Raw genomic sequence first — 71,095 nt, 5'->3', positions numbered from 1 at the left:
GGAGGCAGGGGCTCACAGCGCGGGGAGGGGTCGAGGTCGCCGGCCGGAATCGGTGCGGCGGCGGACGAACGGCCTCGGGGATGAACGGGTCGCGGGAGCCGGCGTGGTGCTTCCCCGCAGCGACGGCGACGGCGACGACGGGCGCGGGAGACGACGACGGCGTCGGCGGGGGCGGCGGGCGGCGTCGGGGCAACCTGGCGGCGACGGGGCAGGGGCGACGACGGGGGCGCGCGGACGGCGTCGGGGCAGCGCGCGGACGGCGTCTGGGCGGCGGGCGGCATCGGGGCAGCGGACGGCGTCGATCTGGGCAGCCTGGTGGCGTCGATGAGCTCGGCGTCATCGGGCGGGCCGAGGGGCAACTGGCGATGAGTTCGTCAAATTTTCCTAAGTGCTACTTATATACCCAGGCCTTTGGTCCCGGTTCATAGCAGCAACCGGGACCAAAGACACCCATTAGTCCCGGTTGGTGCCACCAACCGGGACCAAAGGCCTCTTTTCAGCAGCCCAAAGGGCGGGAAGCAGCGGCCTTTGGTCCCGGTTGGTGGCACCAACCGAGACTAAAGGGGGGGCATTGGTCCCGGTTGTTGCCACGAACGGGACCAAAGGGTGGCATTGGTCCCGGTTCGTGCCACCAACCGGGACCAATGGCCTTGCACAGCGGCGTGGTGGTGGGAGTTTAGTCCCACCTCGCAAGTTGAGAGCGTCGACTACCTGTTTATAAGCACTGCTGCGTCCTCTCTCTCGAACTCCTCTGAACTGCAGGCCTATGGGCCTAATTTGACACTGCTTTGCCTGTGGGCCTGCTGGGCCTTCTGCGGGCGTGAATCCTGGCCCAACTAGCTGGGTTTCTAGTCGTATTCAGGCCGTGGTGGCCCAGGAGGTGGCATTTTTTTATTTTTTTCCAGTTTTTTGTTTTCTTTGTTGCTTTATTTTTTTATTTTGTTTCTACTTACAACAAAATACTTACTGTTGCTATTTTATTTATTTTATTAAGGTTTATTTATTTTGTTTTATTATAGTTTATTTTATTTTATTTTGTTTCTACTTATTTATTTTATAAAAGTTTATTTTATTTATTTTATTTTGTTTCTACTTATTTATTTTATTTTATTTTATTTTGTTTCTACTTATTTATAAAAGTTTATTTTGTTTATACTTATTTATTTTATTTTCTTTTTTGCTTTTTGTATTATTTTATGAAAATTCTTTTTGCATTTAATGTTTTGAACAGAAAATACTTTGATAATTTTAGTTGCATAAATTCTATATAATTTTAGTTTCAATAATACTAGAGGTTTATAAAATCTTTTTAGTTGATTCCTTTAGTACCAGTTCTTTCTGCCCTTTCTGACTTCATTTGTTATTTTCCATGCATTTATTGATTATTTTGAGCTATAAGACCCTGAAATTGAAAAGCATTTCAAATGAACTCTGAAAAGGTTGAAAGTTGGCATGGTATCATCATTTCATCCACATAGTAAGAAAGTTGAGAGGGTTACGGCAAAAACTGGATGCACTTCGTGTACAAAACGGACAATGGTATCATACTCGTCTGTTACAAAGTTGGCATGGTATCATCATAATAGTTGCGGGAGAAAGTCTTCACTTTTTCTTCGCTTGTGTCATTTGCTTATTGCGCCGTAACCATGGATAATCTTCATCGTTTATCAGGATGCTTGGGTCAGCCTTGACTTTGAAGGGAGGAATTTCATGAAACTTTTCATAATCTTCAGACATGTCTGTCTTGCCCTCCACTCCCACGATGTCCCTTTTTCCTGAAAGAACTATGTGGCGCTTTGGCTCATCGTATGATGTATTCGCTTCCTTATCTTTTCTTTTTCTCGGTTTGGTAGACATGTCCTTCACATAGATAACCTGTGCCACATCATTGGCTAGGACGAACGGTTCGTCAGTGTACCCAAGATTTTTCAGATCCACTGTTGTCATTCCGTACTGTGGGTCTCCCTGTACCCCGCCTCCTGACAGATTGACCCATTTGCACTTAAACAAAGGGACCTTAAAATCATGTCCATAGTCAAGTTCCCATATGTCCACTATGTAACCATAATATGTGTCCTTTCCCCTCTTGGTTGCTGCATCAAAGCGGACACCGCTGTTTTGGTTGGTGCTCTTTTGATCTTGGGCGATCGTGTAAAATGTATTCCCATTTATCTCGTATCCTTTGTAAGTCAATACAGTCAAAGATGGTCCCCTGGACAACGAGTACAGCTCATCACAAACAGTGTTGTCATCTCTGAGACGTGTTTCCAACCAACTGTTGAAAGTCCTGATGTGTTCACACGTAATCCAGTCGTCGCACTGCTCCGGGTGTTTGGAGCGCAGACTGTTCTTGTGTTCATCGACATACGGGGTCACCAAGGTAGAGTTCTGTAGAACTGTGTAGTGTGCTTGAGACCAAGAATATCCGTCCCTCCATATTATTGAGTCCCCTCCAAGCATGCCTTTTCCAGTCAGTCTCCCCTCATACCGCGATTTAGGGAGACCTATCTTCTTAAGGCCAGGAATGAAGTCAACACAAAACCCAATGACATCCTCTGTCTCATGGCCCATGGAGATGCTTCCTTCTGGCCTAGCGCGGTTACAGACATATTTCTTTAGGACTCCCATGAACCTCTCAAAGGGGAACATATTGTGTAGAAATACGGGCCCCAGAATGACAATCTCGTCGACTAGATGAATTAGGATGTGCGTCATGATATTGAAGAAGGATGGTGGGAACACCAGTTCGAAACTGACAAGACATTGCGCCACATCACTCCTTAGCCTTGGTATGATTTCTGGATCGATCACCTTCTGAGAGATTGCATTGAGGAATGCACATAGCTTCACAATGGCTAATCGGACGTTTTCCGGTAGAAGCCCCCGCAATGCAACCGGAAGCAGTTGCGTCATAATCACGTGGCAGTCATGAGACTTTAGGTTCTGGAACTTTTTCTCTGGCATATTTATTATTCCCTTTATATTCGACAAGAAGCCAGTCGGGACCTTCATACTGAGCAGGCATTCAAAGAAGATTTCTTTCTCTTCTTTCGTAAGAGTGTAGCTGGCAGGACCTTCATACTGCTTCGGAGGCATGCCGTCTTTTTCTTGCAAACGTTGCAGGTCCTCCCGTGCCTTAGGTGTATCTTTTGTCTTCCCATACACGCCCAAGAAGCCTAGCAGGTTCACGCAAAGGTTCTTCATCACGTGCATCACGTCGATTGAAGAGCGGACCTCTAGGTCTTTCCAGTAGGGTAGATCCCAAAATATAGATTTCTTCTTCCACATGGGTGCGTGTTCCTCAGCGTCATTCGGAACAGCTAGTCCGCCGGGACCCTTTCCAAAGATTACGTGTAAATCATTGACCATAGCAAGTACGTGATCACCGGTACGCATGCGGGCTTCTTCCGGTGATCTGCCTCGCCTTTGAAATGCTTGCCTTTCTTTCGACATTGATGGTTGGTCGGAAGAAATCGACGATGGCCCAGGTACACATTCTTCCTGCATTTGTCCAGGTATATACTTTCAGTGCCATCTAAACAGTGCGTGCATGCGTGGTATCCCTTGTTTGTCTGTCCTGAAAGGTTACTGAGAGCGGGCCAATCGTTGATGGTTACAAACAGCAACGCGTGCAGGTTAAATTCCTCCTGTTTGTGCTCATCCCACGTATTTACACCGTTTCCATTCCACAGCTGTAAAAGTTCTTCAACTAATGGCCTTAGGTACACATCAATGTCGTTGCCGGGTTGCTTAGGGCCTTGGATGAGAACTGGCATCATAATGAACTTCCGCTTCATGCACATCCAAGGAGGAAGGTTATACATACATAGAGTCACGGGCCAGGTGCTGTGATTGCTGCTCTGCTTCCCTAAAGGATTAATGCCATCCGCGCTTAAAACAAACCATACGTTCCTTGGGTCACCTGCAAACTCAGCCCAGTACTTTCTCTCGATTTTTCTCCACTGCGACCCGTCAACGGGTGCTCTCAACTTCCCGTCTTTCTTACGGTCCTCACTGTGCCATCGCATCAACTTGGCATGCTCTTCGTTTCTGAACAGATGTTTCAACCGTGGTATTATAGGAGCATACCACATCACCTTCGCAGGAACCCTCTTCCTGGGGGGCTCGCCGTCAACATCACCAGGGTCATCTCGTCTGATCTTATACCGCAATGCACTGCATACCGGGCATGCGTTCAGATCCTTGTACGCACCGCGGTAGAGGATGCAGTCATTAGGGCATGCATGTATCTTCTGCACCTCCAATCCTAGAGGGCATACGATCTTCTTTGCTGCGTATATACTGTCGGGCAATTCGTTATCCTTTGGAAGCTTCTTCTTCAATATTTTCAGTAGCTTCTCAAATCCTTTGTCAGGCACAGCATTCTCTGCCTTCCACTGCAGCAATTCCAGTACGGTACCGAGCTTTGTGTTGCCATCTTCGCAATTGGGGTACAACCCTTTTTTGTGATCCTCTAACATGTGATCGAACTTCAGCTTCTCCTTTTGAATTTCGCATTGCGTCCTTGCATCGACAATGACCCTGCGGAGATCATCATCATCGGGCACATCGTCTGGTTCCTCTTGATCTTCAGCAGCTTCCCCCGTTGCAGCATCATTGGGCACATCGTCTGGTTCCTCTTGATCTTCAGCAGCTTCCCCCGTTGCAGCATCACCGTATTCAGGGGGCACATAGTTGTCACCGTCCTCTTCTTCTTCGCCGTCTTCCATCATAACCCCTATTTCTCCGTGCCTCGTCCAAACATTATAGTGTGGCATGAAACCCTTGTAAAGCAGGTGGGTGTGAAGGATTTTCCGGTCAGAGTAAGACTTCGTATTCCCACATTTAGGGCATGGACAACACATAAAACCATTCTGCTTGTTTGCCTCAGCCACTTCGAGAAAATCATGCACGCCCTTAATGTACTCGGAGGTGTGTCTGTCACCGTACATCCATTGCCGGTTCATCTGCGTGCATTATATATAATTAAGTGTGTCAAAAACCATTACAGAACATCATGAATAGATAATTAAGTGACCAAATTAATAGAAGTTCATCATCACATTGAAACCAAAGTACATACATAGTTCTCATCTAACAACATATAGCTCTCCAGAGCATCTAATTAATTAAACCATACATCTAAAGTAAGAATTTTTTTTTTCAGAAAGAAGATAAGAACAAAAGGCTCACCACGGTGGTGCCGGCGACGAGATCGGCGCGAGCGATCGATGGCGGTGAAGACGGGAATGGGACGTGACGGGCCGCTAAACCTAGACAAATCTCGAGGAAAATGGAGCTTTGAGGTCGAGCTTCGAGAGGAGAAAGCTTGACTAGTGTGGCTCGGGCATTTCATCGAACACCTCATGTGCATAGGAGGTGAGCTAGAGCACCACAAAAGCCCTCCCCTCGCCGGCCAGAGAAAAACAGAGCACTGGAGTGCTCTGCTCGCGGGGGAGGGGTATATATAGGCACCTCATTGGTCCCGGTTCGTGGCATGAACCGGGACTAAAGGGCAGCCTGTGGTCCCGGTTCAAGCCACTAACCGGGACCAATGGTGGTGGGCCAGGAGCGAGGACCATTGGTCCCGGTTCGTCCCACCAACCGGGACCAAAGAGGCCAGACGAACCGGGACCAATGCCCCCACGAGGCCCGGCAGGCCCCTGGCCTCACGAACCGGGACCAGTGCCCCCATGGGTCCCGGTTCTGGACTGAACCGGGACTAATGGGCTGACCCGACCTGAACCAAAGCCCTTTTTTCTACTGGTGTATTGACCACTGGAATCTCAGGATGTGATAGTGCACGGTACGTACAATCAACTGTGAAAGCTTTATATGTTGTTAGATTCCAGTAAAACACATCCCGCCCTTAAGTCAAGTTAATCAAATTCAAATGGGATAGAAGATGTTGCCATGGCACAACACGGGGCTAATGAAATCGCTCCTAAATGACACATGGGGAGGGGTAGTCTAAAAGACATGCTTCGATGCTGACATCCTTTCTTTTTCTTTCGAAACGTGTGGCTAGTGCGTTTTTACATTGCTTGACATTAATATTGATTTAACCATTAATGAAATCAGCAACAAAGAAGAACAAATACTCAGCTTAGACAATCAACGGAATTTTTAAATCAACAACATGCACCAGGCTTATTTAGTTTTCAGTTAGCTACGAGTTCTTCTTGCTTCTCTTGAAATTTATATTTTTCCGCTTCTCTTATTTATTTATTTTTGCGGATGCACTTCTCTTAAATTAACAACCTGAACTGGGCAGCCAACCACTCTCTTGATCGAACTCCTCAGAATCGATAGATCGCAGCCGCTCTCCCTTAACAGGCTGAACAAACACACAGACCTCTTACACATGTAATCGCTCACCAATGGAGCCGACTAGTGCTTGTGAATAATTAGGAGTGTGCAAACTTAAGAATCCCCCTGGCTGGATTTATTGGGCCCATGAGCCGAAATGAGATTAACTAACCTGTGCATGCAATGGCTACCCTGATCTAATCAAGGAGACCCATGCGCTAGCTTCCATGGAGAGACGAGGGAATAAAGTGACGTGCTTAAATACAGCAGCCTAATTTTTTTTTTAAACATGGCACTCCTTCCATTTTTATTTACTCTGCATATTAGAGTTGACTAAAGTCAAACTTCATAAAGTTTGGCCAAATTTATAGAAAAGATACAAACATTTACTCTACCTATTAGGTTTGAACGATTCTGACACCTTATGCAAGTTGCATGACGTCTGGCCATTTATCGGTCATTTTCACCGAAAAAATTCTAGAAAATGCACGAATTGTCGAAAACTCAAACAATTTGGGGTGGTGCCTTGAATTGGTCATAAAAATTCATGAAAAAATTTGGGGTCATTTGAAGATGCCCAAAAAGTACTCTCATACGGATCCCATGTGGCCTACCCGAACACCCTCCATTGAACATGATATATTTTTAGACATGCATGTAATGACCCCAACTTTTGCCAACAGGTAGGCATGCAATCATGCCAGGTTTGAACGATTTCCAACACCATACGCAAGTTGCGTCACGTTCGGCCATTTATCGTCCATTTTTCATCGAGAAAACTCCATAAATTGCAAAAAGAAATCAAAAACTCAAACAACTTGGCATGGTGCCTTGAATTGGTTATATAAACTCATGGAATTTTTTGGGTCATTTCATGATGCCAATAAAAACGAGCTCTCAGACAGACCCATCTCGCCTACCCGAACAACCCTCGTTGAATATGGTATATTGTTTTGGACATGCACGAAATGATCCAACTATTGCCAGTAGGTGGGCATGCCCATGGTTTGAATAAATTTTGACACTATATGCAAGTTGCGTCACGCCCGAGCATGTATCAGCCATTTTCCATCGAGAAAACTCCAGAAAATGCAAGAATTGTTAAAACCTCAAAGAACTTGGCATGGTGCCCTGAATTGGCCATTTAAGCTTATGGGAAAAAATGTAGTCATTTGAAGATATCGAAAAAAACATGCTCTCATGCGGACCCTTCTTGACTACCCGAGCACCTCCATTGAACATGGTCTATCTTGACCCCAACTTTTACAACCAGGTGGGCATGCTCATGGTAGGCATCCATGCCAGGTTTGAATTATTTCCGACACCATATGCAAGTTGCGACTCATCCGGTCATTTATTGCCCTTTTTTTACTAAGGAAAATCTAGAAATTACAAAAAATTTAGAAAACCAAAAAAACTTGGCATGGTGCCTTGAATTGGCCATACAAGTCAATGAAAAAAAATTGAAGTCATTTAATGGATGTTGAGAAACAACGTGCTCTCAGCGGAGCCTTCTCGCCTATCTGGACACCATATGTTGAACATGGTATTTTTTTGGACATTCAAAAAAGGGCATCAACTTTGGTTAACTGGTGGGCATGCACATGGTGAAGATGTGAACAATTTTTCAAATTTGCCAGCATTTTTTCATATTTGCGAATATTTTTTGAAAACTTTTTTTATTTTCTAGGCCTAAGCATTTTTCTTCTCTAATTTTTCGTTATTCTTCGCTTTTTCGTTAATTGATTTTCTCCTTCTTGAACTTTATTATTCTTTTTGGAACCTGTTCACCAATTTGAAAATTCCTTTTGAATACCAGATTCTTTTTTCAATACAAATTAAAAAAATGATCTGGAATTTCACAAAATGTCCCTGTACTCTCATATGGACATGCATTAAATGATCTAACTTTTGCCAGCAGGCGGGCATTCTCATGGTAGTCATCCGTGTCAGATTTGAACGATTTCTGACATCGTATGCAAGTTGTGTCACGTCTGGCCATTTATCGGGTATTGTTCACTCAGAAAACTCCAGAACATGCAAAAAATGTCGAAAAATCAAATAACTTGGCATGGTTCCTTGAATTGGTCATATAAGCTCACGAAAAAAATTGAGTTTATTTGACGATGCCGAAAAAACATGCTCTCATACGGACCCTTCTGACTTTTTCATTGCTTTCATGTTTCCTTTTTCATTTCTTGTTTCTTTTCGAATTTATTTACCTTTTCACAAATACTTGTGATTTCAATGTCTTTTGGGAAAATTCAAAATTGATTCAAATTTTTAAAAAGTTTTTTAGCATTTTAAAAAGTGTATGTTTTCAATTGTTTTTATAAATTCGAAAAATGTACACAATTTTCAAAAAAAAAATTCTAGAAATTGTTCTGAATGTTAAAATCCTTGCCGTTTACAATTTATCCTCAAAACTCTAATAATGTTCACGTTTTCCCATAATGTTTGGAACTTTCAAAAAATGTTCGGGTTTTTAAAAATTGTTTAAGGTTTCCCAAAATGTTTGAGCTTTTTCCAGAAAAATCGAAAAATTCTCATTTTTTCATATTTTTTCGTAAATTCCAAAAATATATGAGAATTTAAGAAAAGCTTATCTTTTTTAAAATGTTCAGAATGTTAAAAATGTTCCTGTTTCCAATTTTTTCTCAATACTCAAAAAAGTTTGGGAATTACTTATAATGTTCACGCTTTTGAAAAATTGTTCAGAATTTCCAAAATGTGCCCATTAAGAAGTTTTGTTCTCTAAGTTTAAAAAATGTCCGTGTTTCTTCATAAAATATTTAGGATTTTAAAAAATGGTTCTTGTCAAAAAAAGCAAGGTTTTTTTTATTCAAAGTTTGTTAGAGTTGTTGAAACAATTGCTGGATTTTCAAACATTACTCGCTTTAAAAAAAATTATTCACAATTCCAAGAAAAGATAAAAAAAATCCAAAAATTGTCCGGATTCTGTGTTGTAGTTAGTTCTTAAAGTGCTCATTGTTTGCCAGTAACGTCTGTCAGGTTGACTGGTAAGTAGCTGCTCTCTCTAAGGTGGAGGTGCAGAGATCAAATCGAGGCGAGGTCCACAGTAGGTGCGAGCGCTACTAAGGGTACCTTCTTGGGCCGGCCCAGTCGGGGGTATGCAGAGCGTATACAAGTACAAAGTGGGTATACCATATCAAAAGTTCATATTACCCTTTATACGTTTTGTGTGGGGTTGTACCGAAGCGGAACTCGTTGTTTTAATCCCTTAAATGACGCTAACTAATAAGATTAACTGAATAATTCAGATGACCACTGAGATATACAGAATGCTGACATTCATTGAAGTGAACGTGACAAGATTTGCACGATGCTGGGATATGAACGTGACATGATTTACATTATCCTACAACGTTTAGTTGTCGGTTGGACTATTTTTCGCGTATATAACTATGTGGTGATACAGGCTACGAGTTCAGAGATGAGGACACTTTTTGTCGTGACCGTTTCGCTCCACGAGAAAAGCGATCGTGGAGGTGATCGCATCTGAGGCCAACTCCACCGGCCACCGCCGGTCCCTGCCTCTTCCGTTTGGCCACTCCGGCCACGCGAGGAGGTGGGGACCACGACGCTTCAACGCCGGCCTGTAGTTAGGGTTTGTTTAGTGTCTCCTTCGGGCGCCGTTGTGGTGGTGGGAGCAACGCCCGGGCAAATAAATCTCCCTCAACTCCACTCCCACACCGGCGGCGACCTTCACGACGGCGTCTCAGAGTTGATGGCAACGTATGTTGTTCGGTCCTGTAGATCGGCAGCTTGGTCTTCTCGTCGTTCTTCAGAACTGGCGAATAAAAGTATTTCAGTTTCTTCTCTGATGCGGTGTTCTACAATGTGGTCGGTGAGGGATCTGGACGGAAGTGTGTCCAAGCAGGGATGGTGTGGCGGCGGCATCTTCCCCGTGGTGGACTTGTGTTCTGGGGCTTCGTCGTTGCGACGACGTTTTCTCCAACGTCGGAGTGGAGCCCGGAAGGTCGTCCAGGAGTACGCACAGACTGCTGTTTGCGCATGTCACAGCTGGAAGATGGTGTATCCTGTGCTGGTTTTGTGGTTGGAGGCTGACAGTTCTGGTTTCTTCCTCCAACGTTGTAGTCGTGCGGGGATGTCAGTTCTGGAGCTTGATGGCGTGTCCGGGGACATGTTGCCCCAGTCTGATTCGTTCAACGGCAATGGTTTTGCTTCTGGCAAATGACTTTGGAGGTCCGTAAAGCTGTTGATCAGCGATGGAGCCGCGTCGAGCTCGGGTGTAGAGGTGATCTGTCTTCCGTCCCTTTGGTGGTCGCTTCGGTGGTGTCGAAGGAGGGAGAGATATGCGCTGGTTTTTTGCATAGGTTTATCCTATCTTTTCAGGTCTGTAAGGTCGGTGTGTACGTGCCTTGTAACTTGATTTCATCTTATAAATGAGACACGTATTACCATGAAAAAAAACCAATCATGCAGAAGAAACATCACCAGACAGCTCTTTGTTTATGTTTTGGATGGCCCGCAGACGACCAATAATCTTTGTGGTGCCAACGAGACATGGGATCCCAGTCCGAGTGTCTGTGCAGTGCCATGTGTACCTCCTGAATGTCGAAACATCAGTGGGATTCTAATAGGTGCATATGGTGGCAGATGTTTTGACGCAGCTGCACGAATGAAACGAGCTGAGCCATGAAAAAAGGGCATTCTTCCAGACACCGCCCATTCCAATATAGCAGTGTCGTCCAAGAGCAATCTCAGATATTAAGTATACTTCAAAGACAGGACTAGAGCTCAAAATATATTTGTCCTTGTTGTTCTCATGGCATGTATAACAGTGTTAGAGATGTGGCATGGAACAAAAGGGGCCAGTTGGATGAAACAAATTAAATAAACTAAGAAAATAGGAAGACCGTATTATGGACTTGTACAAATGGAAACCAGAGAGCTACATATATATAATATCAGGGCAATGTTTCTCAATAACTGTGCTCGTGTCTTTCCATCAAATGATGCAATTAACTACTCCCTCCATTCCAAAATATAGTGCGCCCGCGCTTCCTGAGGTCTAACTTTGACCATAAATTTAACCAACGAGACCGACTGCGGCGGCAGAAAAATTATATAATTGAAAGCTTATTTTGAATACGAATTCACTGGTATAATTTTTACTCCCGCCGCAGTCGGTCTCATTGGTTAAATTTATGGTCAAAGTTGAAGCACAGGAATAGAGAAAGCACTACATTTTGGAACGGAGGGAGTATTACCTAGGAAGTACAGGAAAGTACCTTTCAAACAAGTGTCTGCGGAGTTGGTTCACGAAATTGATCTGCTGAGTGAGAGGAGCCAACTTACTGATGAAACTGCAATTCATATCTAGTTCCTACTGACCTCCACCTCATGCAAGTGGCTCCAGTTCTTGCATCTCTCTGAGTTTCTTTGTCCGTACAGAAATACACTACAGTACATGTCAGCCTTGTGCAAGTCTTATAAATACAACTTCTAACATCCTTGTGATGAAGCTGTCGATTAGTCGAACAGAAATGAATGATAAGCCCAAAACCAAATAGAAGATACAGGTACATATGTACCTTTGTAGGACTGAGGGGTAGGCAGTCTTCAGAAAGATAATAGTTATCATTTACAATGTGTTGAGCCATAGTTTGTATTTCCCTCATTTACATCCGACGCATGCGTCGGAATAAATTGATATAGGAAGGTTCATGGTTTGAGTACACTGAGGCCATGACAATTTTGAAATAGCAAACTGAAGAAATGGAGTACCGTCGAGATAAATCACAACATGTGCCTTGCATTAATCATCAGGAGAACAATTTATACATGTACAGAAGTGTTCAGCTCAACATGTAACACCTAACTCCTAAAAACTAGCCAACATGCGCATTAGAGACGGGGAGAGGTTGGCGCTAGAACACGATCGATATGAAGTTTCGGCTTTCGGATTACCGGCCGGCCATGCCCTTGAACGCATCTGGTGTACTGACCTTGTGGTGTAATATCATTTCACCCGAAGTTGAAAATGCACTCTAAAGTTACAAAAAGATAGAATTACCCTCTTATTCTTACCCACGGGAATACATCTGCTCATCTTCCGCTCCAGAATCCGCACGAGGCTCGAGTGCCCTATTGTGGGGTGCAAACACATGTCTACGTATGGACCTGCAGGGAGTACCCAACAGCAGTCCCCAAATGACCTCATATGAAAAAGCACAAAATCAATCATTACGGTATTTTTGGACTTCCGAGCTGGGTTTCTGGAAGAAAAGTTATGGAGAGGGGCCCAGGTCTCAAAATCACCGATTTGGATGCTGTCGTTCTAGAGGGTTCTTTGTGCTTCACATCAGTCATCAAATGGCCCTACAAATCCTACATATTTTCCGTACCAACCCATCCCTCACATGATATTACCTACTTCTAGATTCCTCAGTACCATTGCTTTCTTCCTTTTTCCTCTAGTCCCTCATTGTCTTTTCACGGACACTTATAATTCACGCACTCAGCGCCCATCTATTTCCCTTTGATCTCTATATCGTGATGAATGGCACAAGAAAACATGTCACATAAATGGCAGGATCAGTGGGCTTCCCTTAACACGTCAAAGAATCTATCGTCAGCATTACGTACAGGTGGCACCGAATTGCTTGAATGTCCATCTTTTGCCCAATGTGACGACAACTAATTTGAATTTTCAGTCAGGTTGTAAACGTTGGCCCAAAACTTGTTGCGTAATCTGGATGTTCACTCAGGTGGTAAATGTTGACTCGAAGTTAACCGATAACTTGTTCGCTAATCTGGATGTTCACTTAGGTTGTAAACTTTGACAGGAAAGTAATTGATAACTTGTTCGATAATCAGGATGTTCACTCGGGTGGTAAATGTTGATCAGAAACATGGATGAATGAAGTTATGGAGAGGAGTAGTTTAATTTCAGATTTATTTTGTTTGTTGTTTAATGTGTTTCTTTTATGTGACCGAAGCAATTCCAATATGGCATGGTGTTTTTTTCGAGAAATCATTCTTGTGTTACTCAAAACTAAAGAACTGCAATCACTTCTGATGAAGCCCCCCCCCCCCCCCCCGCCCTACACACACACGTCGTCCCCCACACGGGCGACTTAGGCGGCGGCACCCATCTCCTTCCCCTCACCTCCTCGCCACCTTCCCTCACCCGCGCCGCCGGGGCAAAGCCCCTCGCGGTGGGCGTCGGCGGGGCCCTGTTCTTCGCGCCTCGGGAGGGCTGATGCGGGGCGGTCTCGCCAGGCGACGGAGTCGGGCGGGCGCGGGGATCGGTTGTGCAGTGGCGGCGGCTCACGGTGGCTGCGTCCTCATCAGGACAGTGATGATGTGGGTGTTAGGAATATGCAACTTGTATTCCCATGGGGCCATAGGCCGGTATATATACATGTACATGTGCAGGAAATATGCAGAAAACCCCTTATACAATGGGGTAAAGACAAAAGGCTACATGGCTATATATACTACTCTAACACCCCCCCCCCCTCAAACTCATGGTGGATGAACAACACTGAGTTTGGAGAGATAGAAGCCATGTTGTGCTCTAGTCTGGGCCTTCGTAAAGAAATCCGCCAGCTGTAACTCGGAAGGCACATACTGAAAAGCAATAACCTGATCCTGCACACCAGCGCGCACATAAAAAGTATCAACACCAATATTCTTGGTGAGCTCATGCTTCACAGGGTCACGCGCAATGCTAATAGCACCTGTACTGTCAGACAATAGCTGAGTAGGTGTAGTGACAGAAACACCAAAAATCCTGAAGTAACCACCGTAACCAAGTCACCTCTGCCGTCAAAAGAGCTATAGCTCGCAACTCAGCCTCTGCACTCGAACGGGAAACTGCGGTCTGTTTCTTCGTCTTCCAGGCAATGAGAGAACCACCAAGGAAAACACATTAAGCAGAAAGTGAACGGCGATCCGAGGGATCACTAGCCCACGTAGCATCCGAAAAGGCCTGAAGCTGTAATGAACTGGAGCGAGGAAAGAACAAACGGTGAGAGATCGTGCCATGAAGATATCGGAGAACACAAAGAAGGTGACTGCAGTGGACTGAAGTGGGAGCAGAGACAAACTGACTCAAAATATGGACTGGATAAGAGATATCCGGATGAGTGACAGCTAGATAGACAAGACTCCCAACGAGATGACGATAACGCGTCGGATCAGACAAGGGGTCACCATCAGTATCACAGAGGTGAACATTGAGCTCCATGGGAGTCTCAACAATGCGCTCATCAGTAAGCGCAGCACGAGCAAGAAGATCATGTATATACTTTTAATGGGAAATAAAAAAGCCATCAGAGGTAGATGAGACTTCTATCCCAAGAAAGTACCGAAGAGGGCCAAGATCAGACATAAGAAACTGCTCACTAAGACGGGCCTTCACAAAGGCAATATACTCGGGGTCGTCACCAGTGATGATCATGTCATCGACATAGAGAAGAAGAAGAGTCCGACCACGAGCTGAAAGGTGGACAAACAGCGCTGGATCATGAGCACTCGCTGAAAACCCAGCGGCAGTCACCACAGAGGCAAAACGCTCAAACCAGGCACGAGGGGCCTGCTTAAGGCCATAGAGAGAGCGACGAAGACGGCAGACCATGCCATCAGGAACTGAATACCCAGGTGGAGGCTGCATGAAAACCTCCTCACGCAGCTCACCATTAAGAAAGGCATTCTTAACATCAAGCTGAGACACAGGCCGATGACGAACAGAGGCCACGGCAAGAAGTGTGCGAATAGTGGTCATATGGGCCACAGGAGCAAAAGTCTCATCGTAATCACGACCATGCTCCTGCTGAAAGCCACGGGCCACAAGGCGAGCTTTTGTAGCGCTCAAGAGATCCATCGGAGCGAGTCTTAACCTTGTAGACCCACTTACAAGTGATTGGACGAACACCGGGAGGAAGAGAAACAAGGTTCCACGTGCCAGTGCGCTGAAGAGCAGCAAGCTCCTCTGCCATCGCAAACTGCCATTTAGGATGAACAACAGCTTGACGATAAGTAGTCGGCTCGAGAACAGCAGCACCAGCGCTTGGAAAACCAAGACGATCAACAGGCGGAAGCGGACGAGGACGTAGGCCATAAGTAGGCTGAGAGGAGGAAGATGGCACATCAGTAGACGCATCCACAGGACGCGAACGACGAGTATAATACTGAGGAAAAAATGGAAAAATACGAGGAGGAATCGCCGAGGTAGACTCAGGGGATGGAGATGAAGAAGTCACCGCGGATGAAGGTGGAGAATCCGGTGACATGCGAGGTGAGGAAACCATGGGCGATGGTGTGGGCGAATCTATGATAGGCGGAGAAGCAGGGGTAGCACTACGGATAGACAAGGGCTGAGGGGGAGTGATAGGTGTGTCGGGAAAAGTGAGGAAAGATATATCCTCCACTGAAAAGGTCGAGAAAGATGGGCGCGGATAGAAGGGACGAGACTCATCAAAAGTCACATCCCGAGAAATACGCATCCGACGACCGATAGGATCCCAACAACGATAGCCCTTATGCTCATCACTATAGCCTAAGAAGACACACTCAACAGACTGAGCGGACAGTTTGGTGCGTTCACGAGGGGCTAGAAGAACATAGCAAACACAACCAAACATACGAAGCGTCGAGTAATCAGAAGAACGATCAAAGAGACGTTCGAAAGGAACACCATCCTGCAGAGCAGTGGACGGCTGAAGGTTGATGAGATAGGTGGAAGTGGAGACAACCTCAGCCCAAAAGTGAGGCGGAAGGGAGGCGACGATCATCAATGCACGAGCCGTCTCAAGAAGGTGACGATGCTTGCGCTCAGCCACGCCATTCTGAGCATGATCACCAGGACAAGAGAACTGAGCAAGAGTACCCTGCTCGGCAAGAAACCCACGCAACATCTTGGAGATATACTCTCCAGCAGAGTCAGCACGGAACACACGAATAGGCGTAGAAAACTGAGTGTGAACCATGGCAGCCAAACGCTTATAGATAGACAAGACCTCACTACGAGAAGACATAAAATATATCCATGTGTGTCGAGAGAAATCGTCTATAAAGATAATATAGTAGCGATGACCTCCTCTCGAGGCAAAGGGAGCTGGACCCCAAACATCGGAGTGAACAAGGTCGAAAGGACGCTGAGACACAGTCTCGCTATGAGGATAAGGTAACTGGATTTGTTTACCGAGACGACAACCCTGACAGTCTAAAGACACACCGCCGGACACGGATCCAAGAAGACCGCGTCGAACTAAAGAGGAGAGACGAGAGCCACATAAATGACCAAGGCGATGATGCCACTGCTGAAAAGAGCTGGTAGACAAGGCAACAGAGGCGGAGTGACTGGCGGTGGTAGCAGCGGAGGGAAGGTGAAGCCAGTCAAGCTCCCAGAGGCCCTGGGAGTCACGGCGCCGGGGGCCAGCACCAAGAAGAGCACCAGTATGACGGTCTACAACAGAGTAAGAGTCGAAGTCGAGAATGACCCGACAACCAGAGTCAACAATCTGACCACCGGACATGAGCTGCATGGTTAGTCGAGGAACATGAGCAACATCAGGAACATGAAAAGATGAAGTGCTAAGAATGCCTCGACCAGTAACAGGAAGAGATGTACCATCAGCAGTAAGAACATGAACAGGAGAATCAAGAGGTCGAGCAGAGGACAGAGTAGATGAATCATGAGTCATATGAAAAGATGCTCCAGTATCAAGAATCCATGGAGATGTACTTGCTTGTGTAGAAGGTGATCTCACAATGCCAGAAGAGTCAGTAGCAGAAACAGCGAAACCTGTCGATGGAGAACCAGAGGTTGGAGCTAACAGGCCTCGAAGTCACACAACCTCCTGCTCGGTCAGGGACTCAACTGAAGAGGTCGTTGTAGAGGGACCCGACAATAGTGAGTCAGATGCAATCAGCATGCGAAGTCACGCAATCTCCTCCTGAGTGAAGTACACAGCTGAAGTAGTCGACATAGTAGCACTCGCAGAGTAGCGGCCACCACCGCCTGTGGAAGCCGCTACATGTGGCGGTGTAGCATGACCAGTAGCGTCTGCAAAGGCCAGTGGAGGAGACGAGGCCGTAGTGTCCGCAAAGGCCGGTGGGGGAGACGAGGCCGTACGCAGACAAGCACCAAGCGCCAAAGGAAGACGCGTGTGCGAGGCACAGTCGATGGAGTCATATGCACCAGCACAGCCGGTGAAAGTCACGAAAGGAGTCGGTGTAGAGCAACAATCACCATGTGCGAAAGTCGAAGGAGGAGCCGCAAAAGAACGACCAGCACAATCTGCGGAAGACGTCGACGAAGACGACGTCACGAACGGACGAGCACCAAGCACCGAGAGACGATGCATATGCGCGACGGGACCAGTATAAGAAACACCGTCGATAGGCAACTGGGAGCAATGCAAAACCATGGCGCAAAGCAGCCATGCCCAGGTCAACTGACAACGCAGCCTCAAACAGATGGCAGCGGCCACGCACAGATCTCAGCGGTGGCGGACGAACGGCGGCCGGACGGTGACGGAGGCAGACAGCGGCCGGAGGATGCGGGCGTCACCCACGCACGGGTCCTTCCCAAGACAAGCAGCGGCGTACTGCAGCGGCTCGATCTTAGCGGTGGGGGACGGACGGAGAAGTCCTTCGATCGCGCCAGTAACGGGCGGAGGAGTCCTGCGGCGCTCGTGCTCGATCCGTAGTCAGCACGAAGGAGTCCGCCGGCTCGATCTGAGTGCTCGAGGCGAGCGAATCAGATCCGGACGAGGCGGACTGACCGAGATAGGTGGGAGAGAAAACGCGGCGGCGACAGAAACAGCGACAGCCGGCAAGAAGAACACGGCGGCACGGGGAGAGGATCAAGCACGAGTTGCGCGTGCTAAAAAAAACCTAAGCTCTAATACCATGTTAGGAATATGCAACTTGTATTCCCATGGGGGCGTCGATGGCAGGCCTGTCAAGATTGGTGAGTCAGTACCTGCTCTGAAGATGGATTGATGGAAGATGGCGGCGACGACCTATGAGTGCGTCGGACTGGTTGGTACCCCAGACCCGGCATGTGGACCTATGAGTGAGTCAGTACCTCCGGCTTTAGATGTTAGGTTAGGTGAGAAGTCTGGGTATACGACTCACACTTTCTGCACCCCTTCATCAATGGATAGGAGTAGCGACAGAGGTTGGCAAGATCGCAGCTTCAGACATATTAATATATTATTTGTTAAATCTTTATGAATAATTAATAAAGTGGCTGCATGCATCTCCCAGAAGCCTGGGGTCATCCTCCTTTTCTAAAGAAAAAGCTTCTGATGATGTCCAAGATCTCCTCTGGGCCAAAGCCAAGCCATATAAAACCTCGGCCTTGGGATATACCAAAGCTTGCCATAAAATGACTAGCACAGTTTGCACTACGATGAATATAGCATGGTATTATGCCATGTGACCAAACTAAATACCGAGGAAGATACTGAATGATTCTATACACATAAGCTCCGACATTTGCATCATGGTGAAGCTAATTTATCATCACGAACATAATAGCAGAAGGTTCCTTGAATTGTTCTTTTTTTTTAATAATAGAATGGCTCATCATGGATTCTGGCTAGCTAAAACTATGTTACGTACATATTCAGTGGAATTTTCATGAATCTTAATATCACTTTTTCACTATGTCCTCTACATTCATGGTGCAGACTGAAGAATTCTCAGCGTTTACACATGTGGCATGCATGTGTATCATTTAATCCTGCAAGGGGTTCCTGACTGCAAGCCCATCATAAAGTGTCGTCAAATGTTACTTACTCTACCTTTTCTCCTTGTACACCTACACTCCTAAATAACTCCTACACTCTTGGAACTATTTCTTACTCCAGTGTGTCATACAAGCTTGATCCTCTCGGCTAGAGCGCACCATTGTGTGAGTTATATCCATGTAGAGGCAGAAGGTTTTGTTGCTTTACTTCCTCGGAATGAGTGGCATCAAGAAGCATGCTAAGCGTCTCAAGAACAGACGTAGTCCAAGGAGATATTATTGGTGAGGAGAGTGGGAAAGTGGCAGACACAAGAAAAGAACAACCCAAGTAGGATGGCACATCTCTAGCGGGTCCAAGAAACTGCGCCTGGCAAGCTGCGTCCAATAGCTTAGCGGTACAAGTTAATAGAGTTGCACACTACCAAGTTTTTCACATATGTGTTCAATTTCTGGTGCCGAAGATGAGAGCACCTTTCATGTGCTTCTGACTTTTACAAAGGGGAGGGCTTTGTGTATGGCTATGAGAGACGATTGGAATAATCCCGTGCCGGACATATCGGCAACAACACAGTCGTATAGGACCAATACTATGCCTATGCTGAAGGAGGTGATAGACCGATTCAGTGATTATACTACCATCCATGTTGGGTAAAAATCTCCTTGGGCACCCATACAAACCACGTTTACACTGCCTTAAACAATAGTTGGTACTCCGTTCCGTGAAGCGTATACCACGTATGAAGTGAGTGCGTACAGCGGAAAATAATCTGCAAAGTAGAAGAGTTTTTCCCATTAAAACCCAAATCATTTCTACATAGCCAAAGGGACCAGAATAAGGCATATGCTCCCACCCTTATTAGCGCTCTCAACTTACTTGAAATGTCATCCAATCAATGACCAAAATATTAGTAACGTACGCGGGCGGATACAAATTAGATGTTATTTGGATGACTGGCCACTTATAATGTGCAAATTTGTACTGAAAAATAGAGGTGGTTGATTGTGACGTCTTCAGAAGATACGCTTTTTTCCTCACCGTCGGATTCTGTCAAGATAAACATCGACACCAGTTTTGTGGAGAGTATTAGCGCTGCTAGCGTGGGGTTGTTGCCCTTTCAGTACGACAACACCACCGCAACTCCTGACAGAATGATGTCGATGTCTCGGATGAACAATTGATGGCCCGGCAACCGGGTGTTGCCAAGAAACCATTGGATATCTATGCGATGCCCTGAGAAGAAACATGTGCCCTGATCCACCGACGTCCCCTGTGATGCCAATGGGTGCATTTCTTGGCAGATTTCTTCAAGTATGCCAGCTTGCTCCCTCGCCCAAGAATAATCTCATTTATTAAGTACTTAGAAGGCACTAGCTACGTCAAGACTAGACCTCAGAACAAAGCCTTATTGTCATTATAATAGGCGTATTATTCTTGTTGTTCTTGTGGCGTCTGTAAGGGGAGTAGAACAAGGAGGCAATAGATAGGGATGAAGTAAAAATGGAACAAAGCATCATATACCCTTGAAAAATAGAAGGGAGCTTCGCATATATGAGGGCATGGTGTAACCTAAACAGAGCAAGTAAATTGATGATGCAATTGACGCACCCAACTATTACTCTTTGGAGAGTACAAGATAGTACCTACAAACTAATTGTGACTTGTTAGAAGAAACTGAATTGCTCTAGAATGAGCCTACTGGCCCCATGCAAGGGCGGTTTATGTTGTTGTTCCTAGTCACATTCACCTCATTTACTTTATACACTGCATAAGAATCCAATTTAATAACGAAGGACAATCTTTTGAACCTACCATTTTTTCCTCTCATGCCCAACTTGGATATATATACGTCATGAGAGTATCACAGGACATAAGTCGACTGCTGCTGGTGGTATTTATTTCTTCTTTAGTCGTGTTACTTTTGTGTACTATTGTAATCCAAACGACCTTCAAGCACCGTAGCATGCCATGGCAATAATAAAGCATGCGATATGTATGCGTGGCAACATCAGGAAGCATACAAAGCAGGCAGCTTCAAACTGTTGTTGATGCACCACAGAGTCCACGTACTCTAATATACAGTGTGCTACTTTGCTGGGTGCATGTCCATATTTTTTTTTTTGAGGGAACCATGTCCACTTCTGGATGGAGTCCATTAAGCTGGTGGAGCGTAAATATATTCTAATGCATCATATGACCTAGCCCGGTCTGTGGTGTTGCTTGGCCATTCCACACCCACTCTCTGCTCAGAGCCTCAGAGACCTGTCTGGCTGTTTCGCACTGTTCCTCTGTTGTTCATTAAAATGATATCCTCTGCTGGCTCTTCTAAGATTGTGTGGTGTACTTGGACAACAACATGTTTGGAACCGATCCGACCCAACTTACAAAGAATGCAATCATTATGATCAGCAACAAATTGAATGCCTGCACAGAAAATCATTGAAAATAGTACAACGTAGCTACGACAAAGTCACAAGGAGATTGAGAACGGAACCGATGGACTCACGACGTGAAAGAGGCTTTCGCTACGCAGTTATTCATCTTCCTCTGGTTCTTCCTGCTTCTTGTGAACCTTGCGTTTCTTCCTAGCCACCTCTTATTTGGGTCAACTGCCACAGATGTGTGTCACCAGGCTAGCTACTCACCATGCGTGTGGGTGTGGCACCCATTCCGTTGGCTAGAACTCCAACTGTGACAATGATATTAGCACTCTGCCGATAGGAGGATAGAACACATGCACAAAACTTGGGCGGAAATCTTGGACTACACGATGGTGAATAAGGTGCAGGCAATACTTATTACTCGACCCCCGCCAAAAAAAAAACTTATTACTCATCACCTGTATGGCCGCATCCATGCTGTTACCTTCACATCTGAATACACAATACGTTATGCATGTATCTAGAATTCTGAACTATAAACGAACGAGTCATGCATTGTGATGAATACGCTCCATAATTCTAGTGATCAGAGAGACATGAAGAAAGTTGACGTTCGGAAACTGAATGTGAAGCGGGTTCTACAAAAAAACTTTAATTACAACATAGAAGAGTGAGTAAAAATACATGAGAAGGATCCTATCAGAAGTTGTCTGGTGCCTTCATAGTAAAAATACATGTCATCTAAACAGCTTAGATGCGGAAACAGCAAGTTTGCACATTGTTTGCTTAACGGCACCTCTTATTTTTCTTCCTTATGTTAGAGCTCAAGAACGATATACCCATCGAACTACTATCATTTCTATAGCCTCAGCCGCAGCAGAGTTACGGCAGTAGCAGCAGAGCCATAGAAATGATAGACTTCGGTGGGCGGTCCAATCTGGTTTCGGCAGCAAACTCTTGGCTAGAAGCGAAGACATTATTCTGATTAATAAGCTTAACTTGTACACCCTCTGTAACGAAATATAAGAGCGTTTAGATCACTTTATCTAAATGTTCTTATATTTCTTTATGAAGGAAGTAATTAATTTAGATGATCACCGAGACATGTAGAACGCTGACATTCAGAAGTGAAGGTGACAAAATTTACACAGACACTTTGGAAATGAACATGACATGATTTAAACTACCGTAAAGTGTCTAGTTGTCTGCCTGGACGTTTGTAGCATGCGAGTTCGGTGATGAGGTCAGTTCCTAGTAATACTTTTGTCTTGTTTAAAATCAGGCATGCAGGAGCAACATCCACGGACAGCTAATTGTTGATGTCTTGGATGGCCTGCAGACGAACACAAAAACCTTGTGGCCGGCGCGAAGCAGTCATTGGATCTTAATAGTCCCAGTCTTCTTCCAGAGACATGTGGACCTCCTCAACGTCGTAACATCAGTGCGATTCCAATGGATGCATATGGTGGACGATGTTTTCAGGTAGCTGCTCGAAAGACACGAGCTGAACCATGAAAAAAGAGAATTCTTCTTGACACCGCCCATTCCTAGCTAGCAGCGCCGTCCAAGAATAATCTATGCTACTAGATACTTCAAAGGCAGGAATAGAGCTCAAAATATGTCTGTTCTTGTTCTTCTTATGGCCTGTATAGCAGTGTACGAGATGTGACGTGGATAAAAAGGCAACAGGGTGGTGAAACAGAGTAAGAAATAAAAAAGGAAGAAAGAGTATTATGCACTTGGATAAATAGATGCTGGGGAGCTTCATATATATCAGGGCATGGTGTACCTACAAATAGCGAGCACTGTATCTCAACAACCGCGCTCCTGTCTTTGCATCACTGATGCAATTAACTACTGCATTACCTAGGGAGTACAGTAAAGTACTACAAACAAGTGTCTTTTTCTCGAAAAGTCCTACAAACAAGTGTCTCTGCCAGTTGGTCCATGAAATTGATTTTTACTCAGTGAGAGGAGCCAACTTACTAGTCAAATGGCACATTTATCTGGTTCGTACTGGCCTCCACTTCATGCACGTCAGCACGTGGCTCCAGTTATTGCATCTCTCTGAGCTTGTCTATGCGGTACACAAATACATTATGGTACATGTCAGCCTTGTGGACACCTTATATACATACACACTTTTGCACCCTTGGGATGAGCCCTCGATTAATCGAGCAAAGATATATGACAAGCCCACAACCAAAGAGAAGACACATACACATCAAACATGTACCGTTCTAGCTAGGAATGAGCGGTACCAGGAAAACCCATGGCAGGATTGTCCGAGAACCTAGTTACCGTTGTTTACAGTGTGTTGATCCATGTTTCGTATCTCCTTGGTCTACATCCTGAGATAACAGGAAAACAACTTGACGTAGGAAGAGGCTGACATAGGACGAGGCCATGCATTTTTCCAAGAGCCAGGTGAAGAAATATGGAGCAGGATCATGATGAAGCACTGGTGACACAAAATTGCTTTGATAGCCACCTTTTTCCTAATGTGACGGTAACTATTTGAATGTTCAGTCACGTGGCAAGCATTGACCAGAAGTTGAATGATACCTTGCTTCCATAATTTGAATGTTCATTCGAGTGGTAAACATGGACCAAAAGCATATATATCTAGGATAAAAAGAGTGGATACATAGGAGGACTGTATGAATGGAGTTATGGCGAGGAGCAGTTTAGGGAGCGTTTGGATCGCTTGCCTGTTTACCTTGCTAGGAAAGGCTAGCCTTACTGATGGAGGCGAGCCAAATCGGCTCCTTGGCTCAACAGAAGAAAAGAGCTGGAAACCGCTGGTAACGAGGCAATCTTGCCCAGGAACTGAATCCCACGCTTCCTTGTTGGACCAGGCTAAGCGAGGGCTTGCTCGATAACCAAACGCTTTCTAAATTTCTGATTTATAATTCATCATTTAATGTATTGCTTTATGAACCAAAAAGCAATTCCACTGCGGCATGGTATCATGTACTTATGTGACTAAACTGAATGATTGAGGAATTGATTGAGTGATTCTGCACAGCATGGACATTTGCATCCAAGGTGAAATTAATTTATCACCAAAATATATACTCCTCATATAATATTAGGAAAAAGGTGGCTATCAGAATCGTCAAAGCTCCTTCAGCAGAATAGAGGTGCGAAAGTGCCTTTCTGTATCGTCCACATGTGCATCCAAGGTGTATATTAGAAGATTCCTCATATAATATTATATTTGTAAAATAGAATGATTCATCATGGATCCTGGCTAGCTAGAACCATGTCATTCATATGTTCACTACATAGCCATGAATATGAATCGTCATTCATATGTTCAACTACATAGCAATGAATATGAATCTCATTCATATGTTCAACTACATAGCAATGAATATGAATCTCATTTTCTCCACCATGCATGTCCTCAACATTCATGGTGCAGAATTTTCTGAATTCACATGTGCCATTTAAGTGCATTATTCTGCAAGGGTTTCCTGAATCCATGACTGCAAGCCTTCTCTCATTCTTGTGCACATACACTCTTAAACAACCAGCCGACCACGCAGAAGCTACTCATTGACGATGCTGAAGGAGCCTCTATTCTTCACAAAGATGTTGCACATGTGGACGATAGAGGACGGAGAAATCCACGGGAGAGAGAGAGAGAGGGGGTCCAACAAGCTGTGGGGCTTGTTGAACTGCAGTAGCGCAATGTCATATGTGCGGGACCGGTCCCACCCTAGTGTGATCAATACAAATGATCATTTCTTTGACTACTTTCGGGGGCACATATCCAACAAAATATGCGTTAGATATGATGTGTTGTGACAATTTCACACTTGCTGAAGAACAATGTTTACTCTATCAACAAAAACCTCAGAATCGCATGTAGCAAAAACATTAAGTGTTTCAATTTCTCTAGCACGCACGGACCATATAATACTTCAAAATATTTCTCTAACCCGTATGAGTTTCATAACAGCAAGGCATGTGACACATATATCATAATGGTCACATGCTCACATGTCAACGAGATCATCTTCATCCTCACTCTCATCATTGCTCCTCGTCATCACAAGAACACCCAGCAGACCCCCACTTAGCGCCACATCCATAGCAGAACTGAAAGTCACACCTGTACAATTTTGCAACCATCAATTTTTTAGCCGTCAAGACTTCCATGCAACAATACCACTAAACAATTACTCCACAAAGAAAGCTCCTCTGGTTTGAGGTTAATAAAAAATATCTACACGAAATAACTCAAAAAAGCCATGCATCGTCTCGCCCAGTTTTTTCTTACATATATCTTCATCCCAACAGGGCCTGTCATCCCTATCCCCTGCATTGCTCTGTTAACAAGCTCTTGCTTTTACGGTACCCAGTGATTTTTTAGCTGTTCCGTGTAAATTTCATTGAACGTGGACAAATTTTGGTTGCAATTCTGAGCCCCGCATGCAGCCTCCCGGAGAGAAAGAAGCGCACTATTTACCTGCAGATAATGTGAAGGCAGCCATCTCGTTTGGCCACGGAGAAGTCGCACTTGGGGCACCGCCTCCACTTCTTCTCTCTGGCCATCTCCATCAGCATCAGGTCCTCCCTGCTCCTGTCCCCTCTCTTGTACGCGGCGCAGTCGACGTCCGCGTGCCACCGCACGGCGCACTGGGCGCAGAACAGCCGCCGGCACACCTGGCACTGCGACTGCGTCACGGGCTTCCCACCATCACCCTCCTCGTCGTCGTCGGCCACCATCATCTCCGAGCAGTCGGGGAAGGGGCAGTAGGTCCTGCGCGCGCCGACGAACATGGACTCGCACAGCGCGGCGCACCACCGCTCGAACACGTCGGCCGGGAGCGCGGCGCGGCACAGCTCCGGGTCGAGCCTGCCGCCGCAGGACGCGTCCAGGCACCGCACGGCGGCGGCGGCGCCGGGGCCGGACTCGAGCCTGGCGCGGACGTGGCCCGTGATGCACGCCCCGCAGAAGGCGTGCGCGCAGGCACTGCCGCCGCGGTGGAACTCCGACGGCGCCGTCGGCTCCGCGCAGATGCTGCAGCAGGGATGCTGCTGCGGCGGCGCCTTGCTGCCCGCGGCCTCCGCCATTGGATGGAGGTGCGAAGATTTTGATGCGTCGGCGTTGCTGACGGCTAATGCTAGGCCGCCTCGATCGCTCCGCTACTTGTTAGGCTTTGTTGGGATTTGGTCGTTTTGAAGCGCTTCCTTCCGGAAATTCAGGAGCTTACCTGCTCCTCGAATCTGGACCGGCTGTTCGTTTTTTTGTTTGTTTTTTTTCCTTTTTTCTTTTGAGAAAAATCTGGACCGACTGGTGCAAATGCGATTCGTAACTCGGCTGGTTGGGAAGTTTTGTTTCTCATATGGCCCGTCACTCGGCTCGTTGGTCACGCCCATTTATATTGTCATGGGCCATGTCTCGGGTGGACTTTAAAATGCCCAAATGCGTCCCTTCAGTCACCTTCCAAACTACTCCACCAGCGCACCTAAAAAAAAGAAACTACTCCATCAGCGTCCCTACTATCCCTGGCCTACCGCTCTCATACTCTTTTCTTGCTTTGCTGCTACTAATGGTCCATATATACATGTTTCCCTTCGTCTACATTCATGTGCCACACAAGTTTGATCATCTTAGCCAGAGCACGCTATAGGTACGCCCATGCAGCGGCAGAATTTTGTCTTTCTTCACTTCCTCGGAATGAGCGGCATCAAGAAGCATGTTATGCGTCTCGAGACCTTATGCGGTGGCCTTAGTTAGGTACCACCTTTTCTCAAGAAGTTTTAGCCAAAAATAAACGCCATAGATCAGATGCACCACAATAACTGCATCTGATGGGTACCGAAATATAGGCATCCGTATCTAATGTGTTTAGTTAGGCCCGTCTATATTACACCATCTTAGGTAATAGAATGGTGTGTCGGTCGATATTACCTCACCTGCTTGTTCCTTGCCTCATGATCTTGCCGGTTGTTGACTGTACCTCACCTGCTTGTTCCTTGCCTCATGATCTTGCCGGTTGTTGACTGTACCTCACCTGCACCCCGAGTCGATGATGCAAGTAGCTCACCTCCACATCTACCCAGCCTGGCCATAACGCTTGGCCTGGTCCTCGCCTCTACCGTTGTCCCAACCAAACGACAAGAGGGCACGTATATTGCACATGTTGTACTAAGCATATCTTTGTATGGTACATGTACATAATAATTAATGCATACTGTTTAAAACTCTATGCTAGAAGTGAAATGCTATGTCGATTAATAAGCTTGCAAATTAATTGACGTAGGTTCCTTGTATTTTCTTTTGTGTAATTTAGTATTTGCTTACTGAACACTATAAAGAACCCCACATCCCAAGCGGTGTCTCCAGATATATTATTGTTGATGCTTCACATGCCCAACAGAGGATCCCAAACACCTTGTGCCGCCAAGGGCAAAAGTCACTTTCACATGTTGTGGACAATTCACACTGTGTTTTATTTCGGCAAGACCACTAGCGGTGTCTCCAGACATATTACTATTGATGCTTCACATGCCTAACAGAGGATCCCAAACACCTTGTGCCGTCAAGGGCAAAAGTCACTTTCACATGTTGTGGACAATTCACACTGTGTTATATTTCGGCAAGACTACTAGCGGTGTCTCCAGACATATTACTGTTGATGCTTCACAGTTCACATGCCCAATAGACGATCCCAAGCACCTTGTGCCGCCAAGGGCAAAAGTCACTTTCACATGCTGTGGACAATTCACATTGTGTTTTATTTCGGCAAGACCACTATCTTATTTTTCATTGCAGACTCATCACATAAAAAAATTTAGAAGTATGTTGTGTTAGCTTTGTCTCACGACCTAGTTTTTTTACCATAGTTCGTATTGCAAGTTAATACCATGCCATTGTAGGGACGTGCGATATTTTTGATGCGTCGCCGTTGCTGACGGGTAATGCTAGGCCGCCGCCTCGATCGCTCCGATACTTCTTAGGTTAAATTTTGTTGGGATTTCATCATTTAGAAGCGCTTCCTTCCTGGAATTCAGGAGCTTGCATGCTCCTCGAATCAGAACCAACTGGTGCGAATTCGCGACTTGGATGGGACTGTACCCATATATATCTCTGTCTCGTTGAGGAGTTTTTATTTTGTCATGTGGGCCAGCATTAGATGTTCTATACGATGGTTGCTCAAGCCTATTTTTAGCATCATGGGCATCACTCGAGTGAACTTTTAAAATACCCAAGTGCGTGGCTTCAGGCACCTTCCAAACAACTCCCATCACCGTCCCTCCTATCCCTCCCCCGCCGCTCTTGGATTCTTGCTCACTTTGTTCCTACTACTAATAATGGTCTATATAGACGGACGCGGAGTTATTCCGCGCGAGCTCAGATGAGCTCGTTATCTGGTGCGTTCGAGAGCGCATGGGGATGTGCACCCCGAGGTTATACTATCGCAGGAAAAACGATGGGAAAGTGGTACTGTGTAGAAATACGTATGCGGCAGGCGGGGCTCGTGGGCTTGTCTGTAACATGTGGTGGGACGTCCGTCATCCGACCACCATTTGGGCCGTGGGCTAGAATTGGAGGTTCCATCTGATCCGTGGGACAGAATCTTCGGGAGTACGGTTAGTGGGCTTGGGGGGAAGAACTGAATGCGTATTCCAGGGCCTTCTCCCCAAAATCGACGGCCTCATTCAGTTACGGGCGGCTGGAGAAGTTTGGGCGACGAGCGCCGCCGGCGACCAGCAATGGAGTTCCTGCTGCAGCCAATCCGCGGGTATGTCACACTGCCCTTCCTAGGCCAAACCAAACGCTCATCACACCACCCCCTCCCGTTTATGCTGTTGCGTCCCCTGATGTGCAGATTTGACATGCTTTAATCCTTGTATCAGATCCGCTTTCTTGGAAGAGGTAGGAGAGAGTCTGGTGCCGCCGGTGGTTCCTGAACTGGGCTCTGTGGCGGTGGAGCAGCATGTAGAAGACATGGTGGTCGAGCTGCCAGTGGTGCAGCAGGAGATGTCGTCCCATGTGCACCAATCCGCCAGCGGCCATGCGCAGATTGTGGCTGGACCGGCGTCGGGCGGAGTTAGGTTGGAGAGCTCACCGCCGTCGTCAGAGTTGTCCACTAGGAAAATGACTCCGCGAGCCCCTGGGTGGAACAAGAGGTCAGTTTTGTGCGGTTTAAGTTTAACAGCAGATTACAAATGACATAAGTGTAGTGGTATGACAATTTGATTACTTCTACTGCATTACATGTAATATTTTTGTTGGTGTTGCTTATTTTCTTAGCACCTAGGTAGTTAGCTTTTGTGTGGCGAGCGTGCAGTTAATAAGTCAGACATTGATCTGGTGTCTGTGTGTTTTTTATAGGAAATTTGTGAAATGAAAATCTATGTGATCGTAGAATTATTATCGGTTGGATCAGCAAATGGGACAAAGAAAATTATGAGTCTGCAATTATCGGTAGTTCGTCCTGCTGTAATATTTGTTTTTGCATGCATCCTGGTAGGCCAAGCTGTATGTTGCTGGCAAAGATTGGTTGGTCCTTTTTCTTTTTGAAATGCGTAATAGGCATTCTGTCGCAGGTTGAGGATTGGAGCTGCTGCCCCGAGTAGGCCACCGTGTCCAAACCGCATCAGCGCGTTTGAGAAGGCTGTGCGGGGTTTTGCTGAGAACCCTACGGAGAATGTTATCACACCAGTTACTGGCACAACATTTGACTCGGTGGGAGAGGCTTAGACTTCTACAACTTGTACTCCTATGAGAAGGGGTTCGGTATTCGTTATGGCAAAAGCAGGTTAAATGTGGAGAGGGCCAAATGCATGCAGGAAATAGTTTGTGGTTGCTCGGTGAGTTATATAATTATTTCGTGTAGTAGGACATGCAGGTGAGATGGTTTTCTCTGTGACTTTACTGACTGAATCACTTGGGAAAACATCTGTGTAGGGGAAAGCAGGGGTTGAGAACACAAGATCTTGTCGTTGTGAGTGTCCTGCTCTAATTAGGCTGCTACGAGCTGAGGACAACGGATGGTACATTGCAGAGCATAGGGATACACACAACCACTCCTTGTCGCCTAATTTCAGTGAGACAATGCACTGGCCATCTCACAAACACATCGATGTGTACACCAGAGATCTTGTGAAGCAGCTGAGGCAGAACAATGTGAATTTGGCAAAGGTGTACAGCATCATTGGGGGTTTCTTTGGATCGATGGAGAATGTTCCATTCATGAAGAGGTCATTGCGTAATCTGTGTGGGAAGATAAACAGGGACCATGCAGAAGATGATGTGAAGAAGACAATTGATGTGTTTGCCGAGATAGGGGCTAAAGATCCACACTTCACATACAGGGTTCAATCTGACAACGAGGGGAGGATCAAGAATCTGATGTGGGCAAGCGGGAGCAGTAGGTTGCAGTACTCATTTTTTGGGGATGTCATCACATTTGACACTACTTACCGAACTAACCTGTACGACATGCCATTCGGGTTGTTCGTTGGCGTAAACAACCACTTCCAGAGTGTTATCTTGGCAGGAGTGCTTGTGCGTGATGAAACTGAAGATAGTTTTGTATGGGTTTTCTCCGAATTCCTGCGAATGATGGGTGGCTCTCCACCTGTGACCATACTAACAGGTAATTTCCCTGACATATGTTGTGAAAATAGTAAACAACTTAATGATTGCACTTACCTGATAGCTCTTTAGCTGTGACCATGCTGACAGATTATGTTTATCTGTGCTGATTGAGTTGTGCGTCCTAATTTGCAGATCAGAACCGGGCTATGGAGCTTGCAATCAAGAACGTTATGCCAAACACGACCCACCGGTGGTGCAAGTGGCATGTCCTGAAGAAAGCGAAAGAGTCACTCGGTAGCTTGTACACAAAGAAAAGTGAATTCAGGGCTGAATTTTATAAGGTGATAAATCACATGTTGACTGAAGATGAATTTGAAAAAGGTTGGGAGACGCTGCTGGACAAGTACAAGCTGCGATCTCACCAATACATGACAAACCTATTTGAGATTCGTAGGAAATGGGCAAAACCTTATTTTAAGGGCGTTTTTTGTGCAAAAATGACTAGCACGCAAAGGAGTGAGAGTGCAAACCATATGCTAAAAAATTATGTCCCTCCTGGTTGCCCTATGCACATGTTTGTTCACAAATACATGAGGTTGCAATTCGACCGGGAATCGGAGGAGAACTATGAAGAAAAACGAACGCGAATTGTAAGCTCTTCTTGTCTTTGCAGCTGTCGTTCACAGTTTGATTTCCGATAACAATGTTAATAATTTCAAATATGGGTATGCTTGTGTGCTCTGTCTGCAGGGAAGGCCGTTGCTAAGAGCGAACCTTGCTGTGGAAAGACATGCGAGCAAGATATATACGAGAGCCATGTTTGAACAGTTTAGGCATATACTTTATGAATGTGGACCTTATCAAGTGGAGGAGGTGGAGAAACACCAGACATATATTGCAATCCACAGCGAAGCGGAGAAGAGAGAGAAATGGTGCAAGGTGTCGTACAAGGTTACAATGCTAGATGGGGGCAATGAATTTGACTGCGAGTGTGGACAATTTGCACACATGGGCCTGCTGTGCAGTCATGTGCTCAAGGTCAGCCTCTGATCATATTAGGATAGATTTGACTTGGTCTATGTTGTAGGAAATTCCAAATATTTGTTGTGCTGTGCTTTCGTCCATAATCTTGGCTATGTTGTTTGCAGGTGTTAGATTTATTCGGGTTAAAGAAATACCGGCAAAACATATCGTGAAGCGATGGACAAAAGATGCTAGAGATAAACTTCCAGCTCACCTAGTGCAGTACCAAAAGGATAGCATGAAGAATAATCCATTTTCATATAGGCACTTCACAATGTACATGCACGCGATGGAATTGGTGAGATTAGGGGACACCAGTGTTGATGCATACAACCGTCTGATGGAATTGTTCAAATCTAATTTGACAGTAATGCTACCGTTTGCGGAAGTTAGGGATGGTCTTGGGCTAGAGGACAAGATTGCAGACAAGGGCCTTGCAGTTGATCAGACTAACCATAATGCAATAGTTGGTGGACAACCTACTAACGCAGCGGAGATCAATGCAGATCTTGCGGACAATGACTCTATGTCGAGGACAAGCAACCGTTTGGATGGGCTTCTGGCACCAGCAAAAAGAAAATAGATGGGACGACCGACAACAAGTAGGGAGAAGGCTCCATATGAAGGGATGAGCAAACGTACCAGATTTTGCACAATTTGTCGAAGGCAAGGTCACAAGCGAACAACTTGTCCAGACCGTGGTGATATCCCAAAGCAGCCTCGGAAGGCGGCTAGATGCAAGAACTGTGGTGTCGAAGGCCATCGACGAAACAATTGTCATAAAGCAATGGCTGTAGAACTAGGAGGATGCATGTAAAATGTATTATCCTTTGTAGATTGCAAGGACATGTAGTTTTTGAACTTTTGAAAAATGCTGGAAGTAATCCAATGTTGTCTGTCGTATGCTCTGTATGGTTTGAATGCAGTGCCAGCAGAATCATCTGCTGTTTTTATTGAACGAATTATGTTTTAAAGTCTTTTATTATGAACCATGAAATGTTGCACATAGCAGAGTGGATGATTTATCTTATTTTTCCTCCAAACTGGGGGGAGGAAAAATTCAGGGCGTTCAGGCAAGCGATGCACCGCGTGATGCATGAGCTGGTTAAAACGTGAAGAAAAATTAAGCCGGGCGAAACGTCAGTATGTATAATTTAGTAGGTCTTGTGAGATTGTTATGTCCGTCCAAAATGGGATCCTGGGCTCTCGCCTGGGCTGCAAGTATAAATGATGGTGCTTGAGAGGCCTGGGCATTTGATATAAACCGAAAATTCGGTTTCTACCATTCAGTATTTTTATAAAATCTTCGGTAATCAGCTTATACCGTATTTGCTGAACGTGGAAAAGATTCAGCTGCGTTCCTTGGTTCCTCTTCACCAGCACTCTTATATAGCCTAGCTAACCACGTCCTTGTTTGCTCCTGGCCGAGGTGGGACTAAACTACAAGACGGGAGCGCCGACGCTGCTTTGGTAAGTACGTGCGTGCAAGTATACTACTGCCTCACAACTGAAAAAGAAGCCCACAATAGCTAGTCAGCTTGGGCCTTGCTTGTAGGTCCTCGGTTTAGCCCATGATTTTCTTTTGTCGCGAGCGCTCGCACCTCTCGAGGCTGCCTAGCGCGGGAGCAGATTCTAAAAAAAGTAGCGCGGTAGCAGCTCCTTTCGCTGTAGGTTCACGTGCCCTCGCGTATGTTCGGTTTCCAACCCTGATACTACCGAACCGAAGGAATCAAGTTCGGTTAGCAGAGTGAAAAACCGATTTTTTCTGTAGAAACACCAAAAACCGAACTTTCGGTTTTTTCGGTTTCGGCTTCGGTCCGGTGTTCGGTTTATCGGTTTTTATGCCCACCCCTAGTGCTTGATAGCTGGCTGCGCTGCTACCTCGGGGCAGTCGTTCAGTAGGGAAGAGCTTGGGAGGGGGGCGCATTGCCGAGCTTGGTGCGCCATGTCTGCTTCAGTTAGCTCAGCTGATGGCTCTGTTCTAACAAGATTCACAATCTTCAAAGCTTTGAGCGGCTCGGATGAGGTTAGTAAACTTTTCTAGCCGTATTTCTGGCTGACGGATCATGTTTATGTTGTTCGAAAAACTAATCTTTCCGTGCGGCATCGTTGGTTTTGCAGGACTCCATCGACAGTCTTGCTTCGGCCGCTAGTGTGAACCAGTTCTTGACTCTATAGTCGGATCTGTCGGATGGTTTCTTTTAGGTATGCAGTACCTTGGCTGTCTACTACTTACTGGTTTGATCTTGTTCTGTGGATCTTGGTGGAAGCAATGTAAGAACAGCATGCCCTGGTGTTTAAAAACAGGGAGTCAGACCCATAGAGCTGGGATCGGAAGCGGATAGTGGTGGTGCACATGCTATAGCCGTATTCAGGGAGGAGGACGCGCTCGAACCTGAAGCCGGTGGCAACGAGGGTTCAGGCGAGCACAACCCTACTGCTGTCAATTGGATTGGCGTCCCGGACCCCGTAGGAGTTGCCGATGGCGATCAGTCTCAGGCGCCAGCGTTGGATGGGGGAGACGACAAGACGGACGACGACGATGAGGAAGAAGTGGATAGTGCGCCAGCTAAGCGCCGACGGTTTGGCTAGCATACGCCAGTATAACTATTAATGGAGTAGCGTAGAGTTGCCTTTAGTGCCGTTTAGCTAAATCTGCATAGCCATCCCTAGTTGCTTATGGTATATTTTGTATAAGAATGAGTGGTATCGTGTTACGTATGTATGGTAGTTGTGTGTGATGGTAATGCAAATATTGAAAGACCATCCGTATGATGACTTCTGTCTAAGTATATTTTAATTATCGACACCCGTGATTAGTGTCGGGGTCCTAGACAATTGCAGGGTGAGCGTGTGACGACCATTTTAATATTCAGCACAGATAGCTGCATGCTGCATGCATGACTGGGAAGAGTACTCTGCATGCATACGTGGGGACCTTTTTCTATTGCTGTGCATGCGGCGCCCGGATGTCGCGCTTTCTGGTGTTGGAAGCAGTAGCAGGAGAAAGATGGGGGGGAGCGGTCCACGGTAAACATCCTCTGTGTTTGTCATTTGTGGCAAGCGGCCCACCGAGCAGATGTAGCTACTGGTCGAGATGTCGTGGTGGTCCCAAAATAGATGTATGGAATTGATTTGAAGCGCAATCTCAGCTAGTAAGTAATGAAAAATGTAAACAGTGAAAACATAAAATCGATTGCTTCGTCGGACACTTAGGAAAACAAAAATTATTGGGGGTGGTGGTGGTGCGCGGGAAACTTCCCCCTAAGCAAGATGAAAAAGAAATATCTATATCCCACTCCATAGCTTGTGACATACAAAACGTTAATTTATTTACCTTCTCTGTAAATTGGTGTCAGAGGTCAGGTGGGCTGGTGGAACCCGGGCAGGCTTTTTTACCACACTGCGGTGCACTGTTGAGGTGCTGCTCATTGCAATCCCCTCCCCACTTCCCCGCTACTCAACAGGAAGGAGAAGAGTGAGGTGTGGCTAGGAAACGACCGTAGATCTGGTGGCCGGCCACCGTGAGAAAGCGGCTCAGAGGTGAGTAGCGAGCGCAGACGACGGCGCCTCTAATCTGCTCCGCCCTCTCTCACTTATTTCACCATGTTTCTTGCTTGGGGAGCTCAGTTGTGACTTGTGGTCTTCTGTACGGCGTGGTGTCTTTGATTGCAGGAGGTGGATGACGACCGATGACACTCCGGGTAGCCGGAAACGACGTAGATCAGTGGATGACGTGGATGACGGCGGCGGATCTAGCCGGAGAAAAAGGAACAAGAAGTGGGGGAGCTTGGCCGTGGTGGTGGCCGGCAATGGTGCGCCCGTGGTGGAGCTTCGGAGGCGCGCAACATACGCGAGCATGTTCGCCACCCCACCGCTCGCAAATATTGGCCCAGTGTTCTACACCATAGCTGTTCCCACTGGAATCGCCGGTCTACTCACAAATCGGTACGCCGGTCCGGTAGATCGCAAGTTCTATGCCTCTCTGCTAGCTAGAGTGAACCCGAGGACGATGACTTCCGTTTTCTTTGATGGTGAAATCAGAAGAATTACTGTGAGGGACGCAGTTAGGATATTTGGTGTGAGTGGTAGAGGTAGGCTAGTGGAGTTTGGAGCGCCGCAGCACAGGTCTGAACTTATGGCCACCATCAGGAAATTCTTGCGGCTTGAAGGAACAGGAGCTGTTAGTGTGCAGGAGTGCCGAGGGGTGATTAGCAGAATCAACCCCTGCTGCATGAACAGAGAGGACACAGTTGCTTTCGTGGTTGCTATGACCATCGTGGTTTGCGCAACATACATGGCTCCCAGGCAGTCAGTTCAAGCCATTCCTGAGGAGATCTTGCTGGTGGTTCAAGATCCAACACAGATAGGGTCGTACAACTGGGGGGCGTACTTTTTTGAGAATACTAGGAGGGGTGCAAGGCGGCTGCATGGAGACATAGGATCAGGCATGGACCATTGCATCTTGGGTGGATGCCCACTTTATTTGGACGTGAGTGCTTTTGAAATTAACTTTCTGATCCAATCATTCTCCTGTCCCCTTTTTGTTTTTATGTTCAGAGAAAGCTTGATGCCTTTTGAACTACCTTTCTGTCCAGTACTTTGCCCTGGATTGGTTGGACTTTGGGAGCCACAATTTGTGTTCAAACATGGCGCCTAGGATTGCAGCCTACACACAAGATCAAGTAGCCATGTTGATTAAGGTTCTGAAAGCTAACCCTATTGCTTACAAAGTAAGTAACACTGACAGACAAGCAAAAAACAAGTGCATCTGAGTAAACTAATTGATATCTAACTATGCCCTATTTTTTGATTAATTTGTACAGACTAGACTAGAAGGGTACATAAGGAACATGGAATTGACATGGCATCCTCTGATGGCAGGCAGCATTTCACTGGTGAGTTGAATTTGTGCCACTAAGTACATAATTAGCAATGTTGCGATATGGGGAAAAAATTGAAAACTGAATAAAATTCTGCAGGATGATGTAGAAGAGGTGGGTCAAGTTGCTGACAATAACAATACAACTATTGGCACTGCTTCCATGGCCGAGGACATAAGAAATGAAACCGGCGACCCACCTACCAGTAAGTCTGTTTCATTCTCATTTGTGTATTCCATGGTTTTCAGAAGTTAATGATGTGCTACAATTGGTTGAACATTCAGATAACGAAATTACTACAGGACCCGTTGTTCTGCTCCCGGTGGCTATGTCAGTACAAACTAGCGGGGTGGCAGGGGTGCGTCGTTCTCCCCGACTTAGTGCCAAGAAAAAGGGGAAGAAGGTTGCTGTTGAAGAATCGGACATGGAATCATCAGACAGTGATGAGAATGAGCGTGCACGTGCTGAACGGCGTTCCAGAAACGCTGTCCGTAACCTAAGGAGACAAGGTGAAGAACTCAAAAGCCTGGTTTGCCATTGTGTTGTTCTTCATGTTTTGATGTGCTTACAAAATGTATGCACCACACAGATAACCTCCGGAACGAGCCACAACAGGGGATCCGTGTCCGAGATGCTGATGGTACGCTTCCTTGTTAGACTGGTTTCTGCATTAGGAAAAAATAATGTTGCCAACTAATATATTGATATTGTGGCTTGGTGACATTAAGCACCTGCGCCGGGTGGCATCGTCGGGCTCTCTGCTGTCGATCAGAATACAGGCATGTGACAGAAGGTCTGTCCCTGATTATAGTATTGAGAATTAGAATCATAACCCATATCAATTATCTGTCATGCAATGCAGATGAAATTGCTGGGATACTGCGTGAGATCAGCACGATGCAAATCTGTGCTGTAGGTGGGGGAAGATGGCATGGCAATTCAACGAGTGCACCTATGAAACGAGAGGATCATGGGGCACACGAAGAAGAAAACCTATCAATGGACATTTACGAGGAGTGCGCGACCCAGCTTCAGAATGAGCTGCATGAAGAGTGTGAGTAGCTAATAATTTTCGTCAAGTAAATGAATTTTCTGAAATACACTGGAGTAGGATTATTAATGATTGACTAAGAGCAAACTATCTACCTTAATGCAGATGTGAAGGAAGAGGTGTCCAATGCTTTGATCAGGGACATAACGGTGAGAGCGTCGCAAAGGATCGCGTATGTAATAGACAGTGATAGCAGCGAAGATCTTGTGCATGAAATTTGGTCCGATCCCGAGCACGAAGAGCTGGTCGAGATTGACAGAAGGCTAAGGGAGGAGGAACAACAGAAGGAATCCATTGAGCAGCAACAGAAAGATGCAGAACTTGCAAAACTCTGCCAGCTAGAGGAGGAACGGGTGACAGTTGAGCAGGTACACCGGGATAATGGGCTTGCTCATATGTACCAGGCACTTTACAACCATAACGGTGAGTATAGGCAGTAAGGACATAGCATTCGTGTTCGAAAAAAATCCAGTGTGGCGACGGACTTACTGATGCATACCTCTGTTTTGTGTAGCCACAGACGAGCAGGTAAGGGAGGCAACGGCGTTGTCTGCTGGTGAAGCACAAGTGCATGCTACTGGTGGTGGGGCGGCGACATTGATAGAGCGAACAACAGGTAGTATGGTGTAATTAACAATGTGCTACATACATGACTGAGAACTACAGATATTCATTGGTTCGAGACATGCAGGAGTTCAAACCAGGTTGGATGATTTCTACAACTGTGAGCCTGGCTTTGTGACGCCTTCGGCAATGAGAGGTACATGCAAGAACAGACCTGTGTTCAAAATAATGTTAACATGCAAAATGGCTAGCTGAACAACATTCTAACGAATAGACTTGTTTGAGTAGCAGGTAGAAGGGTCACCGCAAGGCAAAATGATGCAAAGAGGACTAAAAAAGGAGGATCAAGAAAAGGAATAAAAAGCAGGTGACAAGCAAGCGCAGAAGAGTAAGGTTCTCAAATGTAATTGAGACGATATGTCCTTCTGAGAGCTCAGAATCCGATAACACGAGCAGTGATGATGGGAATATTGCTAGTGATGAGGATAACGGAGTACCTGCACGCACGAGTATGGCCGCTATGAATTCTGTGAAAATGTTTTCATTTAATTCGGTTACAATGAGACAGATATATGAGGGGGGCTGATAATCGAAAATTAATAGGGCTTCAAGACAGAGGAGGAGACGGGGTTTCATCAGCACGTACGACTGTCAGGTAGCTTGAGGGACATCTTGATGCATCAGCTGTAGGAGGAGAGGATGTTTCTTCGGATATCGGAGCTTGTGAGTATAGGTGCAGCCCAATTACTTTCACCTACATGTGTTGTGTTCGATGTACATAGTGTACTAACACCCAAAGTTTGTTTGACTACAGCAAGTAGATCACGTCCTGAAATGGCTGGAGTTACTACGGAATCTCGTGGAGATGATGTTGGAGTAACCATTGGGAGGCTTCATCGGCACGAGGTGCATGATGGGTGCTCTTTCCCTGGGAGGACAGGTTAGTTATGACAAATATAAATGGAAATGAGTTATGGTTGTACGGCTAATAATTCATGTTGACTAGTGAAATTTTCTTGAAAAAACATAACAAAAAATGATGGCAGTTATGGAAGTTGGAGGGAGCTCAAAGGTAGTAGTATCAGGACTGGGGGGGGGGGGGGAGCAGAATAACAGGTACATATGATTTCGGGTCTCCATGGTTGGGTAAATCAACATAGTTGAATTGTGATAGAATGAAGCGCGCAACTTTTATGAAATGAGGATTTAACTAAGATTTTTTGTTTCGACGCAGCAGCCTCTGAGAACATACTAGTCCAGCCGGATGCGGATCCCCTGTTTCAGACGCAAGGTGCAGCTCATAGTTGTCAGAGAGGAACAGGTGAATACATGTGTTATAATATATTAGGATGTAAAGAAATAAAATTTTGAATTTAATAACTTAGTGGGTACTCACTGAATGTTGGCTGTGCAGGGCCTGTGTCGGAAAGAATGTCAAGGAATCTGAGGTTGCCAATTTGGGTAGCAAGGCCTGAGGTAAAGGGTGAGATGGGTAGTTTGTTCCCTAGCAGAGCCGGCCTACGACATGATATTCCAAATGCTGAAAATTTATTGCAATTCTACGAAAAGATGGTTCATAGTATGAGGAGTGATCGGGACAGGTGGGAATTGCTAAGATGACAAAGTATTCAATTGTTTGTGATTTCTTTGAAATGAATTAATAGTTGTGCCCCTATTGTGTAAAAATGTTTGCAGGAAATGGTTCAAACACGTATTCATGACCTTCGTCCTGCTCAATGGGGATGATTTCATACATGAGTTTGGCCCTGATGGAGAAATGACAACAATAGGCTGGACAGCGTTCTCACGTAGGCTGACTAGCAAAGATGCACGAATGTACGGCAAGTGGAAGATAAGGTGGAGGCATCTATTTGACATCCGTTTTGTGGTACGGTCAACTTCCTCCATATGATGTAGTATAGAAACTATCTCTTTTCATGATGCCCTAGTACATGGCGTCAATTCCTAACATCGGTTAAAACTTGTGAAAAAAACAGGAACACCTGATGGATAACTACGATGCCCTGGATTATGGCCTCCTAGCAAGTATGATGGATGAGGATGTTCTTGGATACAAATTACAATGGACAAAGAAGGTAAGAAGATTATAGATGGAATATATTTCGTGTGACACTATCAGATGGAAAAACAATTACATACCAGTCTGATGATTGCTTCACATTTTTGCGAATGTGCAGTTGTTCCTTCCTGTACCATTGATGGACGGATTCTCCTTTTATGTTGTGGAAGTTGAGGAGAAAACTCTTGTTGTTCTGGATCCAGCAGAGACAAGCATTCATGATGATGAGATGAGCATCAAACATGAGGATAACGCGACACTGGTACTAAAAACACTTCGGACAGTCCTCCGTAATCACTTCTCAGACTGAGATATACCAGAGCTCGGCTGGAGCATCATATATGGCTACAACATGAATGAGCCGTGTAATATGTAAGTATTTACCATCGCAAAAATCATCTAAGGCCTGCAAGAAAAATATCAAATAACATTACATGCAAACCTGTGATCATTTGTAGCGAGGACAGCTGGATATACCTTGGTCACTATTGGAGGTCATACAATGGACTGTATCTCCAAAGACAACTTGGTGAGGTACGATTTGGAACACTCTAGATCCTGTTGTCGAAGAAATGAATTTTTTTTGATGGAGTGAGTAACTTGCTCATAAATTGTTTTGCAGTACGAGCTGGCTTACCTGAAGAAACAGTTTGCGTATGAGGTGATTTCGATGAAGGGCAACAAAGGTGAACTCCCAAGCTTCATGATCCAGGATGTCTTGTTCTGAGCTAGCCAGACTAGCGTCTTTATCTACTAGTGTACATTATGCGCTAAGGTTTTATAAAATGCGTACTTCCCGAATGAACTAGGTTTGGAAATCAAGCATAGTAGTGGTCATTGTTTTAGCTCCCATCCCTCCTAGTGGTGCGGGGGTGCAATCTGCCCTGCTATGCCGGCAGTCGCTGCAGGATAAGGGTGAAGGTGTGTATTTTGCGTCCTGTAGTACAGGAATTTGTGATGGAACCTGTGTGGCTGGTTGTGCAGGCCATCTTATTTTGGGTCTGTGTGGTTGGATTGAATCATTATGTGTGCACAAGACTTATTTCGTAGATGGAATGTGATGTTGTTTTAAAAAACTTGTTTTTGCCTTTGGTGAATGCTACCAACAAATGCCTACATCCTGTCTGCAACTTAAGACTGGTTATGTAGATGTTTTAGTACCCTGGAATTAATGATTTTGGGGCTGCTGTGTGGTTGCATGCAGTAACGTACATCGTTTTTGAATGAAAAAGGCAACAGATTAACATTAAAAACAGGTTGGTTGCCGTGTTAAAAATATGAGACATGTCAATGGATGTCATGATGCATGAATTTGTTATCTTCTGAATAATGCAGTAGGTTAAAAGGCAGAATTCACATATCAAAAAATCTAGGGAATGGTTAATACCAACAATTCAAAATTGTGGACATATTAGTAGCAACGAAGAATGTTGAACATAAGTAGGCATTCAGGATATAGATAAGTCGTGCCAAGCAAATGTAGGCATTAAGGATTTATATAACATGCCGTGGCTATCCCAACTGATAGGCTATTTGGTGCGAACAAATGATGAGCATCATTCTACATATTACATGATGAAGCAGGGTAGGGTGATGGATTAGAACCTGACGCATATACCTTACAACCCAAAAGAAATCTAAGATAACCCAGTGATGAAACTACGATAGTTTGTTTAGACTCTCAAAAGTGAAATGCAGCTCTCGCCCCGGTCCTAGCCATCAAATTCGGAATCGGATCCCGCTAAAGCCTTCCACAGAGCCTTGTGCGCGAGATCGAAGAAGTTGCCCTGCAGCTTCAAGCACTCGTGCAAGGCGTCATTCTTGGTTTTCGAAATGTTGGGCTGTGGACAAATGTGCATCGGCGTGTCAACATAGGATATCGTGATAGGCTCGGAAACAAATAGATTACCGATGTGTCCACGCAAACATACAGAAATAGTGTATGATTAGCTGTCGAACTCACCTTAGTAAGTGGTAACTTCAACTTGTTGCCATCGAACTGTCGAACAATATGTATGGCGCAAACACCGGTCTCAGCGCTGAAAACAAAAAGGATGCAGGCTCCATAAGAAAAATAATGATTGGTATACAGCTGCGCTGAAGATGTTATGCATGGCTCGTTATGACTTACGGTGAAAATGTGACATCTGTTGTAGGTTCATGCTTGATTCTCCAATTTTCCTGCACTGATGGCCACCCAGCATAGAATTCGTGTAGGCATGCAAATAATGCATTGTGGAGCTTCCACGCAGCTGCTTCATCTTGATCTAAATGCGAAGGAGCTACTGTGTTTCGTTTGTACAGCGGATCAAGGAGGTTTATTACTCTGAGCTGCATGGCCCATATGACGGCCATCCAGCCTTCCGGCCGTGGTACAGTAGTGATGAACTAGCAACGAAAAGAAGTATGAAGATCTACTTTCAGCATGTGTTTTGGATACCAACATGACAAATAGTTCGAGCTTGAAACTTTACCATTTGGGCGGATGTCAAATCATATTTCAGAGCATCCGCAGAAAGCTGCTTCTGTATCGACACTGTGTGCAAGAAGTCAGAATCCGACAACACCAGGGTCTGCTTGCACATGGCAGCACATGGTAACACAGAAAAAAATAACAGGAGATAAAAAAATTGTTAAATGTAGACCAACATTTGGAGCAACAGCGGAAAGTGTCATTGGGGATGAAGACATAAACTTACTGAGAATTCAAGCTCAATTGGGTGTCTCCATCTTAGGTATGGGTTCTCGGTCTCGGCATCACAATTGAGCTGAGCAAAACGGCGAAAAATAATTGACATCAATTAATGTCCAATTATGTTGTTGCCAGCGAGCTGATCGCGTATGACAGAACCAGTGATCCGGATAAATCTTGGCTCCTCGTGAACAATAAAGTTCCTAACATAGAAGTGAGACGATGCTGTCATTACCAAGAAGAATTGAAACAAGAAAAACAAAATATCAGCATGACATATGAGAATGCATGAATTTCGCGTGCACTTACGTTGCTAGCTCGTTTTCATCAGCATTCATCAAGTGTTGTTGAATTAGTTGGGCTACGCCAGGTTGTGGAGGGTACGGGACAACTCCCCTACACCAGGGATCTGTCTGGAAACCGGGACGAGACACATACTTGCGTCCGGGGAGATCATTGCTCCTTTGTCCGAATATGGTACTGGCAGCATCGTTCGGGAGGTCGATATATAGTTCACTAATCCCATTTAGGTTCTGCTTTGAAAAGAAGGTAAGACTTCGCAATACGTGCCGGAGTGCAGACTCCATCCTCGGTTCAGAGATGGACTGATGGGTACACACAGTTTTCGCCCGCTTGCTAGTGGAAGTCATTGCTGTATTTATGAAAAATGGATGTCAATGTTATTAAAACACAGTGCTAACTGACTGTTTCAACGGGGAAATGTAGAACAAACCTTCGCACGACGATAACTGCAGACGGCGGCCTGCAAAAGGAGTTGTTGCTGGAGTAGTAACACCGTCATCTGCATGAGTGCAAGTGAGAAGAAAGTAAATAAACCCTAACGATACATAATACATGTTGAGCCATGTAATAATAAAACAGGGTAGAACCAACATGAAAAGAGAAGTTGTCATTTGTGGGGATACCTTTGGTAGCAGAGGTAGCTCTGGGGGGGAGACCACATGTGCACGTGTTGTACAGCAACTGCACACGCGACTCCTTGCAGCATACAACTTGTCAGCGAACCTCATCATCTCAAGCTGAATTTGCCCCCGCGCAGTTGTAATGTGTGATAGGCAACAAGCATTTAGCTCCTTCATTAAGGCTGTCATCTCATCACTTGCCTGTTGGGAGAGGGCGATCCTCATGTGAGTACATCAAAAAGTAAGTATATATGACGATTGAAAATAATATTTACTGAAACGATCCATAAATGATAATGTACCAGATGAGGGTACTGCCTGTTTAGATAATTCAAGAAATCAGAAGGGCCTAACATGCGTATTGTGGTCGGCGTCAACTCGTGAATCATATGAGGTGCGTGAGGTGGGCTGGGCAGATCTCTACGAGATGACTTAGCCGAGCTACCGGCACAGGACGTAGCTGGCTGCGGTGGGGACTTTGCGGTGTGCCTAGAGTCTGACTTCTCCGTCTCGCCAAGCTTGGACCGAGCATAGCACACAAGGGAGTAGTGGCGTAACTACAGAGGCAAACATACGGGATTAAAACCATTGGAAAATGTTTAGAAGAAAGTGCAAATAAGTGCTGGTGGCTCATACCGGACCACTCACGTAAGATGAGGTAGACTTCCCAACATCACCGGCCTGGATTATCATTTTGTGGAATGAGTCTTGATCAAACACACCTACCCTAGGGAGCACCGAGTGCGGCTTATTCATCATGAAGAGATCAAGGTTGTCAAGCAAGAAAATCAGTGAGTGGGAAACATTGTTAGGATTGACGGAAATTAAAAATGGTTAGTACGTTGCTGGATTTCAGAATACATATTTCATAATGACCTGCAGGAAGAGGTGGCAACCCACAAGGTTGGTTGCCATGTTGCCGGACCGAATATCATTCTTCAGCCTCCTAACCCCAGCAAGCATGCACTAGATCACGTACTCGCACCAATTGAATTGGTCTATGTTCTCAGTGTCCGCCAACGCTCCCCAGAAATCAATACTGCCATAATCATGCTTGGTGCTGGGCGCAAGGACGTGACCCATGACAAAAATCACGAAGGCAATTTGGAAGCAGTCCTTCTCGAGCTTGCTTGATGATTCATAAATATCCCTCTTAAGGAAATCTTCAGCTGCACCCAGGCTGTGAACTCCTTTTTTGTCCATCCCCAAAGTAATCTTTATAAACTTGATGGCTTCTGGGTTGATGTGCCCGTCACGACCACGGATATTACGGTGACCACATGGGATACCAAAAATTTTGTAGAACCGTTCTCCCGCAAAGAGAATGTACTTACATCTTTTCTAACACATTTGTAGAACCGTTCTCCCGCCCGGGAAATGAAGGTCACCACCTTGCAACGGCATTCTGGACAAGGAATCAAAGGGAGCACCCCGCCGGCCTGGGAGGACGAAGATGAGCTTGCCATGTTCTTCGTTTGGACTGTTGAACTCAAGAATGGAGATGATATGGAAACAGATGGGAGGCTGTGGAATCTTCTAGTGGAAGGAGGCAGATGTATAATTGGCACTGACGGAGTCCGGCCGTTTCCCACCTACCATCTGAGCCATGGCCCAATAAGTGGAGTTTCCATCTGAGCCGCTATCGGGCGCGTGACGGCTGCTGGCTACGACACCGCATCATGGTGGGTCCCTTGGTGGAAAAAGCAATGGAATACCTGCCGGAATACCCAGCGATATACATGCATCAGTGCGAATCCCGAGAAACCTAGACGGCTATGATAACGAGTGCATCTGAGCTCGGGCTCAGAATAGCACTTTCGTATATAGACATGTTTCTCTTCTTCTACATTCATGTGCCACACAAGCTTGATCCTCTTAGCTAGAGCACCCTCTGGGTATGCCCATGCAGGGACAAAATTTTGTGTTTCTTTACTTCCTCGGAATGAGCGGCATCAAGAAGCATGTTAAGCATCTCACGTATCTTCATGGTGGCCTTAGTTAGGTACTACTTTTGTCAGGACATTTGGGACAAAAATGAATGCTCGAGAGAGGATGCATCGCAATAACCGCATCTAACGCATATGGGAAGATTGGTATCCATGTCTAATTGGATTAGTCATAGTCACGTTCATCACACTATAGCTCTCTCAGCACACAAACCCTAACTCTTTGCGCCAAAATCAGCCTACAGCCCTCTCTCCTCCCGCTCTAGCCAGTGTGGTACCTAGCACCATGGTGTACTGCATTCCATCTTGCCTCCACCCTGGGCCCAACGACGGTAGATCTCAAAGCAATGCTGCCTCGTGTGCACCAACAATTTATCGATGCATGCGTTAACACCTCCCCTCCACACTACGAGCCGATAGAGCTAGCGCATCGCCTTGACCCTGATACCGTTGGTCGACAGTACCTCACCTGCTTGGCTGCTTCCCCTCCACCATGATCTTGCTGGTCAACAATACCTCGCCTCCTCTACACCTCCATCCCGAGTCGACGATCCCAGTAGCTCACGTCCACCTAGTATGGCGATGATGCCTCACCTGCTCTTTGTAAAATAGGGTCTAGCATATTGTACATGTACACGTATTTGTATACGTATGTAATTGTATTATGATCATCTATATAAAGAGACGTGAGGCTGGATGTTAGCCACCCACGCAAAAGCCTAAATCTACCTCTTCAACTTGGTATCAGATAGGTCGGGCCGCCGCCGCACGTGTTGGAAATATGCCCTAGAGGCAATAATAAATTGATTATTATTATATTTCCTTGTTCATGATAATCGTTTATTATCCAGGCTAGAATTGTATTGATAGGAAACTTAGATACATGTGTGGATACATAGACAACACCATGTCCCTACTAAGACACTAGTTGACTAGCTCGTTGATCAATAGATGGTTACGGTTTCCTGAACATGGACATTGGATGTCGTTGATAACGGGATCACATCATTAGGAGAATGATGTGATGGACAAGACCCAATCCTAAGCCTAGCACAAGATCGTGTAGTTCGTTTGCTAAGAGCTTTTCTAATGTCAAGTGTCATTTCCTTAGACCATGAGATTGTGCAACTCCCGGATACCGTAGGAATGCTTTGGGTGTACCAAACGTCACAATGTAACTGGGTGGCTATAAAGGTGCACTACAGGTATCTCCGAAAGTGTCTGTTGGGTTGGCACGAATCGAGACTGGGATTTGTCACTCCATGTAAACGGAGAGGTATCTCTGGGCCCACTCGGTAGGACATCATCATAATGTGCACAATGTGACCAAGGAGTAGATCACGGGATGATGTGTTACGGAACGAGTAAAGAGACTTGCCGGTAACGAGATTGAACAAGGTATCGGGATACCGACGATCGAATCTCGGGCAAGTAACATACCGATAGACAAAGGGAATTGTATACGGAATTGATTGAATCCTCGACATCGTGGTTCATCCGATGAGATCATCGAGGAGCATGTGGGAGCCAACATGGGTATCCAGATCCCGCTGTTGGTTATTGACCGGAGAGTCGTCTCGGTCATATCTGCATGTCTCCCGAACCCGTAGGGTCTACACACTTAAGATTCGGTGACGCTAGGGTTATAGAGATATTAGTATGCGGTAACCCGAAAGTGGTTCGGAGTCCCGGATGAGATCCCGGACGTCACGAGGAGTTCCGGAATGGTCCGGAGGTGAAGAATTATATATAGGAAGCCCAGTTTCCGCCACCGGGAAAGTTTCGGGGGTTATCAGTATTGTACCGGGACCACCGGAAGGGTCCCGGGGGTCCACCGGGTGGGGCCACCTATCCTGGAGGGCCCCATGGGATGAAGTGGGAAGGGAACCAGCCCTTATTGGGCTGGGGCGCCCCCCCTTGGGCCTCCCCCTGCGCCTAGGGTTGGGAACCCTAGGGGTGGGGGGCGCCCCACTTGCCTTGGGGGGCAAGACACCCCCTTGGCCGCCGCCCCCCCCTCAGATGGGATCTCCAGGGTGGCCGGCGGACCCCCAGGACCCCTATAAATAGTGGGGGGGGGAGGGAGGGCAGCAACATACAAGCCCTGGCGCCTCCCTCTCCCTCCCGTGACACCTCTTCCTCCCCGCTTGCGCTTGGCGAAGCCCTACCGGGATCCCGCTACTTCCACCACCACGCCGTCGTGCTGCTGGATCTCCATCAACCTCTCCTCCCCCCTTGCTGGATCAAGAAGGAGGAGACGTCGCTGCTCCGTACGTGTGTTGAACGCGGAGGTGCCGTCCGTTCGGCGCTAGGATCATCGGTGATTTGGATCACGACGAGTACGACTCCATCAACCCCGTTCTCTTGAACGCTTCCGCTCGCGATCTACAAGGGTATGTAGATGCACTCCTCTCTCTCGTTGCTAGATGACTCCATAGATTGATCTTGGTGATGCATAGAAAATTTTGAATTATTGCTACGTTCCCCAACAGTGGCATCATGAGCTAGGTCTATGCGTAGTTTCTGTGCACGAGTAGAACACAAAGTAGTTGTGGGCGTCGATTTTGTCAATTTACTTGCCGTTACTAGTCTTATCTTGATTCGGCGGCATCGTGGGATGAAGCGGCCCGGACCGACCTTACACGTACTCTTACGTGAGACAGGTTCCACCGACTGACATGCACTAGTTGCATAAGGTGGCTAGCGGGTGTCTGTCTCTCCCACTTTAGTCGGATCGGATTCGATGAAAAGGGTCCTTATGAAGGGTAAATAGAAATTGGCATATCATGTTGTGGCCTTTGCGTAGGTAAGAAACGTTCTTGCTAGAAACCCATAGCAGCCACGTAAAACATGCAACAACAATTAGAGGACGTCTAACTTGTTTTTGCAGGGTATGCTATGTGATGTGATATGGCCAAAAGGATGTGATGAATGATATATGTGATCTATGAGATTGATCATGTTCTTGTAATAGGAATCACGACTTGCATGTCGATGAGTATGACAACCGGCAGGAGCCATAGGAGTTGTCTTAATTTATTGTATGACCTGCGTGTCAAAGAAAACGCCATGTAATTACTTTACTTTAGTGCTAACCGTTAGCCATAGTAGTAGAAGTAATAGTTGGCGAGACAACTTCATGAAGACATGATGATGGAGATCATGGTGTCATGCCGGTGACGAAGGTGATCATGCCACGCCTCAAAGATGGAGATCAAAGGCGCAAGATGATATTGGCCATATCACGTCACCTTATGATTTGCATGTGATGTTTGTCATGTTTACATCTTATTTGCTTAGAACGACGGTAGCATAAATAAGATGATCCCTCACTAAAATTTCAAGAGACGTGTTCCCCCTAACTGTGCACCATTGCGAAGGTTCCTTGTTTCGAAGCACCACGTGATGATCGGGTGTGATAGATTCTAACGTTCGAATACAACGAGTGCTGACGAGCCTAGCATGTACAGACATGGCCTCGGAACACATGCGAAACACTTAGGTTGACTTGACGAGCCTAGCATGTACAGACATGGCCTCGGAACACAAGAGATCGAAAGGTCGAACATGAGTCGTATAGTAGATGCGATCAACATGGAGATGTTCACCGATGATGACTAGTCCATCTCACGTGATGATCGGACACGGTCTAGTTTGACTCGGATCATGTATCACTTAGATGACTAGAGGGATGTCTATCTGAGTGGGAGTTCATTAAATAATCAGATGAACTTCATTATCATGAACATAGTCAAAAGGTCTTTGCAAATTATGTCATAGCTTACGCTTTAGTTCTACTGTTTAAGATATGTTCCTAGAGAAATTTTAGTTGAAAGTTGATAGTAGCAATTATGCGGACTGGGTCCGTAAACTGAGGATTGTCCTCATTGCTGCACAGAAGGCTTATGTCCTTAATGCACCGCTCGGTGTGCTGAACCTCAGCGTCGTTTGTAGATGTTGCGAAACATCTGACATAAACGTTTTGATGACTACGTGATAGTTCAGTGCGTAATGCTAACGGTTTAGAATTGTGGCACCAAAGATGTTTAAGAAACGTCGCAGAACATATGAGATGTTCCGAAGACTGAAATTGGGATTTCAGACTAGTGCCCACGTCAAGAGGCATGAGACCTCTGACAAGTTTCTTAAGCCTGCAAACTAAGGGAGAAAAGCTCAATCGTTGAGCATGTGCTCAGATTGTCTGAGTACCACAATCGCTTGAATCGAGTGGGAGTTAATCTTCCAGATGAGATAGTGATGGTTCTCCATAGTCACTGCCACCAAGCTATTAGAGCTTCGTGATGAACTATAACATATCAGGGATATATATGATGATCCTTGAGAAACTTGCGATGTTTGACACCGCAAAAGTAGAAATCAAGAAGGAGCATCAATTGTTGATGGTTAGTAAAACCACTAGTTTCAAGAAGGGCAAGGGCAAAAGGGATACTTCATGAAACAACAAATCATTTGCTGCTCTAGTGAAGAATCCCAAGGTTGAACCCAAACCCGAGACTAAGTGCTTCTGTAATGAGGGAAACGGTCACTGAAGCAGGACTACCCTAGATACTTGGTAGATGAGAAGGCAGGCAAGGTCGACAGAAGTATATTGGATATACATTATATGAATGTGTACTTTACTAGTACTCCTAGCAGCACCAGGGTATTAGATACCAGTTCGGTTGCTAAGTGTTAGTAACTCGAAATAAAAGCTGCGGAATAAACGGAGACTAGCTAAAGGTGAGATGACGATATGTGTTGGAAGTGTTTCCAAGGTTGATGTGATCAAGCATCGCATGCTCCCTCTACCATCGAGATTGGTGTTAAACCTAAATAATTGTTATTTGGTGTTTGCGTTGAGCATAAACATGATTTGATTATGTTTATCGCAATACGGTTATTCATTTAAGGAGAATAATGGTTACTCTGTTTATTTGAATAATACCTTCAATGGTCTTGCACCTAAAATGAATCTCGATCGCAGTGATGCACATGTTCGTGCCAAAAGATATAAAATAGTAATGATAGTACCACATACTTGTGGCACTGCCATTTGAGTCATATTGGTATAAAACGCATGAAGAAGCTCCATGTAGATGGATCTTTGGACTCACTCGTTTTGAAAAGATTGAGACGTGCGAACCCTGTCTATTGGTATATATGCATGAAGAAACTCCATGCAGATGGATCGTTTGGACTCACTTGATTTTGAATCACTTGAGACATGCAAATCATACCACATGGGCAAGATGACTGAAAGGCCTCGTTTTCAGTAAGATGGAACAAGAGAGCAACTTGTTGGAAGTAATACATTTGATGTGTGCAGTCCAATGAGTGCTGAGGCACGCAGTGGATATCGATATGTTCTTACTTCACAGATGATTTGAGTAGATGCTGAGAATATTTACTTGATGAAACACAAGTCTGAATTATTGAAAGGTTCAAGTAATTTCAGAGTGAAGTTGAAGATCGTCGTGACAAGAGGATAAAATGTCTATGATATGATCATAGAGATATCTGAGTTACGAGTTTGGCACACAATTAAGACATTGTGGAAAGTGTTTCACAATTAATACCGCCTGGAACACCACAGTGTGATGGTGTGTCCGAACATTATAACTGCACCCTATTGGATATGGTGCATACCATGATGTCTCTTTACCACTATCGTTTATGGGTTAGGCATTAGAGAGAACCGCATTCACTTTAAATAGGGCACCACGCAATTCCGTTGAGACGACACCGTTTAGAGAAACCTAAGTTGTCGTTTCTTAAAAGTTTGGGGCTGCGATGCTTATGTGAAAAGTTGCAGGCTGATAAGCTCGAACCCCAAGCGGATAAATGCATCTTCATAGAATACCCAGAACAGTTGGGTATACCTCCTGTTTCAGATCTGGAAGCAAAAGTAATTGCTTCTAGAAATGAGTCCTTTCTCGAGGAAAAGTTTCTCTCGAAAGAATTGAGTGGGAGGATGGTGGAGACTTGATAAGGTTATTGAACCGTCACTTCAACTAGTGTGTAGCAGGGCACAGGAAGTTGTTCCTGTGGCACCTACACCAATTGAAGTGGAAGCTTATGATAGTGATCATGAAACTTCAGATCAAGTCACTACCAAACCTCGTAGGACGACGAGGATGCGTACTACTTCAGAGTAATGCGTGATCCTATCTTGGAAGTCATGTTGCTAGACAACAATGAACCTACGAGCTATGGAAAAGCGATGGTGGGCCCATATTCTGACAAATGGTTAGAAGCCATGAAATCCGAGATAGGATCCATGTATCAGAACAAAGCATGGACTTTGGTGAACTTGCCCGATGATCGGCAAGCCATTGAGATAAATGGATCTTTAAGAAGAAGACGGACGTGGACGGTAAGGTTACCGTCTATGAAGCTCGACTTGTGGCAAAGAGTATTTTCACAAGTTCAAGGAGTTGACTACGATGAGTTTTTCTCATCCGTAGCGATGCTTAAGTCCGTCGGAATCATGTTAGCATTAGCTGCATTTATGAAATCTGGCAGATGGATGTCAAAACAAGTTTCCTTACCAGTTTTCGTAAGGAAAGGTTGTATGTGATACAATCAGAAAGGTTTTGTCCTAAGGATGCTAAAAGGTATGCTAGCTCCAGCGATCCTTCCATGGACTAGAGCAAGCATCTCGGAGTCAGAATATACGCTTTGATGGAGTGATCAAAGTTTTTGGGTTTATACAAAGTTTGTTAGAAACTTGTATTTACAATAAAGTGAGTGGGAGCGCTACAACATTTCTGATAAGTATATGTGAATGACATATTGTTGATCCGAAATGATGTAAAATTTCTGGAAAGCATAAAGGGTTGTTTGAAAGGAGTTTTTCAAAGGAAGACCTAGATAAAGCTGCTTACATATTGGGCATCAAGATCTATAGAGATAGATCAAGACGCCCGATGATACTTTCATAGAACGCACACCTTGACATGATTTTGAAAGAGTTCAAAATAGATCAGCAAAGAAGGAGTTCTTGGCTGTGTTACAAGGTGTGAGTATTGAGTAAGACTCAAGACCTGACCACAGCAGAAGAGAGAGAAAGGACGAAGGTCGTCCCCTATGCTTTAGACGTAGGCTCTACAGTATGCTATGCTGTGTACCGCACATGAAGTGTGCCTTGCCATGAGTTGGTCAAGGGGTACAATAGTGATCCGGGAATGGATCACATGACAGCGGTCGAACTTATCCTTAGTATCTAGTGGACTAAAGAATTTTCTCGATTATGGAGGTGAAAAGGAGTTCGTCGTAAAGGGTTACGTCGATGCGAACTTTGACACTAATCTGGATGACTCTGAGTAGTAAACCGGATTCGTATAGTAGAGCAGTTATTTGAAATGGCTCCAAATAGCGCGTGGTAGCATCCACAAGATGACATAGATATTCGTAAAGCACACACGGATCTGAAAGGTTCAGACCCGTTGACTAATAACCTCTCTGACAAGCATAACAGGATCAAACCAGAACTCATTTAGTGTTAACCACATAGTGATGTGAACTAGATTGTTGACTCTAGTAAACTCTTTGGATGTTGGTCACATGGTGATGTGACCTGTGAGTGTTAATCACATGGTGATGTGAACTAGATTATTGACTCTAGTGCAAGTGGGAGACTGTTGGAAATATGCCCTAGAGGCAATAATAAATTGGGTATTATTATATTTCCTTGTTCATGATAATCGTTTATTATCCATGCTAGAATTGTATTGATAGGAAACTCAGATACATGTGTGGATACATAGACAACACCATGTCCCTAGTAAGCCTCTAGTTGACTAGCTCGTTGATCAATAGATGGTTAGAGGTTTCCTGACCATGGACATTGGATGTCGTTGATAACGGGATGACAACATTAGGAGAATGATGTGATGGACAAGACCCAATCCTAAGCCTAGCACAAGATCGTGTAGTTCGTTTGCTAAGAGCTTTTCTAATGTCAAGTGTCATTTCCTTAGACCATGAGATTGTGCAACTCCCGGATACCGTAGGAATGCTTTGGGTGTACCAAACGTCACAACGTAACTGGGTGGCTATAAAGGTGCACTACAGGTATCTCCAAAAGTGTCTGTTGGGTTGGCACGAATCGAGACTGGGATTTGTCATTCCGTGTAAACGGAGAGGTATCTCTGGGCCCACTCGGTAGGACATCATCATAATGTGCACAATGTGACCAAGGAGTTGATCACGGGATGATGTGTTACGGAACGAGTAAAGAGACTTGCCGGTAACGAGATTGAACAAGGTATCGGGATACCGACGATCGAATCTCGGGCAAGTAACATACCGATAGACAAAGGGAATTGTATACGGGATTGATTGAATCCTCGACATCGTGGTTCATCCGATGAGATCATCGAGGAGCATGTGGGAGCCAACATGGGTATCCAGATCCCGCTGTTGCTTATTGACTGGAGAGTCGTCTCGGTCATGTCTGCATGTCTCCCGAACCCGTAGGGTCTACACACTTAAGGTTCGGTGACGCTAGGGTTATAGAGATATTAGTATGCGGTAACCCGAAAGTTGTTCGGAGTCCCGGATGAGATCCCGGACGTCACGAGGAGTTCCGGAATGGTCCGGAGGTGAAGAATTATATATAGGAAGTCCAGTTTTGGCCATCGGGAAAGTTTCGGGGGTTATCGGTATTGTACCGGGACCACCGGAAGGGTCCCGGGGTTCCACCGGGTGGGGCCACCTATCCCGGAGGGCCCCATGGGCTGAAGTGGGAAGGGAACCAGCCCTTAGTGGGCTGGGGCGCCCCCCTTGGGCCTCCCCCTGCGCGTAGGGTTGGGAACCCTAGGGGTGGGGGGCGCCCCACTTGCCTTGGGGGGCAAGCCACCCCCTTGGCCGCCGCCCCCCCTCAGATGGGATCTCCAGGGTGGCCGGCGCCCCCCTAGGACCCCTATAAATAGTGGGGGGGGGAGGGCAGCAACATACAAGCCCTGGCGCCTCCCTCTCCCTCCCGTGACACCTCTTCCTCCCCGCCTGCGCTTGGCGAAGCCCTACCGGGATCCCGCTACTTCCACCACCACGCCGTCGTGCTGCTGGATCTCCATCAACCTCTCCTCCCCCCTTGCTGGATCAAGAAGGAGGAGACGTTGCTGCTCCGTACGTGTGTTGAACGCGGAGGTGCCGTCCGTTCGGCGCTAGGATCATCGGTGATTTGGATCACGACGAGTACGACTCCATCAACCCCGTTCTCTTGAACGCTTCCGCTCGCGATCTACAAGGGTATGTAGATGCACTCCTCTCTCTCGTTGCTAGATGACTCCATAGATTGATCTTGGTGATGCGTAGAAAATTTTGAATTATTGCTACGTTCCCCAACAGTGGCATCATGAGCTAGGTCTATGCGTAGTTTCTATGCACGAGTAGAACACAAAGTAGTTGTGGGCGTCGATTTTGTCAATTTACTTGCCGTTACTAGTCTTATCTTGATTCGGCGGCATCGTGGGATGAAGCGGCCCGGACCGACCTTACACGTACTCTTACGTGAGACAGGTTCCACCGACTGACATGCACTAGTTGCATAAGGTGGCTAGCGGGTGTCTGTCTCTCCCACTTTAGTCGGATCGGATTCGATGAAAAGGGTCCTTATGAAGGGTAAATAGAAATTGGCATATCATGTTCTGGCCTTTGCGTAGGTAAGAAACGTTCTTGCTAGAAACCCATAGCAGCCACGTAAAACATGCAACAACAATTAGAGGACGTCTAACTTGTTTTTGCAGGGTATGCTATGTGATGTGATATGGCCAAAAGGATGTGATGAATGATATATGTGATGTATGAGATTGATCATGTTCTTGTAATAGGAATCACGACTTGCATGTCGATGAGTATGACAACCGGCAGGAGCCATAGGAGTTGTCTTAATTTATTGTATGACCTGCGTGTCAAAGAAAACGCCATGTAATTACTTTACTTTATTGCTAACCGTTAGCCATAGTAGTAGAAGTAATAGTTGGCGAGACAACTTCATGAAGACATGATGATGGAGATCATGGTGTCATGCCGGTGACGAAGGTGATCATGCCGCGCCTCAAAGATGGAGATCAAAGGCGCAAGATGATATTGGCCATATCACGTCACCTTATGATTTGCATGTGATGTTTGTCATGTTTACATCTTATTTGCTTAGAACGACGGTAGCATAAATAAGATGATCCCTCACTAAAATTTCAAGAGACGTGTTCCCCCTAACTGTGCACCGTTGCGAAGGTTCCTTGTTTCGAAGCACCACGTGATGATCGGGTGTGATAGATTCTAACGTTCGAATACAACGAGTGCTGACGAGCCTAGCATGTACAGACATGGCCTCGGAACACATGCGAAACACTTAGGTTGACTTGACGAGCCTAGCATGTACAGACATGGCCTCGGAACACAAGAGATCGAAAGGTCGAACATGAGTCGTATAGTAGATGCGATCAACATGGAGATGTTCACCGATGATGACTAGTCCGTCTCACGTGATGATCGGACACGGTCTAGTTTGACTCGGATCATGTATCACTTAGATGACTAGAGGGATGTCTATCTGAGTGGGAGTTCATTAAATAATCAGATGAACTTCATTATCATTAACATAGTCAAAAGGTCTTTGCAAATTATGTCATAGCTTACGCTTTAGTTCTACTGTTTAAGATATGTTCCTAGAGAAATTTTAGTTGAAAGTTGATAGTAGCAATTATGCGGACTGGGTCCGTAAACTGAGGATTGTCCTCATTGCTGCACAGAAGGCTTATGTCCTTAATGCACCGCTCGGTGTGCTGAACCTCAGCGTCGTTTGTAGATGTTGCGAAACATCTGACATAAACGTTTTGATGACTACGTGATAGTTCAGTGCGTAATGCTAACGGTTTAGAATTGTGGTACCAAAGATGTTTAAGAAACGTCGCAGAACATATGAGATGTTCCGAAGACTGAAATTGGGATTTCAGACTAGTGCCCACGTCAAGAGGCATGAGACCTCTGACAAGTTTCTTAAGCCTGCAAACTAAGGGAGAAAAGCTCAATCGTCGAGCATGTGCTCAGATTGTCTGAGTACCACAATCGCTTGAATCGAGTGGGAGTTAATCTTCCAGATGAGATAGTGATGGTTCTCCATAGTCACTGCCACCAAGCTATTAGAGCTTCGTGATGAACTATAACATATCAGGGATAGATATGATGATCCTTGAGAAACTTGCGATGTTTGACACCGCAAAAGTAGAAATCAAGAAGGAGCATCAATTGTTGATGGTTAGTAAAACCACTAGTTTCAAGAAGGGCAAGGGCAAAAGGGATACTTCATGAAACAACAAATCATTTGCTGCTCTAGTGAAGAATCCCAAGGTTGAACCCAAACCCGAGACTAAGTGCTTCTGTAATGAGGGAAACGGTCACTGAAGCAGGACTACCCTAGATACTTGGTAGATGAGAAGGCAGGCAAGGTCGACAGAAGTATATTGGATATACATTATATGAATGTGTACTTTACTAGTACTCCTAGCAGCACCAGGGTATTAGATACCAGTTCGGTTGCTAAGTGTTAGTAACTCGAAATAAAAGCTGCGGAATAAACGGAGACTAGCTAAAGGTGAGATGACGATATGTGTTGGAAGTGTTTCCAAGGTTGATGTGATCAAGCATCGCATGCTCCCTCTACCATCGAGATTGGTGTTAAACCTAAATAATTGTTATTTGGTGTTTGCGTTGAGCATAAACATGATTTGATTATGTTTATCGCAATACGGTTATTCATTTAAGGAGAATAATGGTTACTCTGTTTATTTGAATAATACCTTCAATGGTCTTGCACCTAAAATGAATCTCGATCGCAGTGATGCACATGTTCGTGCCAAAAGATATAAAATAGTAATGATAGTACCACATACTTGTGGCACTGCCATTTGAGTCATATTGGTATAAAACGCATGAAGAAGCTCCATGTAGATGGATCTTTGGACTCACTCGTTTTGAAAAGATTGAGACGTGCGAACCCTGTCTATTGGTATATATGCATGAAGAAACTCCATGCAGATGGATCGTTTGGACTCACTTGATTTTGAATCACTTGAGACATGCAAATCATACCACATGGGCAAGATGACTGAAAGGCCTCGTTTTCAGTAAGATGGAACAAGAGAGCAACTTGTTGGAAGTAATACATTTGATGTGTGCAGTCCAATGAGTGCTGAGGCACGCAGTGGATATCGATATGTTCTTACTTCACAGATGATTTGAGTAGATGCTGAGAATATTTACTTGATGAAACACAAGTCTGAATTATTGAAAGGTTCAAGTAATTTCAGAGTGAAGTTGAAGATCGTCGTGACAAGAGGATAAAATGTCTATGATATGATCATAGAGATATCTGAGTTACGAGTTTGGCACACAATTAAGACATTGTGGAAAGTGTTTCACAATTAATACCGCCTGGAACACCACAGTGTGATGGTGTGTCCGAACATTATAACTGCACCCTATTGGATATGGTGCATACCATGATGTCTCTTTACCACTATCGTTTATGGGTTAGGCATTAGAGAGAACCGCATTCACTTTAAATAGGGCACCACGCAATTCCGTTGAGACGACACCGTTTAGAGAAACCTAAGTTGTCGTTTCTTAAAAGTTTGGGGCTGCGATGCTTATGTGAAAAGTTGCAGGCTGATAAGCTCGAACCCCAAGCGGATAAATGCATCTTCATAGAATACCCAGAACAGTTGGGTATACCTCCTGTTTCAGATCTGGAAGCAAAAGTAATTGCTTCTAGAAATGAGTCCTTTCTCGAGGAAAAGTTTCTCTCGAAAGAATTGAGTGGGAGGATGGTGGAGACTTGATAAGGTTATTGAACCGTCACTTCAACTAGTGTGTAGCAGGGCACAGGAAGTTGTTCCTGTGGCACCTACACCAATTGAAGTGGAAGCTTATGATAGTGATCATGAAACTTCAGATCAAGTCACTACCAAACCTCGTAGGACGACGAGGATGCGTACTACTTCAGAGTAATGCGTGATCCTATCTTGGAAGTCATGTTGCTAGACAACAATGAACCTACGAGCTATGGAAAAGCGATGGTGGGCCCATATTCTGACAAATGGTTAGAAGCCATGAAATCCGAGATAGGATCCATGTATCAGAACAAAGCATGGACTTTGGTGAACTTGCCCGATGATCGGCAAGCCATTGAGATAAATGGATCTTTAAGAAGAAGACGGACGTGGACGGTAAGGTTACCGTCTATGAAGCTCGACTTGTGGCAAAGAGTATTTTCACAAGTTCAAGGAGTTGACTACGATGAGTTTTTCTCATCCGTAGCGATGCTTAAGTCCGTCGGAATCATGTTAGCATTAGCTGCATTTATGAAATCTGGCAGATGGATGTCAAAACAAGTTTCCTTACCAGTTTTCGTAAGGAAAGGTTGTATGTGATACAATCAGAAAGGTTTTGTCCTAAGGATGCTAAAAGGTATGCTAGCTCCAGCGATCCTTCCATGGACTAGAGCAAGCATCTCGGAGTCAGAATATACGCTTTGATGGAGTGATCAAAGTTTTTGGGTTTATACAAAGTTTGTTAGAAACTTGTATTTACAATAAAGTGAGTGGGAGCGCTACAACATTTCTGATAAGTATATGTGAATGACATATTGTTGATCCGAAATGATGTAAAATTTCTGGAAAGCATAAAGGGTTGTTTGAAAGGAGTTTTTCAAAGGAAGACCTAGATAAAGCTGCTTACATATTGGGCATCAAGATCTATAGAGATAGATCAAGACGCCCGATGATACTTTCATAGAACGCACACCTTGACATGATTTTGAAAGAGTTCAAAATAGATCAGCAAAGAAGGAGTTCTTGGCTGTGTTACAAGGTGTGAGTATTGAGTAAGACTCAAGACCTGACCACAGCAGAAGAGAGAGAAAGGACGAAGGTCGTCCCCTATGCTTTAGACGTAGGCTCTACAGTATGCTATGCTGTGTACCGCACATGAAGTGTGCCTTGCCATGAGTTGGTCAAGGGGTACAATAGTGATCCGGGAATGGATCACATGACAGCGGTCGAACTTATCCTTAGTATCTAGTGGACTAAAGAATTTTCTCGATTATGGAGGTGAAAAGGAGTTCGTCGTAAAGGGTTACGTCGATGCGAACTTTGACACTAATCTGGATGACTCTGAGTAGTAAACCGGATTCGTATAGTAGAGCAGTTATTTGAAATGGCTCCAAATAGCGCGTGGTAGCATCCACAAGATGACATAGATATTCGTAAAGCACACACGGATCTGAAAGGTTCAGACCCGTTGACTAATAACCTCTCTGACAAGCATAACAGGATCAAACCAGAACTCATTTAGTGTTAACCACATAGTGATGTGAACTAGATTGTTGACTCTAGTAAACTCTTTGGATGTTGGTCACATGGTGATGTGACCTGTGAGTGTTAATCACATGGTGATGTGAACTAGATTATTGACTCTAGTGCAAGTGGGAGACTGTTGGAAATATGCCCTAGAGGCAATAATAAATTGGGTATTATTATATTTCCTTGTTCATGATAATCGTTTATTATCCATGCTAGAATTGTATTGATAGGAAACTCAGATACATGTGTGGATACATAGACAACACCATGTCCCTAGTAAGCCTCTAGTTGACTAGCTCGTTGATCAATAGATGGTTAGAGGTTTCCTGACCATGGACATTGGATGTCGTTGATAACGGGATGACAACATTAGGAGAATGATGTGATGGACAAGACCCAATCCTAAGCCTAGCACAAGATCGTGTAGTTCGTTTGCTAAGAGCTTTTCTAATGTCAAGTGTCATTTCCTTAGACCATGAGATTGTGCAACTCCCGGATACCGCAGGAATGCTTTGGGTGTACCAAACGTCACAACGTAACTGGGTGGCTATAAAGGTGCACTACAGGTATCTCCAAAAGTGTCTGTTGGGTTGGCACGAATCGAGACTGGGATTTGTCACTCCGTGTAAACGGAGAGGTATCTCTGGGCCCACTCGGTAGGACATCATCATAATGTGCACAATGTGACCAAGGAGTAGATCACGGGATGATGTGTTACGGAACGAGTAAAGAGACTTGCCGGTAACGAGATTGAACAAGGTATCGGGATACCGACGATCGAATCTCGGGCAAGTAACATACCGATAGACAAAGGGAATTGTATACGGGATTGATTGAATCCTCAACATCGTGGTTCATCCGATGAGATCATCGAGGAGCATGTGGGAGCCAACATGGGTATCCAGATCCCGCTGTTGCTTATTGACTGGAGAGTCGTCTCGGTCATGTCTGCATGTCTCCCGAACCCGTAGGGTCTACACACTTAAGGTTCGGTGACGCTAGGGTTATAGAGATATTAGTATGCGGTAACCCGAAAGTTGTTCGGAGTCCCGGATGAGATCCCGGACGTCACGAGGAGTTCCGGAATGGTCCGGAGGTGAAGAATTATATATAGGAAGTCCAGTTTCGGCCATCGGGAAAGTTTCGGGGGTTATCGGTATTGTACCGGGACCACCGGAAGGGTCCCGGGGTTCCACCGGGTGGGGCCACCTATCCCGGAGGGCCCCATGGGCTGAAGTGGGAAGGGAACCAGCCCTTAGTGGGCTGGGGCGCCCCCCTTGGGCCTCCCCCTGCGCGTAGGGTTGGGAACCCTAGGGGTGGGGGGCGCCCCACTTGCCTTGGGGGGCAAGCCACCCCCTTGGCCGCCGCCCCCCCCTCAGATGGGATCTCCAGGGTGGCCGGCGCCCCCCTAGGACCCCTATAAATAGTGGGGGGGAGGGCAGCAACATACAAGCCCTGGCGCCTCCCTCTCCCTCCCGTGACACCTCTTCCTCCCCGCCTGCGCTTGGCGAAGCCCTACCGGGATCCCGCTACTTCCACCACCACGCCGTCGTGCTGCTGGATCTCCATCAACCTCTCCTCCCCCCTTGCTGGATCAAGAAGGAGGAGACGTCGCTGCTCCGTACGTGTGTTGAACGCGGAGGTGCCGTCCGTTCGGCGCTAGGATCATCGGTGATTTGGATCACGACGAGTACGACTCCATCAACCCCGTTCTCTTGAACGCTTCCGCTCGCGATCTACAAGGGTATGTAGATGCACTCCTCTCTCTCGTTGCTAGATGACTCCATAGATTGATCTTGGTGATGCGTAGAAAATTTTGAATTATTGCTACGTTCCCCAACAGCACGTCCCTCGCGTCGCCGCCGCTGCTTGCTAGCTAGCTACGCACATACGCAGGATCCATCCAACTGCTTGCTAGCTAGCCACAGGGCCGCTGCGCTCACACTACGCGCCGCCCGATCCATCCGCCGCGTGTCGCCCTTCCGCGCCGCCGCCGCCGCGAGTTTCTTCTCCGCCGTCGCGCGTTGCCCTCCTCCGCGCCGCCGCGATGTCGTCCGCCGCCCTTTCGCTCTCCAACAGTGTCGGCACTATCACCTTGCCCGCGGCTGCCTCATCGGCCTTGCCCGCTGGCGCGGCTGCGGGCCCGTCGGCCTCGCCCGCGGGCCCGACTGGGTCATCCGCTGCATCTCCCGTCTCGCCCGGGTCGGCCCAACCCGCCTCGCCTGCGTCGGACGTCGCCGGGTCGCTAGCCTTATCCCCTGGGCTGCCGTCCCCGCCTGGCTTCCCCTCGTCGTCTGGTTCGGCCCAGCCCGACGCGTCTCCCCGGCCCGTGTCGCCTGTTGCTGAAAATGGTTCAGCCGCGTGGTCGGGTTCCCGTCGTCGCCGCCACCATCTACCGACGATGCAATTCCCGGGTACACTATGGTCACTCGTCACCGCGATCATACGCGTAAGGCCAAGACATACACGGATGGCACGGTGCGGTACGACACTCGTCGACGTGCATTCTTTGCCGCACCCACTTCTCATCGTGATGCTCTTGGTGAACCGGCTTGGCGTGCCGCCATGTCAGCGGAATTTGCTGCCCTTTGTCACACGAACACATGGGTGTTGGTGCCTCGGCCTCCTGGTGTTAATGTTGTGAGCTGCAAATGGATCTTTAAGACTAAGCATCATCCGGATGGCTCTGTTGACAAGCACAAAGCTCGCCTTGTTGCTCGTTGTTTTACTCAACAGCAAGGGATCGACTATGGAGATACTTTCAACCCCATGGTGAAGCCTGCCACGGTTCGTCTGGTCTTCTCTCTCGCTGTCTCCCGCGGGTGGAGTCTTCGACAGATTGATGTGAGTAATGCCTTTCTCCATGGTTTTCTGGCCGAAGATGTCTACATGCAGCAGCACCCTGGTTTTGAGGATGCTCGTTATCCATCTCATGTCTGCAAACTCCAGAGGTCCATCTACGGGCTCAAACAGTCGCCGTGTGCCTGGTATGCTCGGTTGAGTCAGCGGCTCTCACAGCTTGCTTTTGTTCCCTCCAAGGTAGATGCGTCCATGTTCATCTTTTCACATGGTGTTATTCAGATATACATGTTGGTGTATGTTGATGATATTGTGATTGCTGGTTCTATACCTACTGTGGTGGATTGCCTTGTTGAGTCTTTGTCTGCGAGTTTTCCAATCAAAGACTTGGGCCGGTTGGAGTACTTCCTTGGTTTGGAAGCGTCCTTTCAGGGGGCATGACATTGACGCAGAAGAAGTATGCACTTGATCTCCTTCATCGCGTCAACATGGAGAACTGGAAGTCCACTTCCACTCCACTTGCTACATCCGAGAGCCTTTCGCGTCACAGTGGTGCATTGCTGAGTACCGACGACTCTTTCAGGTATCGCAGTGTAGTTGGAGCACTTTAGTATCTGACACTCACTCGTCCAGATATCTCCTTTGCCGTGAACAAAGTGTGCTAGTTCCTGTCTCAGCCTACAGAGATTCATTGGGAAGCAGTTAAGCGTATTCTGAGGTATGTCAAAGGTACGCTAGACACGGGACTACGGATTCGTAAGTCCAGATTTACTGGAGTCAGTATATTCACCGATACAGATTGGGCAAGCTATGTTGATGACAGGTGTTCTACTGGTGGCTTCGCTATATTTGTTGGACCCAATCTTATATCTTGGAGTTCCAAGAAGCAGCCTACGGTCTCGAGGTCTAGCATCGAGGCAGAGTATAAGGCATTGGCCAATGGCGCGGCTGAAGCCATTTGGATAGACACAGTTCTCACAGAACTTGGAGTCACACGGCAGCGCACACCCATATTGCGGTGTGATAACTTAGGGGCAACTTACCTGACGGCGAATCCAGTGTTTCATGCTCAGACCAAACACATTGAGATTGATTTCCATTTCGTGATGGAACAAGTAGCTGTTGGTAAACTGGAAGTCAGGTTTATCTCTACTGATGATCAACTAGCGGATGTATTTACTAAACCCGCTACTCGACAGATGCTAGACCGCTTTAGAACCAATCTGAATTTTTTATGTAGTTCAGATTGAGGGAGCATGTAAAATAGGGTCTAGCATATTGTACATGTACACGTATTTGTATACGTATGTAATTGTATTATAATCATCTATATAAAGAGACGTGAGGCTGGATGTTAGCCACCCACGCAATACCAAAACCCTAAACCTACCTCTTCAACTTTCTTCGCCTATACCCCGTCCTTGACCAAGCTAGAGGAGGACACGTATGTTGCACATGTTGTACCAAGCATGTCTTTGTATGGTACTTGTACTTAATACATAAAGTTTTAAACTCTAGGCTAGGAGTGAAGATGATATGCCGATCAGTCAGCTTAACGAACTAACTGAAGTATGTTCCTAGTATTTTATTTGTATTATTTAATATCACACAGGCCGGACCACTATATTTCTGGGTGAGTACTTTGGAGATATTACTAGTTTGTAGTAGTTGCAGCAGCAACAGCCGTAGAAAGCAGCAGTAGCGGTACATACAGAGTTTTTTTTTTTTGAAAAACAAATGGAATTTATTCAACGGAAATAACAGATACATCGTTTGTGAGGAAAGGTACAATCTCAAACATAGGCTCCTCAAACCAATCAATGGTAGAAGAAAATTTAGCCAACCTAGCAAGCTCGTGCGCAACCTTATTGGCTTCCCTATTACAATGTTCAAACCTAGAGGTAGGAAAATCACACGTCAAAAAATAGCAATCATCAAAGATTGCCACCGCCGCTCCTGCTGACCGTCCGCCGTTATTCATCGTTTCAATAACCTCCAAATTATCAGAATTAATAACTAGGCGATTGCAACCCGCACGTTGCGCTAGTGAAAGACCGAATCTGAGAGCCCAAACTTCCGCTGTTAGAGCATCGATGCAATGATCAATTTTCCAAGTACCCCCTGCAATAAACTTCCCTTTGTCGTTCCTCAGGACAGCCCCCGCCGTACCTTTAAGAAGATCATGATCAAAAGAAGCATCAACATTAAGTTTCACAAAACCCACCGGGGGACGAATCCAACCCCCTCTTTTCATAGAAGCCCTTGGACTGGAAGCAACAACATAATTAGTCGTAAGAGCTTGTATCCCCATTGAAATCTGTTTTGCATCTTGAATTCTCTCCTTGTGCACTAATTTACGTCTTTCCCACCATAAATACCAAGACGTAATGGCAATCATCTCCCGAGTATTCTGGAACCCCATAATAGATAAATCTTGGTCAGGCATGAGCAACAAAAACTCGAGGACCGCCTCTCCAGCACGATCAACTTCACAAGCTTGAGCAATGATCTCGTCTAATCCAAGCCTTCTCCAGACCTCTTTTGCCTTCTGGCACTGAAACAACATATGCTTTGTGTCTTCTAAACCAGAAGCACAACAAGGGCATAAAGGTGAAACTTTCATGTGTCTATTAGCAAGCGTAACACGACATGGAAGAGTACCATGCAGCGTCCGCCAAATAAAAAATTTCACCTTCGCTGGACAAGATAACTTCCAAATCTTACACCAAATTGGATTAAAGTTTGTTCGACCCATTCCATTAGTACGACGAAGTTTCCTTCCATGTTGATAATCCCACTCAACAAAATATGCAGATCGAACAGAAAAAATCCCACTCTTTGTATGACTCCAGGCAACAAAATCTAACATATCAAACTGAGGCAGAGGGATAGCAAGGACCCGCTGTAAATCAACAGGCCACAAGGTCTGTCTGATGAGATCCTCATCCCACCTGTTCGAAGAGGGGTCAATGAGATCAGACACTTTTGATAACAAATGTTGTCCCTTTGGAGTGATGACTTTCCTGTTAGCACAGTTAGGGATCCAAACATCTTCCCTGATGTCAATTTTCTGACCATTTCCAACACGCCAAATATAGCCATGTTTTAAGGTATTAACCCCCGCCATAATACTTTGCCATGTGAAGGATGATCCCTTTTTTAACTTTGCGTTCAATAAATCTCCATCAGGAAAATACTTAGCTCGCAAAATGGTGGCACACAAGGAATCTGGGTTCTCAAGGAGACGCCAAGCTTGTTTAGCCAACATCGCCAAATTAAAACAATGAATGTCACGAAAGCCCGTTCCACCTTGGCTTTTCGGGACACACATTTTCCACCACGCCATCCAATGCATCCTTCTCTGGTTGTCGTCATCACCCCACCAAAAATGCGACATCTCGTCAGTTATTCCTTTACAAATTTTTTTAGGAATTTTAAAGACCGACATAGCATAAGTTGGGATAGCTTGAACAACAGACTTGAGAAGAACTTCCTTGCCTCCAGTGGATAAGAGTTTTTCTTTCCATCCGCTAATTCTCATAACAATGCGATCAATCAGATATTGGAAACAATCAGTCTTATCTAACCCCACATGCGCAGGCAGGCCCAGATACTTATCATTGAGAGCTTCGATCATGATATTTAAAATTGAGCAAATTTGTTCTCTAATGTCCCCACTCGTATTTGGGCTCTAGATTTTTCAACGCTCACCATTTGTCCAGACGCAGCACAATATAAGTCCAAAATTGATTTAAGTGTCTCCGCATTTTGTTGATTAGCTTTCATGAGGATTAATGAGTCATCCGCAAAAAGGAGATTTGTGATAGTAGGGGCCTCTCTACAAACCTTGACTCCTGAAATATTCCCAATCTCCTCCGCATGCGCCAAGAGAGCAGTAAGGCCCTCCGTGCATAATAAGAAAAGGTAGGGAGATAATGGATCACCTTGTCTTAAGCCCCTAGTAGGCTTGAAACTTTCAGTTTCTTCATCATTAATCCGTACCCTATACTCAACAGTAGAGACACATTTCATAATAAGATTTACCCATCTCTCCTGGAAACCGAGTTTCAACATAATTCCCTTCAAAAAAGGCCATTCGACTCGATCGTAAGCTTTGTGCATATCAAGCTTGATAGCGCATAAACCCTCTTTTCCCACCCTCTTATTTTTAATAGTATGAAAGCTCTCATAAGCCACTAAAACATTGTCTGTAATCAATCTACCAGGCATAAAAGCACTTTGGGTTGGGCTGATAATATCAGGTAGTAAAACCTTCAAACGCGCCGACAACATTTTGGAGATAATTTTGTATACCACATTGCAAAGACTGATGGGTCTAAACTGGGTTACCTTCTCGGGTGAGTTGACCTTGGGAATCAACACAATCGCAGTATCATTCCAACCCGGTGGAAGTGTACAAGTATTCACTGCTTTCAAGACCTCATCCACCAAATCATCCCCTAGCATGGGCCAAAATCTTTTATAAAAAATAGCATGAAGACCATCTGGCCCCGGAGCCTTTAAATCGCCAATATCAAAAAGAGCCTTACGAACATCATCAACAGTATAAGGGGCGAGCAGAGCACTAATCATCTCAGTAGTCACTGTTGGAAATATGCCCTAGAGGCAATAATAAATGGTTATTATTATATTTCTTTGTTCATGGTAATTGTTTATTGTTCATGCTATAATTGTGTATCCGGAAATCGTAATATATGTGTGAATACATAGACCACAACGTGTCCCTAGTAAGCCTCTAGTTGACTAGCTCGTTGATCAATAGATAGTCATGGTTTCCTGACTATGGACATTGGATGTCGTTGATAACGGGATCACATCATTAGGAGAATGATGTGATGGACAAGACCCAATCCTAAGCATAGCTCAAAGATCGTGTAGTTCGTTTGCTAGAGCTTTTCCAATGTCAAGTATCTTTTCCTTAGACCATGAGATCGTGCAACTCCCGGATACCGTAGGAGTGCTTTGGGTGTGCCAAACGTCACAACGTAACTGGGTGACTATAAAGGTACACTACGGGTATCTCCGAAAGTGTCTGTTGGGTTGGCACGGATCGAGACTGGGATTTGTCACTCCGTATGACGGAGAGGTATCTCTGGGCCCACTCGGTAATGCATCATCATAATGAGCTCAATGTGACTAAGGATTTAGTCACGGGATCATGCATTGCAGTACGAGTAAAGAGACTTGCCGGTAACGAGATTGAACAAGGTATTGGGATACCGACGATCGAATCTCGGGCAAGTAACATACCGATTGACAAAGGGAATTGTATACGGGATTGATTGAATCCCCGACATCGTGGTTCATCCAATGAGATCATCGTGGAACATGTGGGAGCCAACATGGGTATCCAGATCCCGCTGTTGGTTATTGACCGGAGAGGCGTCTCGGTCATGTCTGCATGTCTCCCGAACCCGTAGGGTCTACACACTTAAGGTTCGGTGACGCTAGGGTTGTAGAGATATGAGTATGCGGAAACCCGAAAGTTGTTCGGAGTCCTGGATGAGATCCCGGACGTCACGAGGAGTTCCGGAATGGTCCGTAGGTGAAGAATTATATATAGGAAGTCCAGTTTCGGCCACCGGGAAAGTTTCGGGGGTTATCGGTATTGTACCGGGACCACCGGAAGGGTCCCGGGGGTCCACCGGGTGGGGCCACCTGTCCCGGAGGGCCCCATGGGCTGAAGTGGGAAGGGAACCAGCCCTTAGTGGGCTGGGGCGCCCCCCATGGGCCTCCCCCCTGCGCCTAGGGTTGGAAACCCTAGGGTGGGGGGGCGCCCCACTTGACATGGGGGGTAAGTTACCCCCCTTGGCCGCCGCCCCCCCCATAGATGGGTCTTGGACGGCGCCCCCCCTCCCAGGGGGCCTATATAAAGGGGGGAGGGAGGGCAGCAATACGACAGCCTAGGGTGCCTCCCTCCTCCCCTGCTACACCTCTCCCTCTCGCAGAAGCTCGGCGAAGCCCTGCCGAGATCCCGCTATATCCACCACCACGCCGTCGTGCTGCTGGATCTACATCAACCTCTCCTTCCCCCTTGCGGGATCAAGAAGGAGGAGACGTCGCTGCACCGTACGTGTGTTGAACGCAGAGGTGCCGTCCGTTCGGCACTCGGTCATCGGTGATTTGGATCACGGCGAGTACGACTCCATCAACCACGTTCATTGGAACGCTTCCGCTCGCGATCTACAAGGGTATGTAGATGCACTCCTTTCCCCTCGTTGCTAGTATACTCCATAGATGGATCTTGGTGAGCGTAGGAAAATTTTAAAATTCTGCTACGATCCCCAACAGTGGTATCAGAGCCAGGCCTATGCGTAGTTACTATGCACGAGTAGAACACAAAGCAGTTGTGGGCGTAGATGTTGCCAATTCTTCTTGCCGCTACTAGTCTTATCTTGTTTCGGCGGTATTGTGGGATGAAGCGGTCCGGACCAACCTTACACGTACGCTTATGTGAGACTGGTTCCACCGACTGACATGCACTAGTTGCATAAGGTGGCTAGCGGGTGTCTGTCTCTCCTACTTTAGTCGGAACGGATTCGATGAAAAGGGTCCTTATGAAGGGTAAATAGAAATTGGCAAATCACGTTGTGGTTTTACGTAGGTAAGAAATGTTCTTGCTAGAAACCTATACAAGCCACGTAAAAACTTGGAACAACAATTAGAGGACGTCTAACTTGTTTTTTGCAGCATGTGCTATGTGATGTGATATGGCCAGAAGATGTGATGAATGATATATGTGATGTATGAGATTGATCATATTCTTGTAATAGGAATCACGACTTGCATGTCGATGAGTATGACAACCGGCAGGAGCCATAGGAGTTGTCTTTATTATTTTGTATGACCTGCGTGTCATTGAATAACGCCATGTAAATTACTTTACTTTATTGCTAAACGCGTTAGCCATAGAAGTAGAAGTAATCGTTGGCGTGACAACTTCATGAAGACACAATGATGGAGATCATGATGATGGAGATCATGGTGTCATGCCGGTGACGAAGATGATCATGGTGCCCCGAAGATGGAGATCAAAGGAGCAAAATGATATTGGCCATATCATGTCACTATTTGATTGCATGTGATGTTTATCATGTTTTGCATCTTATTTGCTTAGAACGACGGTAGTAAGTAAGATGATCCCTTATAATAATTTCAAGAAAGTGTTCCCCCTAACAGTGCACCGTTGCGAAGGTTCGTTGTTTCGAACCACCACGTGATGATCGGGTGTGATAGATTCTAACGTTCGCATACAACGGGTGTTGACGAGCCTAGCATGTACAGACATGGCCTCGGAACACACGCAATACACTTAGGTTGACTTGATGAGCCTAGCATGTACAGACATGGCCTCAGAACACGGAGGACCGAAAGGTCGAGCATGAGTCGTATAGAAGATATGATCAACATGGAGATGTTCACCGATCTTGACTAGTCCGTCTCACGTGATGATCGGACACGGCCTAGTTAACTCGGATCATGTTTCACTTAGATGACTAGAGGGATGTCTATCTGAGTGGGAGTTCATTGAGTAATTTGATTAAATGAACTTAATTATCATGAACTTAGTCTAAAATCTTTACACTATGTCTTGTAGATCAAATGGCCCACGTTGTCCTCAACTTCAACGCGTTCCTAGAGAAAACCAAGCTGAAAGATGATGGCAGCAACTATACGGACTGGGTCCGGAACCTGAGGATCATCCTCATAGCTGCCAAGAAAGATTATGTCCTAGAAGCACCGCTAGGT

General features: G+C 45.8%; 5 protein-coding genes across 5 annotated transcripts; 4 read left to right on the top strand and 1 right to left on the bottom strand.

Moving 5' to 3' along the window:
* Positions 1 to 25,244: 25,244 nt before the first annotated feature.
* LOC123125636 (probable E3 ubiquitin-protein ligase ARI8) lies at positions 25,245 to 26,789 on the bottom strand. Its single transcript, XM_044546104.1, has 2 exons — positions 25,917 to 26,789; positions 25,245 to 25,559 (listed from the first exon to the last, which is right to left on the bottom strand). The coding sequence occupies exons 1-2, from the start codon at positions 26,522 to 26,524 to the stop codon at positions 25,481 to 25,483; spliced, it is 687 nt and encodes a 228-aa protein (XP_044402039.1). The 5' UTR covers positions 26,525 to 26,789; the 3' UTR covers positions 25,245 to 25,480.
* Positions 26,790 to 28,820: 2,031 nt separating this feature from the next.
* On the top strand, positions 28,821 to 32,413 carry LOC123123038 (protein FAR1-RELATED SEQUENCE 5). The gene is made up of 7 exons (XM_044543455.1): positions 28,821 to 29,199; positions 29,315 to 29,587; positions 30,008 to 30,271; positions 30,369 to 31,059; positions 31,194 to 31,651; positions 31,752 to 32,039; positions 32,150 to 32,413. Exons 3-7 carry the CDS (start codon positions 30,245 to 30,247, stop codon positions 32,195 to 32,197), a joined length of 1,512 nt encoding a protein of 503 aa, XP_044399390.1. The 5' UTR covers positions 28,821 to 29,199; positions 29,315 to 29,587; positions 30,008 to 30,244; the 3' UTR covers positions 32,198 to 32,413.
* Positions 32,414 to 33,969: 1,556 nt separating this feature from the next.
* Positions 33,970 to 37,162, top strand: LOC123120962 (uncharacterized). The gene is made up of 6 exons (XM_044540912.1): positions 33,970 to 34,050; positions 34,332 to 34,606; positions 35,700 to 36,516; positions 36,623 to 36,757; positions 36,851 to 36,922; positions 37,007 to 37,162. Exons 1-6 carry the CDS (start codon positions 33,970 to 33,972, stop codon positions 37,160 to 37,162), a joined length of 1,536 nt encoding a protein of 511 aa, XP_044396847.1.
* A 613-nt stretch (positions 37,163 to 37,775) lies between these two features.
* LOC123125635 (uncharacterized) lies at positions 37,776 to 38,693 on the top strand. Its single transcript, XM_044546103.1, has 3 exons — positions 37,776 to 37,961; positions 38,064 to 38,381; positions 38,473 to 38,693. Exons 1-3 carry the CDS (start codon positions 37,805 to 37,807, stop codon positions 38,586 to 38,588), a joined length of 591 nt encoding a protein of 196 aa, XP_044402038.1. The 5' UTR covers positions 37,776 to 37,804; the 3' UTR covers positions 38,589 to 38,693.
* A 943-nt stretch (positions 38,694 to 39,636) lies between these two features.
* On the top strand, positions 39,637 to 40,968 carry LOC123125633 (uncharacterized). The gene is made up of 5 exons (XM_044546102.1): positions 39,637 to 39,843; positions 39,937 to 40,123; positions 40,218 to 40,410; positions 40,520 to 40,618; positions 40,721 to 40,968. Exons 2-5 carry the CDS (start codon positions 39,954 to 39,956, stop codon positions 40,910 to 40,912), a joined length of 654 nt encoding a protein of 217 aa, XP_044402037.1. The 5' UTR covers positions 39,637 to 39,843; positions 39,937 to 39,953; the 3' UTR covers positions 40,913 to 40,968.
* Positions 40,969 to 71,095: the final 30,127 nt, after the last annotated feature.

The sequence above is a fragment of the Triticum aestivum genome, chromosome 5D, assembly GCF_018294505.1.
Source record: "Triticum aestivum cultivar Chinese Spring chromosome 5D, IWGSC CS RefSeq v2.1, whole genome shotgun sequence".
NCBI classification, from domain to species: domain Eukaryota; kingdom Viridiplantae; phylum Streptophyta; class Magnoliopsida; order Poales; family Poaceae; genus Triticum; species Triticum aestivum.
Note: the sequence above shows the minus strand (reverse complement) of the source record. Positions and strands in the feature narration are given on the sequence as shown.

Bases quoted from the DNA above. Each gene is read 5' to 3' on its own strand.
- LOC123125636 (XM_044546104.1), bottom strand. From the start codon at position 26,524: ATGGCGGAGGCCGCGGGCAGCAAGGCGCCGCCGCAGCAGCATCCCTGC. The intron at 25,560-25,916 runs GTAAATAGTGCG...AAAATTGTACAG, and splicing joins TGCCTTCACATTATCTGCAG to GTGTGACTTTCAGTTCTGCT.
- LOC123123038 (XM_044543455.1), top strand. From the start codon at position 30,245: ATGCAGGAAATAGTTTGTGGTTGCTCG. The intron at 30,272-30,368 runs GTGAGTTATATA...ACATCTGTGTAG, and splicing joins AAATAGTTTGTGGTTGCTCG to GGGAAAGCAGGGGTTGAGAA. The intron at 32,040-32,149 runs GTCAGCCTCTGA...TGTTGTTTGCAG, and splicing joins TGTGCAGTCATGTGCTCAAG to GTGTTAGATTTATTCGGGTT.
- LOC123120962 (XM_044540912.1), top strand. From the start codon at position 33,970: ATGTCTGCTTCAGTTAGCTCAGCTGATGGCTCTGTTCTAACAAGATTC. The intron at 34,051-34,331 runs GTTAGTAAACTT...GTTTAAAAACAG, and splicing joins CTTTGAGCGGCTCGGATGAG to GGAGTCAGACCCATAGAGCT. The intron at 36,758-36,850 runs GTAAGTAACACT...TAATTTGTACAG, and splicing joins CTAACCCTATTGCTTACAAA to ACTAGACTAGAAGGGTACAT.
- LOC123125635 (XM_044546103.1), top strand. From the start codon at position 37,805: ATGCAAATCTGTGCTGTAGGTGGGGGAAGATGGCATGGCAATTCAACG. The intron at 37,962-38,063 runs GTGAGTAGCTAA...ACCTTAATGCAG, and splicing joins GAATGAGCTGCATGAAGAGT to ATGTGAAGGAAGAGGTGTCC. The intron at 38,382-38,472 runs GTGAGTATAGGC...TGTTTTGTGTAG, and splicing joins GGCACTTTACAACCATAACG to CCACAGACGAGCAGGTAAGG.
- LOC123125633 (XM_044546102.1), top strand. From the start codon at position 39,954: ATGTCAAGGAATCTGAGGTTGCCAATTTGGGTAGCAAGGCCTGAGGTA. The intron at 40,411-40,519 runs GTACGGTCAACT...TGAAAAAAACAG, and splicing joins TATTTGACATCCGTTTTGTG to GAACACCTGATGGATAACTA. The intron at 40,619-40,720 runs GTAAGAAGATTA...GCGAATGTGCAG, and splicing joins AATTACAATGGACAAAGAAG to TTGTTCCTTCCTGTACCATT.